This window comes from Lactuca serriola, chromosome 3 (assembly GCF_051521515.1).
Source record: "Lactuca serriola cultivar US96UC23 chromosome 3, Lser_US96UC23_V15, whole genome shotgun sequence".
Classification (NCBI taxonomy): domain Eukaryota; kingdom Viridiplantae; phylum Streptophyta; class Magnoliopsida; order Asterales; family Asteraceae; genus Lactuca; species Lactuca serriola.
Window position 1 is genome coordinate 66,622,202 of NC_136410.1, and position 72,089 is coordinate 66,694,290.

General features: G+C 37.4%; 1 protein-coding gene across 1 annotated transcript; it reads left to right on the plus strand.

The window, feature by feature from the left end:
• Nucleotides 1–21,063: 21,063 nt before the first annotated feature.
• On the plus strand, nt 21,064–23,792 carry LOC145092519 (formin-like protein 8). Its single transcript, XM_079030465.1, has 2 exons — nt 21,064–22,262; nt 22,358–23,792. The coding sequence occupies exons 1-2, from the start codon at nt 21,277–21,279 to the stop codon at nt 23,664–23,666; spliced, it is 2,295 nt and encodes a 764-aa protein (XP_078886591.1). The 5' UTR covers nt 21,064–21,276; the 3' UTR covers nt 23,667–23,792.
• Nucleotides 23,793–72,089: the final 48,297 nt, after the last annotated feature.

Sequence of the window (72,089 nt, forward strand, 5' to 3'; positions counted from 1 at the left end):
GCTAACCACGTCATGAATACAATTACATGCAACAAAACTTAAATAATCTTTTGACTCAAAGACCCAACCCTTCAACGGTTAGACTCGAATGAGAGATGTGGAAAAGGGACGAATCAATCATTCTAAAATTATTTAATCTTTGTAGCATGTAACTTAACATATTCATTTAATAGTTAACATACATCATTATGAGTCCTACAAAGTACAAAGCAAGCAACATTCGAGCAATGAAACTTACTGGCACTAAGACACCATAAAATCAAGCAGATCCTTACACGAAATTTCTGACCACTAGGCCCAAGCATCTAGGATACATATATATATATATATATATATATATATATATATATATATATATATATATATATATATATATATATATCATAACATCATTCTAAGTCATAAAGTTTCCACCTTTATGACTTTCCGTGGCTAGACAAGATCCAAAAGCTAAAACCCTAACTTAATAATCTACTAAGACATCACGACTCTTGCATGGAAGGGATATAAGGACCAAGATCACATTTTTATGGTTCTTAATAGCTCCATAATGGATAAAGTTTCCAGCTTTATCCATTAGGATGATCCAAACAACCAAGTTCTAGGATTTAAGTATCAAAGGGACCAAAAATGCATCTTTCTCAACTTAATCCATTAAGTCCAAGTCTCCAACCTTCAGATCTGAATCAATATGATGTTTAGATGGATAAAGTTTCCAACTTTATCCATAACAAGGTCACAAACTTTCAAGATCTAAACTTTATGCACTAAAATGACCAAAAGGTTCATAAAACCCAAAACTAGCTAGATCTAACAAATGTGTCATCAAGATTCAAGCTTTATACCTTCTGGAGTTGAGAAAATCAATGTAGGCTCTGGACCCACAACCTTGAGCTTCAACAATCACGCTTGAACTTCTTTTTCATTCAAAATGCACTTTAAACACATAGAAAGGCTCAAGATTTAATCTAGGAGGCTGGGGTTTCGAGCTAGAGGTTCAAGAGGGTGGAGGCTGATGTTAGGAAGGACCACATGGGTTTAGAGTCCTTAAATGTGGCTCAAACCCATGAAAATAGGGGTTTTGCAATACGGTGGTACACCCAGCGTACCTAAAGTTACGCCCAACGTAACAATCTAAAAACACGACATTCCTCAGCTTAGTACGCCCGTGTACCTAAAGTTACGCCCAACATAACAACCTAAAAACAATACATTCCTCAGCCTAGTACGCCTAGTGTACTACTAGTGTATGCCCAACGTAGTACCAGACTCTCCAACTTAACTTCAAACAGCTATAACTTCTTCGTTCTAACTCCGTTTTTGACAATCTTTATATCCATGGAAAGGTATCGACGAGCTTTACAATTATAGCTTAATACTTATGAATAAAAACATCTGAAAATAAAATCCTTAATTTATGTAAGAAGCCTGAAACATAACCCTTTCCCATTTTACCCATCAGCTTCCATCGAACAATCCAAGGTTTAAATCACTTATCCAACATCATACACCTCCAATAGAGTCTAAACTCCCTTTCATTGACATCCAAGGTCTCCATTAATCCATTAATTGCATACAATCCTGAAATGAGAACTTCTCGAAATAGGATGTTACATATAACTTCCTAAAAAATCTCAAAATTTAGCTTGTTACAGTGTGTCAAAGATAAACTAAGAAAAATTTCTCGAAAATTAAGATAATTCCGGTGGGTCAAATATGTAATTTGCTCTAACCTAATTATCTTAACCAAAAATGTAAATTGCTCTAAAGTAAAATAGTAATGAGCTTTTCATTTGATTACTGAATCTTCTATATTTATTATGATAAATTAAATATTCTCTTACATTTTCTTCCTACCTATCCTCATATTATATGGTAACAAATGGATTAAAATGTTGAGAAATTAAATATCCTCCTACCTCTTATTCCTATTTATATGATCATACTCATGTGAGATGATGACATGTGTCATATGTGGATAAGGTTAATAATATTTTAGTACATTTGTTATCATTTCAAATGGGTAGGAAAATATGTAGGAAGGAAAGTAGAATGGTATTTAATTTTTCTAAAATATTATTAATTTTATTAAATATGACACATATCAACATTTGTGGTTAGAAAGACGAATAAAAAGAAAATATAGGATGATATGTAATTTCTCATCTATTATTAGCCAAAAATAATGTTAGTAGCTAGCTCAAGGCGTCCTAATCTAAAACTAGGATCATCTTAAAAGAGATAAAAAGATAAGGTATTGTTTTTTTCCATGGTTTTCGCCGCAATATGCATGTTCTATTTAGATACGACGAGGGTAGAAAAGTAAAAAAAATCGAATAGTTTCACTATATATAGTAAAATCAACCCGATAATGAAAACCCCTTGTCATCTTCCTCATCTTCCTCGTCTCAGATCTTCGAGAGAGATTAGGTTATAGATTAATGGATGTTGATGACGTTAATCCATGGGAAAAAGTTATACCATTGAATAAAGTCGCCAGTTATTCAAGCTCCGGTAAATTTTCAAAGAATATCAGTAAAAAATTGGAGAAGACGAAGGTGGTTGCCGCCTCCGGCGCTAAGAAAATCAAAGCAGGTGCTTCCGCCGTTGTCAATTGGTTGAAGATCAAGTACCATGCCAACAAGCTATCCAAAAGAAATAAAACCAGTTTAATTGGAGGCTTGATTTTATATATTCTTAGTAAATAATATGTATATGATTTCTCCTTTATCCACGTTTTTTTTCTCAATTCGATGATCATCGAGGAAATAATACATGCGATATTAGTCATTAGATATGAAGGAATTTGAACAGTTTAATATAGATTCATTAGATGATTGTACTTGGGCTATGATGTCCTATAATTTTTTGTTTAGGTAATGGATCGTATACAGTCCACACTTTCTGATCCACATTTGGTTGATATCATTATGATTATGAGCCGTAGCTCCTTTGAGTTTTCATCTTATTATATTGAATCATCTATATGTTTTAGGGAAATGTCAGATGGATAGATGCAGTGATGTATTATATATATATCAGCCACTTAACTAAAACTTAATGACATAGAGGTCCCTTTGCTATTTTCAGTGGCAGACCTATGTAGGGCCTTTAGGGTCCCGGGCCACTGCTCAATTTCCGGCACGCAGTGTAAATTTTTTTTTTTTTTTTTTTTGGTTTTTTCTATTAAGTGCACCCGCTTGAAGTACGAGTGACTCCCCTACTAAAACAGTCTGCGTCCGCCACTAGCTATTTTGATGTAAGTTTACCGAACAACTCTAATTTAGTGGTGTTAAAGATTGATGTTGACCGGATACATCATACATGTTGAAAGATCTAGTACAAGTGTATAAAAGAATATTCATACCTTTTCTTATATTGATACTCTTATCACTTGACATCAACCAATATTATTTTTGTAAGTCCTTAAAAACTGTAAATATATTCGCACTCACTTGAAAATCATTGTCATGTGAAGTTGGATGACCATTCAAGACCTCCTTCACCACGCTTTTGTTATTTGCTTTGACATCATACACAACTCCTTATAAATATGATGGTACATAGTGATAATTATAATTAAATAAACAATAATACCAATCTCCTTCCAATAATTTTTAGTTATAAACTAGTAAGTTACTACCACCGCTTCACAAAGAGGAGAGAGACCGAACTTGTGATACTACAAAAGTGTATGGAGCAAACCTACAAATATACGAAAGTTTTGTGGCCAAAATGTGAAACTCATAGGTTTCGGGGAGAAACATGAAAATATAAGAAAGTATAGGTATCAAACATGTCAATATACGAATTTTTTATGGACAAAATGTGAAATCCAAAAAATCTATGGACCAAAACTACAAATATGGAAAATTGTTGTGGCCAAAACTTGAAACCCAAAAACTCTAAGGACCAAAACTATAAATATAAACACTATTGTTACCAAAGTTTAAAACCTACAAACTATACTATTTGATATATATATATATATATATATATATATATATATATATATATATATATATATATATATATATATATATATATAAAAGATCAAATGAGAACCAAAAAATATTAAAAACCCATAAGAACCATTTTTTTTTAGCGATATAGTTATTATTTCTCAAATACATATTTATAAATATTAAAAAGATCATTTTCATCGACTAATAGTTAAAAGAAGCAATGACATGATTGTAAATAACAACAATTCTTATCCTAGTTTCATAAACACTAATAATATCTTGAAAACCAGATCAAAAATGTAGATCTGATTCTTACAATTTTCAAAAACTCAATATCTCCCTTCCTTCTCTCCTATCCTCGGCATCCTACTGCAATTGTTGCCGTCGCGGATGTCCGCCTCATCACCGGGTCATCGGAATCTAAGTTGGCACCAATGTACCCATCCTGATATGTTAGTTTTACTCCGTATGCACCAAATTAACCACTAGCATCATCCTTCTGCATCTCGAGATATGTGGACTTATGTCGCTAATCGTCACCACCGGCGATGGGCACAAGACCACCGATGATATGCTAGGCTATATCACGAGCTCCTACGAGCGTTGCAGATAGATCTATAAGCGTCAGTGAGTGGTAAGGCCAGAATTCAGAGCTCCGGTGAGTGGCGATGCCAAATCTACGAGCTTCGGTGAGCGAAAACTCTACTACCTCTGGCGAGTGACGGTGATCCACTGCTATCGTCTCCTTTCAGACCTGCTTCGTCTCCGATTACATACAACTACCTTGTTTATCTCCGACCACCATTGGCGCCGCTCGCCGCCCACTGTTCGCCAGAGAAAAGCAACTTCATGTGCTTTAGGAGAAGGAGGCAATTCATTGTTGTTCACTGGTGCTGTTGTTAATAAGAAACCAAATCGACAACAATTTATATGTTAGAGAAATAGATACAGGTAATATTTCAGTGCTTTCTTTTAATTATCTGTAAGTGTTATCATTTATAGATACTAGCCATGTTATAGCTTGATACGTGTTTGCCTTTTGCTTTCTATTACTGCAATATAGTACAATATACAAATACTAGACCTAGTATAAATATAATATTAAAGCATTGTTAATCAATTAAATCACATAGGAATCTTACATTTTACTTACTTTTGTTTCTTATATGTTTAGTTATCATTCTTTTTTTTATGATTTGTTTTTTTCATTAAAAATTTAACTATTTTAAATCTTAAAAATTTTAAATTACTAACTAAACATGTATCATGTTGATTTTTCAAGAATATATCACTATACTATAGTATAAGTCACTTTATTCTAAAAGGTTTGCTTCGCCTTTAATCTACGTGATAAAAAAATAGTTTTATTTTGATCGATTTTTCCGTTAAGGTGTGAATTTCATGTTTAAAATTTTAATTTGTTGATTGCTTTTGTTAATCTTAGTTTTAACTGTTATTAAATTGTGAATCCAAGTTTGTTTTCTTATTTGTTATAATATTTACATAAATGTTAAGTTGTGAATCCATTGATATTAAGTTGTGAATCCATATTTTTTTCTTATTCGTTATAATATTTTCCTAAAAATGGTTTTCATAGCTTATGCTTTATGCTTTTATATATTATGATTTGAGTTTAGAATGTGTGTTAAGTTAATGTTTTTTCTCAAAAAAATTATTAATTTACGTTTTTTAAGTTGTGATTTTTATGTTTTAATGTTTCGGTTATTGTCTTAACGTGTGAATTTAGTGTATTAAGCTGTGATTTTTGTGTTTTAAATTATAAATTGATTGCATTAAACTGTAAATTTTATGTTTACTCTATAAATTGACTATATTGAGCTGTGAATTTCATGTATTAAACTGTAAATGTGTTAAGCTGTGAAGTTTGTGTATTACACTATGGGTTAACTGTATTAAAAATTTTAAGTTGATAATATAATTGTGAATTTATACTTTTTGTGTATTAAACTGTGATTTTATTGTATTAATCTGTGATTTTTGTATGTTTAAACTCAGTATGACCTACATTAAGTTGTACATTTTCTGTTTAAACTATGAATTAACTATAATAAGTTGTGAATTTTATGTACTAAATCGTGATTTTGTGTTTTAAATTGTGAATTGACTGTATTAAAATTTAAATTGAGGAATATTAACTTGTGATTTTTTTAAAAAAAATTGTTTGCTTCTAAAATATATTATGAAAGAAGCGCATTATATACCAATCTGATTTTATCTAATTTTGAATAAAGTATGTGAAATTTAAGTTGTGAATAGTGTGTAAAAGAACTTTGAAAGAAACACTAGCATCAATATTTGAAGGTATAAATGTAAGATTTAAGTTTTGAATATGGCTATGAATGTATAATTTTTGTGTATTAAACTGATAATATATTATATTAAACCGTGAATTCTGTGTACTAAACTGTGAATTTATTGTATTAAATTGTGAATTTTTTTAATGAATTTCATGTTAAAATATGAATGATTGATGTATGAATGTTTGTATTAATTTTCTTGTGAATATATTTATTTTTTGTGTTGTATAAATATCTAAAATGTATCAGTTTTTATAATTAGTTTGTATTGAACTTTGAATTAGTAAATTAATTGGTTTATTAAATTATAATTATAGTATTTAAACTATTAATCCATGATTTTATATGCAGATCTAATTTGGAAGGAATGTTATTTGCGTTGGTGGAACAAGTGCTAGGTGGTGGCATAGCTTAGGTTTCATTTTTTTGAATATGTTAATTGTATAATGAGTTGTATTATATTGTGAATTTTATGTTTTAAATTAAAAATGGACTGTATTAAATTGTATATTTTATATAATTTTTTGTTAAAATATGAATGAATGTAAATATTAAAGTATTTTATTAGTGAATTAATATGTTTATTAAACTGTGAAAATGGTATTTGAAACTGTGAATATGTCTTATAAACGATATATATATATATATATATATATATATATATATATATATATATATATAAAGAAATCTACAATTTAGAAGAGAGAAATTTTTTATATTTTTCTATTAAATTTTGTATATTTTGCTGCAAAAATAAAATAATAAATGTTAAAAAGTATTACCAAAGTAATGAGAGTTACAATGTTTGCTCTATTAAACTGTGAATTGTGAATACGACCTGAAATATGTCACTGAATTTGGTATTAGTCCGGTGGTGGTCTGCGGGCGGTCCAGGGGAAGCCCGATGGTGATTCAATGACAGTCCGACAACAAGTGACAACTAGTTGTAAACTAGAGTTCTTAATGACAACTACTATATTCTACTAATGTTTGATTTGTCCAAAATGTCTTTAATGCAAAAAATTTAAAAATGGTTCTTAGGATTCTTAATCTTGTTTGGTTCTTATTTGAACCACTCACTATATATATATATATATATATATATATATATATATATATATATATATATATATATATATACTTAGGTTCAAATGTTTTCACTATCTATTATGTGCATGTATGATTAATTCTGGACCAATCATTTTAGTTATTTGAAGAAAGTAACTAATGCATATTAAATGTTGAAGATGTAATTAATATCCATTATATCTTCAACATGTAATATGCATTAATTACTTTCTTAAAATAACTAAAATGATTGGTCCATAATCAATTATACATGCACACAATAAATAGTGAAAACAATATATATATATATATATATATATATCCTCTTTAATAAATGAAGGTTTTTTTTGCCACTTGTCACATTTCCATGCATTATGTCACATGTCATTTTGTCATAATTTTGAGATATTTATTTCCCACTTGTCAATTACTTCATTTATCATTATTGAATATATACCATTAATTTAGTTTCTATATATTAAACATACCAGAATAACTATATTAATTTTAAATTTTAAATTTCAAATTTCAAATTTCAGTTTCAATTTTAAATAAATTTACAATTGAAACCTCCGTATTTAAAATTTTGTTATAATTAACACATTTAATACACGGGTCTAACAACTAAACACATAATTTTAATTTAATTTTTTTATTTTTTTTAATTTATACTTATTTCAAATTTCAAATTCAAATAAAAATTATTGTTTAATCATTTGTATTTAACATTTTGTTTTAATCAACCCGTATATTATACGGGTATCACAACTAGTATATATATATAACACAAATTCCCATCAAAAGCAAATAAGATAATAGGTTGAGATATTATACATAGTTACGAACTGTGGCAAATCAAATGGTTGGGGCACAAAAAAATATCAAATAAACTTTTTTTTTTTTTTTTGAATCGAATCAAAACGGTTTTAAATGCTAGCAACAAAGTTACATTACAAAAAAGTTTTCAAATGAGAACACCATATTAAATAAACCATATAGGGACAAAACCTCGTAACTTATTCCTAATTTTTGTTTTTGGGAATTTATGGTCACTTCTTATTTCATCTTATTTGATTAACATTATAATTCAAGATTCTAGATCTTTCAAAAGAATCCGAAGAAAGATTATTCAATCACCTACATTATTAGGTGTTGTACAATTAGATGCAACTAAAAATATGAAAATTAAGTAAATTAAAAGTTCACTATGCTCCGAGTTTCCAACTATCAAATATACATTAAAAACCCCACAAATTCAAAATTGAAACTTATAATGTATAAGCTAAGTCAATAATGAACTATAACAACATATACGTAGGCTTATAATTTTAAAATGTAAGAATTAAAATTAGGTTACAAAATTACCTAAAAGAAAACAAAAGTTTAATGTGTTAGTCTCACAAGTTTAGAATTAAGGTTGGTTTGTGGCTACATTTCCTACCACGGTTTGCCACCTCATCTTTGGCAAACATCATGTCGGGTGTGTGGTTCCTCTCTCTCTCTCTCTCTCTCTCTCTCTCTCTCTCTCTCCTTTTTTGGATACACCACTCCTCGTATGTGGCAAATATGTTGTCAAAGTAATGTTGAAATAGAGAAAGATGAGGTGAAGAGTCTTTACCATGGCAGAACAAAGACATGACACCCTCCACTCTAGTGATGTTGGTAGTTGGTGGCTTGTTTATTAATGGACGATGACAAAAAAGAAACACTTCTTGGTTGTTGTGTGAGAGGAGAGAAGAGAATAAAGGGAAGAAGTTTTTCTTTTTTGTTTCTTTTCCAACATATCATATGGGTGTTGTTTGTTGCTAAAAAAAAGTTAGCCAAAAAAACATTGATTTGTGGACTCACCGAAACATTTAGCCCAATGTCCCTAAGACTTTTAGCCCAACAAAATAAACTTTTACTTAGTTGTTTGTTGGGGGCACCTTATGTTATATAAATAATTTATTCCAAAATTAGGCCTAGTCTTAAAAATAAAAAATAATAATAATAATAATAATAATAATAATAATAATAATAATAATAATAATAAAACATTGGGACACCTCCCCCTGTCACTTGCATCCACCCCTGGTTAAAACAATTTTTTTTTGTCTTATCAACATCCTAAAAAACACCTCGAAAATTAAACTAGTTCACGTATCAAAGATAACCTTAGTAAAATTCATGGAACAAAATATAATTTGCTCTGAACTAAAAAAGTAATGAGCTTTTTATTTGATTACCGAATCTTCTATATATTTATTATTAAGCCGAAAATAATGTTAGTAGCTCAAAGTGTCCTAATCTAAAACTAAGATATCTTAAAAAAGATAAAAAGATAAGGTATTGTTTTTGACTTTTTTTCCTTGGTTTTCGCCGCAAGATGCATATTCTATTTAGATCTAACGAGGGTAGAAAGGTAAAAAAGCAATGGAATAATTTTACTATATATACAGTAAAATCAACCCGATAATGAAAACCCCTTGTCATCTTCCTCATCTGAGATCTTCGAGAGAGATTACGTTACAGATCAACAAGAATGGATGCCACCGATGTTAATCCATGGGGCAAACAAGTTCAACCATCGAAGAAACTCGTCAGTTATACAAGTTCCGGTAAATTTTCAAAGAAGGTGAGTCAAAAATTCCATAAGACGAAGGTGGCTGCCGCCTCCGGCGCTAAGAAAATCAAAGCAGGTGCCTCCGCCGGTGTCAATTGGTTGAAGATCAAGTACCATGCCCACAAGCTATCGAAAAGAAATAAATCAGTTTGATCTAATGCTTGATTTTATATTATTTGTAGTAAATAATCCATATATGATTTCTCCTTGATCCACTTTATATTGTTTTTTTTTTCTCAATATGATCATCGAGGAATTAATACCTGCAATATTAGTCATTAGATATGAGGAATATGAACAATTTACTATAGATTAGGTGATGTAGTGTAATTGTTTTGTTAGGTAATGGATCGCATACGCATTTTATTGATATCATCATCGTTATGAACCCTAGCTTCCTTTGAGTATTCATCTTATATTGAGTCATCGAATCATCTGTATATTTTTAGGGCTTCGTTTCAGAATGTCATATGGTCATATGGATAGATGCATTTTGTGCAAGTTTCCCTAAACTACAGGGACCACTCGTGTTTATTTGGAGATTGATGTGGAACGAAAGTAATAACTAATAACACCTAAAGCAATCAAGTATTCATCAAAACTAGATTTTGACATTTTGTTTAACTTCTAAATAATCTCCAAGGCTTAAAACTGACAGCGAATTAATCAAATTAATTACCATGATTATAAAAATCTCTGATTTCACTTGATTAACCATCATTTTATTTTCTCTCAAAGGACTTTAATGTATATTGATGTTATGAATGTGTTTTGATGGATTTCGATCATGTTGTTTATGATAACAATACTACCATGTTATTTATTAATTTCGTGAAAGATTGGCTGTACGAAATTGGTAATGTAGATTAATAATTTTACAGAAAACTGAAACTATGGACCAATTTCAAGACACGGATCAAGCAATTTAAAATGGGGCCTTTAATGGTTCAATTGCAATTTTCAAATAGATCCGAATCAGCCCATATTAATGATTAATGTAATAGAGTATGGTGTTGATTGGGTATATTTTTTAGTTTTCGAGTAGTTTTTAGATCTGACTATTGGCGTTGATTGGGTATATTTTTTAGGTTTGTGGTAGTTTCAGTTTTTAAAAAATAAAATAAACTAATAACCAAACTGAATTGAAATTCAGATATACGGTTCGTGTATTTTGATTGATTACCCTAAAAACTTGTCGGGTTTTTGGGTCAAAGATAAATAGTGTTTCCAAAATATGTTCCTATATTATGTATTCGTTTTTCAAACTTTATACTTTTAAAAATAGAGGGTAAAAAATAGTTCAACTATAAAAAAAATGATTACTTGAGTCATTACAAAATAATTGTAATATATAAAGTGTTTTCAATTAATTGTCAATATAGAACTCTGCTTAAAATGGACCAAACTTTTTTAACAGTAACGGCCCATGTGGCTGTATTATCTTTTGTGGTGTACTGTGCATTGTTCATTTTTACCATAAAATTTGTACAAGTAAACTAATCGCAATTGAAAACACCAAACAAAGAATTATAAACCCCATGTGGCCGTATTCACTTCTCATCGAAATTCCATATTCCAGTAACCTAAACAAACAAGTCAAATTCAACCCAAACAATATAGTAAAACCCATTCCTAATATTCATTCTTCTTGCATCTTCGTATTGTCATTCTCATTTCTGTATCCAATTCGTTCTGATTAGACGTACTAATTTCTCACAATTCAGTATAAAAGATTCAAATAATATAAGCACTAAAAAGATAAAATATAACATGTTAAAATGTTAAAATAAATATCGATAAACAACCATCTTTATCAGTTTGTTATATTTTTTTTTTCTCAATGTTGTTCAAAATTGAGTTTGTCACTTGTATTACCCCAAAACTAATTTCTAATCTTTCAACAGTCTTAGGAGCCAAAGGACTCCTAAACGGATCCAAAACCCTCCTACTAATGCTAAAAACCGATTTTAAAGCCACCATTGAGAGGTTAATGGCGAACAAATATGTAGACATCAATGATAGACTCGTGAACCTATGACTATTCATTTTCCGACCATCTAAAATATTAAACATTGGCGAATTATGTTCAACATTTTCGTTCATATACTTTTCTAACCCACCAATTGATTCATTTATGTTTATTTTAATATTTCTCTTAGTTTAATTTTCAATGGGGGATTTGGCGTCGTATCATCCGGGTTTTGGTGTTTCCTTAAAATTAACGATGAAGTAGTAGACTACTTAGTCAAAATACTTATCAAACTTTACTTTGATAGTCATTGCAGTAGCACAAAGACTAGCTAGCATCACAAATAACATCATCCGAGAGCGTACAAATGGAATAAATATCTTGAATGCATGGTTTTTATGTCACATAAAATGTCTCCAAAAACCTTCAAAATAACATCGCAAAATCGTTTTTAAAAATGACATAAATACCAAACCTTTTGTTAATCGTTTGGATGAAGGTATCGACAAAACCTTCTTTTCATTATTGGTCCGAAAATCAAATTCCTTAAGTTCATATCTCTTAAAACGTTTTCTCAGCAACTTCAACAATCTTCAACATACGGTACATAGAGTTCCATCCCGTTGGGACATCTCTAATCAAGTGTTTTGTTGTATCGTGATTAACACACTTATCAAATATGGTAAAATTTTCAATTCTAAAGCGTAATTGTCTAATCCTCTTAACCACCCATTGAACCATCTCAACCGCTAGGGCTGTAAAAGGAACCAAACGTTTGACAAACCTTTCACTATCTATTCGACATAAAGTTCATTTCATTTAGTTAATAAACAAATGAACATGAACAAGATTTTTTGTTTTTTTTTTTGTTAAACAGACAAAAATAAACATTGATAACGTTCGTTTATCTTTGTTCATAAAATTCGTTTATGTTTGTTTGTTTGCATATTTTTTATATTTGTTTGACTTGATAACTGTTAGTCTATATATTAACATATGTGTATAATATTTATAGATAGCCCTTTTATATGTATTGCTTAGTCGGCCCATGTTCTGTACTTAGCCCAATACTATTGTACATGTGTATAATATATACACTAACAATAACGTTTCTTTAGTTTCGTGATGATGTTTAAGATATCATGAAATGACTTCTTATTTATTATTCTTTTAATTGTTAATACGATAGTGGTGTGGTGTTGATAAACGGTCTAGCAATAGACGATGAATTTGTATGAAGTAATTAAAAGTGGACGTTCTCCAAAGTTAAAAATTTGAGTAAAATTACACGAATAGTTCCTATGGTTTGTGATAATCTACGCGTTTGATTCCTAACTTATTTTTTTAACTTGAAAAGCCCTTTTGTTTGTTTTTGTTACGCGCTTAGTCCCTACTGTTTGTTTTGTTACGCGATTGGTCCCTATCTTACCTAAAATACTACTCCCTCCGTCCCAATATTATTGTCCACAGACAAAAAACACACATATTAAGAAAATCATTAATTACCATTAACTTTATTTAATAAAATGACAGTTTTGTCCTTACTTTGCATTTAATGTTCCATTAAATGCTTAGTTGGTTAAGTAATAATGAGAGGGTATTTTGGTAAAAATGTTATTTATTTTTAAAAGTTGACTATTATTGTGGGACAAACCAAAAAGGAAATATGAACTATAATTTTGGGACGGATGGAGTATTATTTAAATAGGAAAAAATGGTGTGATATGTAAAGTAAGGTAAGGGGGTTGGGGTTGGGGTTGGGGTGTGTTTATTTAAATATTTTAAAAAATCAATGGCAAAATAGTTTTTTTAGGTAAGACAGAGACCAAACGTGTAACAAAAATAAACAGTATGAACCTTCCGAGCTAAAAAAATAAGTTATGGACCAAACGCACAAATTATTCTATAGATCATTCGTTTAATTTACTCTAAAAATTTATTATATTATTACAATAAAGCTAAGGTATGAAACTTTTTATGATTGCCATTTTTAAGATTGACTGTGAATATATATTTGGATGAAAATTTATTTTAAATTTTGTATATTTTAAATTATAGGATTTACATATAATTATTTTATTTATATATTCTTACTTTTAAATCATTTGTGTTCTTCTATTTATGTTTTTTTTTATGTTTCATCTCAATGAACAGATACAAACAAATATGAACAATGTATTTTTAAACAGATAAACAAAAATATAAAAATGTGTTTGTTTATGTGTTTGTGTTCCATTGTTAGTTCGGTTGAATTTAAACAAACAAACATTAGCAAGCCTTGTGTGTGTTGGTTTGGTTTGTTTATAGCCTAATCAACCACCCTATCAACTTTATTAATATCGTCATACACCACTAAGTTTAAAATGTAGGCAAAGCATCGAATGTGTGTATATTAATATTTACGAGACATTTGTTGGAATTTTGAAAGTCTTTTTAAGAACTCAATTTCCACATCATTAGCACTTGTGCTGTAAACGAAAATTATGAAAACATTTTCTATTCCCCAGTTATTAAACATTTATCAACCATTATTTTTGAGATTTAGTTCAAAAATAGTTTCATAAACTTGAAAAATATGGCAACGGAAGACTATAATTTTTGAAATAACATAAACATTTTATACCCACCAAAGATCTTCTTGCAAGTTATAGAAAGATTAAAACACCAACCAAAGAAGACGTGAAGAAATAACAACCTTTGTAATTCTTTGGGTCCTCTTGGGAGGCTTAGAAGTTGATGAAGAATGTGGAACCTTTGAGACACCAACAATGACTCAACTTGATGTAGGTGCTAGTCCAAAACTCTTAAACCCTTAAGATTTAAGTTCATAACCAATATGAACTAAAAGAGGGCTTGAAGATGCAAGTGTTCTTCAAGTTTTGTAACCAAAACTAGAGAGAAATGGAGAGGGAAGAGAGGATTCAGATTTTGCATCAAGGAATGAATGAGCAAATAATCCAAGTGCAAGCTCTTTTATTTATATGCATAAAGTGAAGTTATTAACCATTAGTCCTTAGCACTTTAAGCAAACTTGTCCCCATTGTCATAAACATGTCTTACATGCCTTTAAAGCATGATTAGGCAAGTCATACACTTCTTCTTTTTATGCATATCTAGAAAATTGCATAAAGAAGAAGAAAGAAAGTCAAACGTTTATAAACTCTTTTATAAAATATAAACACTATCTTTTAGGAAAAAGACAAAAAGAATCAACTAGTCCAAAAGTTTGTACATGACTTATAAATCATAACATATGATATATATTAAGTTACTTGCTAATGGAATTTATTATTTCCATGAAATAAATAATTTCCAATTTAATTATATGAGTTTTATTGAATATTTATTAAAATCAATTTCTAATAAATAACCAATTGTACTTGTTAGTGTGGCCCATTAGTATCATATGTTATTTAGTAATATCACTTTAATATGACTCTTGAGCATACTAGACATTTCAATTATTTTAATATCAACTGCACAATGACTCTCTTGAGGAAAAAAAATCAACACTTTTTTTCTTCAATTTCCATTCGTTATCTTAAGTGGGTAGCGAGACACATATAACTTGATAGACATTACCTTTTTTTTCATAAAATCCTACTAATGTTTTTTTTTCATAAAATCTATTTTTTTTCTACAAACAATTGATAGACATTAATTGTGTTTGTACTTTTGCATACAATTTTAAATGAGATGGTTAAGAAACACTCTAGTTATATCTAAAAGCACCTACCTTCTACAAAACTAAATAAAAATCCATCAATTGCTAACATGTGGGCTAGAACCTTGCAATTCTCTTTTCGATCAAATTTCCAAGATATTAATTTGTTTTCATCACCATATTGAAAAGCTCATTTTGTTTGATTTCTTGGAACATTGATCAAAAAGATAATAGGAAAGCACATGTTAATAACTGACGAACTTCAACTTAGTTTTAAGAAGGTGTGACCTTTAGGAATTACAATAGTGTTTATCAACCAATGTTTAAAAGTACATATAGAAGTACAAGCACAACATATGTCTTGTAACGCCCGTGTTTCTTGGCTAGACATTAATGATGATGTAATAGTCTAGGTTTAACCTTTGAAACTCATTTTGAAATAATAAAAATGTATTATTTGAGTATTATGTGTTTTATGCTTAATTGTGTGACTTAAATGAATTAAGGATAAAAATATGAGTGTTAAAATAAAATATTAGATAAGCCCAATATCTATGAAGGAAGTTCTAGTGGTCGTGACATGGATTCCGGATATTTAAAGAATGTCGGAATCCGAGTTATAACGAAGAAGTTATGACCCGTCGAAGTTTCGCAACAGAACCGGTACGATACTGTGTGACGTAAATAGTGAATTTACGATAGAGCGATTTTTAGCCTTAACGATCTAAACGAAAGTCAAAGAATACGTTAAACCGAGAGCATCCATGAAAAGAACGTCTAAATTTGACTTCATATGAGGAAGTTATGATTTTTCGAAATTTCGACTTAGTAGTATGTATCCTAAAGTTCGAATATGAGATCGAGTGATTTCTAGCCGAGACAATCTAAATAAGAATCGAAGATCTCATTAATAGTAGTGCAACGGTAAAAAGACAGACGAAAACGGACGTCGAATAAATAAGTTATGCTTTTATAACGGACTTTTCCTGTCCCGGCCTACTAAAAATGTAACTTTAAAAATAAATTCAAAATTAGCCAACGGAGTCTAAACGAAAGTTGTAGAACATAGTCTCACCTACGCGTGGATATAAAGAACGTCAAAACCGGAGCTCGTATGCAAAAGATATGAAATTTTGAAGTTTTTAAATAAAAATAAATAAAAACTCGAAGCTTATCTGAAGGGAATGCCTCGCGTTCGTTTTGCTCGGCCTTGGATGAGCCACGTCGTTGCTGAAACAAGCTGGCATCAGACAGAGAACCTCGCCCCCACTCCTACGCGCTGCGTCCGAAGGAACTCCCAGCGTTCCGGAACGCGCTGCGTCCCTCGCAGGAACGCCCTGTGTACCGAAGGCCAGGCTCCTCCTATAAATAGAAAGCGAGACCATCCGGATTTGGTTGCTAATTTTCCATCCTTCACCCCTTAAACTTTCTTCTACTTTGCAAGAAATATCCCCGAAGTCCCAGTATCATCCTGACACCCGAAACAAGTCCCAAAGCCCCGAAGATTCCGAGAAAAAGAGTTTTCGAGCCGAAACTCTGCCCGCTTGAAGCCCGGTTTTTGAGAGAACATCCCGGTTTCATCGAAGAATATTATTTTAAGAGCCGTAGTGTTGTCCGAGCATCGTCTTATCATGTGAGTGTATATTCATCTTCTTCTAACACATAGATACAAAGTATTCTCTATAAAATATGTGTTATGTGTTTATATATTATTTGTTTATTTGAGATAAGTGTTGAATGAATGTTTTATACAGGTTTTAAGTTGTATATGTATTTTTATCTACAATTATGTTGGGTGAAACATGGGTAGATAGTGGATGTGTGATTAAATAAAATGATGAGAGACCTCGATGTTGTTGATTCAGTCATCTAGCGGAGTTTAGATGACGACCACAGAATCTTCTAGACAGTCCGGTGGAACGTTGGCAGACTCACCACCTGTAGGTGTTATTGAACTTGAGTGTTCAATTGTTGTACTCCATCCCCCACATGGTTGCCTTATTTGACATAAATTGCTGGGAAACCCCCAACGCAGTGTTGTCGCCCCGATGAAAATCCTTAGGTTAGGTCCCTTGTGATAGTTGTTTTAAGGACGTAAATTGAGGATAACGGGAATGAGTAATTGTGTTATTGTTGGTTGATGAAATTAATATAATTATTTATTGTGGGTTGAAAATTTTATATAATCACCAGGCTCCCAAGCCTGACCCACTCAGTTTTATTTGTATTACAGGTAGTGGCACAAGAGCATAAGTTTGATGACTTATCAAGATATTTTGGATTATAGATCAGTAGTTGTAAATAACTGTTGTAAGGTCTATTTTGTACTAGTTTATGCTTTTGGTCTGTATCGAAACATGACATCCCGAGATTTTGTTATATAATGAAAATACATTTCTTTAAGAAATGCTTTGATAAATTTTTATCATATTTTGTTTTGGAAATAAATTCTGCAACTCTTTTAATCAAAGGATTACTCTGAATTATTTTAAAAGCATAAATTAAATCGGTCTTTTCTGGCCGTGAAATTGGGGATGTCACATGTCTACTAATTGTTTGTAGAAGGAAAATAAAAACTTAGAGATTTTATTAAAAAACATTCATAAGATTTGTTTAACCACTTATACTTAGACTTCTACTCAACAATTAAGTTATATGTGTCTTACCATCCAATGATACCGAATGAAAATTGAAAAAATAAGTGTTGAATTTTTGTCCTCGTAAGAGTTATCGTGGGGTTGATATTAAAACAATGTTTGAGAAATGTTTATTAGAGTCGGAGATAGAAATTGTTTTCATAATTTCTGTTGAGAACACAAGTGCTAATAATTTGGCAATTGAGTTCTTAAAAACAAGCTTCAAAATTCCAATAAGAACCATGTAAATTGTAAATAGATGCATATTCGATGCGTTGCCCACATTTGAAACTTAGTGGTGTAAGATGGTATTAAAAAAGTTGAGAAGACAGTTGATATTGTTCAATGGGCATGTAAGTGGTATAAACAATCACCTTCTATAATTGATAAATTTACCAAGTTTGCTAAGCTTGTTAATTTTGTACAACAAAACATTTGATTAAAGATGTTTCAACAAGATAGAACTCTACTTACTGTATGTTAGAATTTTCCTAAGCTTATGAAAAAACTTTTGAAAGATACGATCTTTAGGAATTTGATTTATAGACCGACAATGAAAAGATGGGTTTGTCGATACCTTCACCATGCAATTCACAAATGGTTAGGGATTTATCTCATTTTTTAAAAATCATTTTGTGATGTTATTTTGACACTTTATGTGACATCAAAAATGTGCATTTAAGATATTTATACCATCTTTATGCTCTTGGATGATGTTATTTTCGATGCTAGTCTTCATGATATTGCAATGTCAATGAAAGTAAAGTTTGATAAGTAGTTTGGCGACATAGAAAAAATTGATATGTTGTTCTACTTATCTTTGATACTTGACTCGAGGAACAAAGTAAAGCAGTTGACTATATTCCTCGAGGGCTATTATGGAGAAAAAGGGGTGGAGTCGAAAAAAGAAATGTATTACAAATTTTGTATATAATGATTATATCAAAATTCATTCTTCAAGTTCTACTTCTAGTACAAGTGAGTCTACTACTTCATCTTTGATTTTAGGGAAACGCTAAAGCACGATGTTACGACACCATAACCCTCATTGAGATATAAACTAATAGAAAAGATGAAAAGTAGGGTGAGCAAGACTAACGAAATTCCAGACTGAACAGTACCAATACTTTTTATGTTAGTATGGTATGATACTAACTCGGTACTCTAAAGTCATGAAATTCGGGATTCGATACCATTTGCATCGATTTTAAACAAGATTGGGGTAAAATACACAAATTCATAATGGTAGTTGTTTATAGATAACTACTTTAGTGTTTTTACATGTTATATTTTATATTTTTAATATTTATATTATTTGACTTTTCTATATAGAAGTTTGATAGGTCTAATTAGAGCTTGGATTTGGTACAAAAATGGATAAGTTTTTGAAACTTAGGTTGATTATGGATTAACATATATAGACATGAGGAAAATAACTTACATTAACCTCCATTCCCATAACAACTAGTAATATTCACTGAGTAGGTTGCTCTTTTTCATGAAAAGAATCGATATAATAATCAATTCACAACAAAAAAAAAATGAAAAATAATAAATGAAAAGCGAGTTAACGATATTCAGGATTCTTTTTAGACAATATGGAGTTTACTACTCAAGGCCCTTAAAGAGGAAAAACGTTATCGACATGAATATCAAAAAGCTCAAATGACATAACTTTAGGTTTACTTCTTTATTGACTTTCATTGTGACATTTTTTCTTCTCCTCTTTAAAAAAGAAAACTCCACTCAGTGGTTGCATGATGTTGATACAAGTCTCATGTTCACAATCGTTGGTCATAAAAAACCTTGAATATAATTCGAGAACATATTGACTTTCATTGATTGTTATCCAAACAAATATTTACATGTAAAGCAATCTAAAACTTAAATAAGCTAAAATAGAGGTCCAAATTTCAATCAGAAGGTCCCACACAACTCGTAAGTGTACTAGGGTGATGGAGTCAAGGACTTTGTGTAGTTGGTCAATTTGGGTCATCAAATGTATTTTAGGTGAACCACTTCGTTCGTAGTGTGATTTCTTCACAACCCCTTTATCTAATACAATCAACCCAACCCATTTTCCAAGTACAAATCTACCTTTTAGTGCCCTATCATTATGTAAAAATTCTAAAAAAATTCAAAACTTCATTATTTGAATAAAATAAGACGTATATGTCATAATACGAATCCTAAAACAATTTATGGATGACTGCTAAACAAATTACGTCTAGATAGTGTCCATATAGCTCATGACGTTATTTTTATATTTAGTACGTAATATAAAATCAAGTAGCAAATTGAGGAAAGATGGAGAAAACAAAAAATATATATAAAAGATTAAAGTTGATTTTATTTATTATGAGATGAGGTACATCTAATTTTTGACTATTTCTTCTACCTTCTGACTTTTTAAACAATTTTCCAGAGAGAATCCGAGAGGGACAATTTTTACATTGTTTATTATTGCCAACAATGTTAATAGATTAGATTATGCCTAATTGGTAGTTTTGTAGTTATACCAATTCAAACCTAGACCCATAGATAACTAAGCAACATTCCCTCAAAATTACGAAAATGCCCTTTTCAACTATTTACTTTTCACTTTCACAATTCAAACAAGAGAAATATTGCTACCAACTCAAGAAAAGTTCACAATAAACAAGGGTATTTTAGCCATTTCCATGAAAAAAGTAATAGGTTAATTGGGCAAAACCACCAATTCAATTCGACTGATTTCCATACCAACACTCAACCCCATGAGATAAGTAGTTGAAAAGGATACTTTCAGTCATTTAGCAGTTGGAAATGTAAGGGTATTTCAGTCATTTTGACAAAAATGCCCGGGAAGAAGCTAGCCAACCATTTTAAGCATATACACATTGAAAACAAATGGAAATTGCACAACTGCTTTCTTTGAAAGTGTCAGCAAATAAACCAAACAGGCAAAACACCAAATCCAAAATGCTCTAATCCAAAACAAAAACAGTAATCAAGAATCCTCCAATCTTCTTCTTCATCTTCTTCCTCCTAAAACCTCCTTCTTTCTGCATTTCAATGGCAGCAAAAATCCGATTCCTGCCATTGTTATCTTTTTTCTTCTTAATTTCATCTTCTTTCATACCCCAATCATATTCCCAGCATACTCCTCAAAACATTCAGGTGTTTTACCCTTTCCCTCTTCCTCCTCCATCTCCACCTCCACCGCCTCTTCCTCTTCCACCACCGGAAACTTCACCTACAGATACTCCTCCTACCACCACCAACCCCACCCCAACCCCCACCACCCCGCCATCAAAATCAACCAGCAAAACCGTTGCTACCGCAGTTGCAGCGACTGCAGCAAGTACTCTTGTTTTATCAGCTTTGTTATTCTTACTACTGGTGAAATATAAACGCTACCGGAAAGATAAAGATAAAGAAAAAGAAAACGAAATTCCAGGTGGCAATGATAACAGCAACCCCCAGAATCCGGTTGTTTCATTGATGAATCATTTCACGAGACTTGAAGGGGTTAAAGGTGTGATTGTTGATGAAGAAGGATTAGATGTGCTTTATTGGAAGAATCTAGAAGATGCTGAACCTAAAAGAACAATCTTCAAGAAAGAACTTCCAAGAATCAACGAGAAAGAAGAGGAAAAGAAAATGATGACAGTTGACCATAGCAGAAGAAAGTCAAACATTCAAATTCATGAAATTCCGTTACTTAGAGGAAAATCTTCAGCTTCTCATGTTTGGCCACAAGAAGATGAAATTCAAATTAAGAATTCTCTTCCACCAGCAAATCAACAAATCATGAAAACTCAACTGTCATCACGCTCCCCACCACCAACGCCGCCTACACCTCCACCGCCGCCGCCACTAGTGCTGCCACCACCACGACCACCACCTAAGCCTAAAACTGGTGGTTTGTCTTTGACTTCTTCATCAACACCACCACCACCACCACCACAGGTCAAACTTAAGCCATTGCATTGGGACAAAGTCAACACAAACGTAGAACACCCCACCGCGTGGGACAAATTGGGAAATGGTTCTTTCAGGTAAATTTTCAATCTTTTTGCTAGACTTGTACCTTATGCACATACACTTGTACACAAGCATTTACAAAACAATACAATATAACAATACAATTCAGGTTTAATGGTGATCTAATGGAAGCCCTATTCGGAACCGTAGCAGTCAACAAAAAATCACCACGTGGCGACACCACCAATTCCCCGACCCCAAAATCCGAAAAAAAATCCGGGCCACCCTCGCAAGTTTTCCTACTGGACACCCGAAAATCACAAAACATCGCGATAATTCTCCGATCGTTAACCGTGTCCCGAAAAGAAATCATCGATTGTCTCCTCGAAGGGAAAGGAATCGACATAAATACCCTCGAAAAGCTCACTCGAATTACCCCCACAAAAGAAGAAGAACAACTGATTCTTAACTATGATCATGACATCACAAGGCTAGCAGATGCTGAATCTTTTCTTTACCATATCTTAAGAGCTGTTCCTTCTGCTTTTACTCGATTTAATGCGATGTTTTTCAAGTTAAATTATGATTCGGAAGTGTCACACATCAAGAACACGTTACAGACACTTGAAAAAGCGTGTAACGAGCTTAGAAATCGCGGGCTTTTTGTGAAGTTATTGGAGGCGATTTTGAAAGCGGGAAATCGAATGAATGCGGGGACATCAAGAGGAAATGCTCAAGCTTTCAATTTGAATTCTTTATTGAAATTATCTGATGTTAAAAGCAGTGATGGAAAGACAAGTTTGCTTCATTTTGTTGTTGAAGAAGTTGTGAGATTGGAAGGGAAACGGTGTATGATTAATCGAAATCATAGCTTAAGAAATAGTACTGTAAGTTTAAACTGTGATACATCGAGAGGAAAAGATTATATAATGCTTGGATTGCCGATTGTGGGAGGGGTAAGTTCGGAATTTTGTAATGTGAAGAAAGCTGCGGGAATTGACTACGATGCCCTTTCGAAATCGTGTTCCGGGTTGAACGATCGTTTGACTGAAATCATGAAAGCGGTGGAGGAATGTGGTGGTGGTGGTGATGGTGGGCGGGGTTTTGTGAGGGAGATGGAGAAGTTTGTTGAAAGGGCAGAACGGGAAATTCACGAGTTGGGTGAAGAAGAGGAGAGGGTTATTAGGGTTGTGAAGAAGACGAATGAGTATTATCAAGTTGGGGCTTCCAAAGATAAAGGAAGGAAGCAGTTTCAGTTATTTGGGATTGTGAAAGCTTTTCTTGAAATGGTGGATAAGGCTTGTGTTGATATTGCTGTAAAGTTGCAGAAGAGAAGAAGTGGTGGGGGAGAGGCGGCGGCGACGGTGGTGGTGCCGCCAATGCCGACATCTCCTAACCGGCCGTCAGTGAAGTTTCCGGTTTTGCCGGTGAATTTCATTAGTAGCAGCAGTTCGAGTGATTCAGATGAAGATTTGTAAGTAATGAAAGGGTACATAAAGAAATGATTGTTGTTTGGATTTTGGATTTGAAATGAGGAAACAAGTGTATCCATATCGAGTTTATTCTTTTCAAAATTCTATGCATTTTAGTTTTCACTGTACAAATAGTAATTATCGAGTTCAAACACAATTAAGTTTGAACCCTTTATGATCCACTTCCCAATTTGGTTCATAAAATTTTCAAACTCTAATTGCAAAAGCTAAAACTTTGAACTATATGCAATCCAATCAGACCCACAAAAAAGCCTTATGTGTAAAAGTTAACAAACGAACTAACGAGTCAAACCACATGGATGAATCATTCCATATAATGAAGAAGATCATGAAGGCACGAACCCTAGATGAACGGACAAAAGTCTGAACCAATTGACCGATTTAAACTGCAGGAAATCAAGCCCAATTAAGAACGTTGATAGATTCAACTAATGATATCATGCATACCATATGAAATCATCGCATGCAATCAACAAACCATCGAACCCTAATTGCAAAAACTTTAGTCGTATCCATTCTTCAATCATTTGATACACCCTTTATGAAGGTGAAAAAGAGAGATTTTTTTTTGTTAATTCATAAAACAAATAAAAAAGATGTAATCATTAGGAAATCTTTTGAAATTTAATAGAAGTTTTTTTTTATGTTCTAAGTTTGTTGTAATCCTTTTGTAATTTTATTTGTTCAGCTCTAGTGGAGATGAGTTGAACGTTTCATCGCATCTAGGATACCACACCGTGGATGCGGTGATGGTGAAAGCTCTCTCTCTCTCTCCCACACCGTGGATGCGGTGATGATGATTGTGAAAGCTCTCTCTCTCTCTCTCTCACACACACACACACACCTTGGATGCGGTGATGGTGATTGTGAAAGAGTTCTCTCTCTCTCTCTCTTGTGAATTTAACCCAACAAAGATGTACAACATGTCTAATGCTTTTAGTATAAATCCACATTGCACATGAAGTGTATAAAAGATGAGGGGAGTGTGAATTTTGATCAATTCTTGGGTTTTGAAAAGTGACGGGAAAATGAGGTTGAGCTGGTGGGACAAAGAGACAATGAAAGCTCCACACCCTCGGGCCTTATTCTTATACGGTTCAAATTGTATTTTTCTGTCTATAAACCAAATAACAAAAAAATTCTTGATGATAATAATATATGAATTTTGATTTGCATAATCTAAGATTGTGTTTGTCAAGGGAGAATTTCATGTATACCCTTATTAAACATCAAAATATCATATTTGCACAACTTAATTTCTAAACATCATATTTACCCTTCATAAAATTTTATAGTACCGTATATGCCCTTCTTAAACATCAAAATATCATATATATATATGTCCTTAAATATCAAAATATCATATATATTTCATTCTTAAACATCAAAATATCAATGATAATGTAACATCCATAAAATTCATGAAAAATTTAAAATTTTAAAAACATCCATAAATCATCATTGTTTACAAATAGTTTCCAAAACAGGTTCAATATTAAAGTATTTCCGAAATCATAAAAACAAAGCTTGAGGAGGTGCACGATCACGCATTCGCTTTCTCGTGACCCTCTAAGGTACCTGAAACATAATTCAAAACTATAAGCCCAAAGCTTAGTGAATTCCCCCAAAATACCATTATATAAGTAACTAGCACATATATAATAACAACATGCAATGTGTCCACAGCTTAACAACCTGAATTACCCCTAAGCCCACAACATAATTATGGTTTGCCCCATGGGCCCACAACTTATGTCTGGCTTGCTCACTGGCCTGATCAGTCCTCAGACTGAATACCACTAAGCCCTCAGTATTCGTTTAGCATGTCCTTCTCGGCGCTCAGCTCGTATCTGGAATGCTCATAAGCTCTCAGTATGAGTCTGGCATGCCCTCTTCGGCCCTCATCTAATATCTGGTTTGCTCCAGGGTTGTTGGCTACAGCACGGAGCAGTACAACCTCAACCCAACCCACATAATATGTCGACATATAACAGATAACATCGTAAACAGATAAACAGACAATATCACAGGTAGTCCTATAGATCTACCAAACTAGCATATGAAGACTAGCATACATACATATATATATACATATATATATATATATATATATATATATATATATATATATATATATATATTCCATACTCAACATATCTATAATATCAGATTATCCACCAATGGGTCGACCTTGGTGCCTTCAACCCGAAAGTATAGTGAGGAAAACTTACATCACAGCTGAATTGTAACACCCAAAGTTTTGAAGACCAAGAAAGGGAAGAAAACCCTAAGTTTAGGGGTCGACTCGGCGAGTCGAAGCGGGATCCGGGTTGAGGAGTTAATGACCAACTCGGTGAGTCGGCCAAGTGGACTCGGCGAGTTTGGTCTGTGCGAGGAAAACCCTAAATTCGGGACTTGGAGCCTATATAAACGTCTTAATCTTCTTCCTAGGGTTCCTTACTGCCTCTTAAGCCCTAGATATCAAACCCTAGCCGCCATATCCTCTATTGGATCCATTTATTGCCTTCAAGAGTGCATTAAGCTTGGAGAAAGAAGAAGAATCTTGAGAGTGCAAAAAGGGGGCTGTAGATCCGGGATTGGGAAGACATTTCTGAGCTTTTGGAGGTATAAACTAGTTCCTGGACCCTTTTTGCATCTAGATTTATGTGTGGTTGTTGGGGCTCTTTAGCCATAATGATATTATCTTGAGTTAGGAGCCGGATCTGGAGTTGCTACTTCAGATCCAAGTGTGTTATGGATTGGAGAAGCATAAAGTATCAGCCCTTGAGTCGATTTTGAAGCCCCTTGGCCTTAAACCCTAGTTTATGGTGCTTTTGCTTAGATCTCCCTCTCTACACGTAAAGTTTGCAACTTTACGTGGGGGATAGGCTTGGGAAGGGTAGATCTACAGTTTGGAGTCCATGCATGACTCGAAAGTCCTCTGCATGTATGTAGATCTGAATGGACCCGGCGAGTCCTTCGAGTGGACTCGGCGAGTAGCTTGAAGATGAGGAGGAACTCGACGAGTGGGATGAACAACTCGTCGAGTCGGATGAAGTTGGGCAGGAACTCGGCGAGTTGGAAGAACAACTCGGCTTGTTGGATGAAGATTGCCTTGTACTCGGCGAGTCTGTTCTTGGACTCGGCGAGTCAGGTCGTGAAACCCCAAACCCTTCGAGTTGAAACTCGAATCAGTGAGTCGAATAGAGACTCCGTGAGTTGGTCAGGTCAGGACTCGGTAATCGGTAGACTCAGCGAGTCATGGACTGACTCGGCGAGTCGAGTCGCGTATAGAAGGACTTTGAACATATGAACTCGGCGAGTCAATAGGGTGACTCGGCGAGTAGGGTTGACCTGGGAGGTTGACTTTGACCAGGACTTTGACTTTGGCAAGAGTTGACTTAGTTGACCTTTGAAGGTCAGTTACTCTAAGTGTTATGTTGATATTGGTAGCTCGGGGAGCTAGTGGAGCAGCAGTTCGGAGTTAGTGGTCAGATAACGGTCAAAGGGATTAGCAGCAGCAGTTCAGCAGTATCAGGTGAGTTTCCCTTTGTATGAATGGGTCTACGGCCACAATGCCGGCCCATGTAGTTATGAGTAGAAGACCCGGGGGTTAGCCCTAGGCACAGTATGCTAGTATGATATTCGGACGAGGTCCAATGATAGAGGGCGGGTGCCTACGGAGTGGTTTATGTGATAGTTTATACTTGTTGTCTGTGTGATACTTGTATGTGCCTGGTAGAGAGGTGGGTGTGGGCGAGGTCCCGTATCTCACCAATAGCAGAGTGTGGATGGTGTTCCACATCTCAGTAGCAGCAGAGCAGGGGCGAGGCCCAAGTTAGGGAAGGAGTGAGGGTGGACTGGGCCCGTACCTCATTATCAGCAGGAGTATGGACGGGGTTCCATGACTCATCAGTAGCAGGACAAGGGCGGGGCCCAGAGATAGGCGAGGCCTTAAGACAAGATCCGTTAGTATGTGTTTAGATTATGTGATGTGATGTGATAGGCTTACGTGCTATTATATGTTAGTGGGCGAGGCCCTATGACAGGCGAGGCCTATGTGTAACAGATTTGTGTCCGAGCGGGGCTCGAAACCAGGTGGGGCCTGGAGCGGCGGGGCCGTTGTAGCGGGCGAGGCCCAGGATAGCGGGCGTGGCCCAGTATGTGCAGTATGTGGTTATGCATGGTATGTGGTAGGGTGGGGAACTCACTAAGCTTCGTGCTTACGGTTTTCATTTTTGGTTTCAGGTACTTCCGGTAGCGGAGGGAAGAGCTCGGGGTGATCGCATGGCACACACCATGGTTTAGACAGCCTGGGAATGTTTACTCTGATAACGAATATGTATTTTGGAAACTAATACTTTGTTTATGTTTTGAAATGATGAATTTGCTTAACGTAATGTTTTATTAAAAGAAATTTTTAGTCTTGAATTTTGGGACGTTACAAGTTGGTATCAGAGCCTTGGTTTGAGGGATTCGGGCATGCTCTCGGGTGTACCTGAACTCAAACTGAGGGGTCGGATGAAAAGTTTTCAAAAATAAAAAGACAGTTTCGCAAAAAGATTTTTGAGAACTAAAACAGTTTTAGAAAAACAAAAGAATTCAGAAAGAAAAAGAACTTTGAAAAGAGAAAAGAGGTGTGGTGCATGCAATCAGCCGAGCTCAAGTAAGTACCCCAAAATACCCATACCAGTTTATGTTATGATTATCAGTTGGTAGGACAGCATGCTAGAATAGGACTAAGGATCTAGGGATGATGCCTTATGTGCCTGTTATTTGTGCTTTTGAGCTGCATGAGATAGTGCTGGAAGCAGTAGTAGTGGATAAGGGACCTGGTGGAGTCAAAGCAATTCCTGAGGAAAGTACGGATAGATGTGGAAGGTAGTATGGGCCCGTACTACAGAAAGCAGAGGATCCGTACTTGATTCGGGAAGGGCCAAGACAAGACCGGGAACCTAGTAGGGGGCGTGTTTGGTCTCGCAGCAGTGATGAGTTTTCTGATTGTGGTTGTGTTATATGTTTCAGTATGGTGACATTGCGAGAGAGACCAGCGGGCTGATCAGGCGCCAGAGAGGGATCAGGCTCGGGTTCAGGGGCCGAGCAGCTCGAGGAGCGGATGAGAGAGTTGATATCAGCTAAGGTTACGCGCAATATTCTAGCTCAGACTCCTGTGATCTTTGGCACGGTCAAGGAGGGTATACTGGAGATCTTGGATGAGAGGCTGGGAGCCTTCCGTACCGAGATGATGGCGTTGTTGGGAGCGCGTACCTTGACATTTCGAGAGTTCAGGGCTTGCGGGGCACCAGATTATCATGGGGCTAGGGACCCCATTGCTAGCAGCAGATGGTTGGCTGATGTTGCCAACGCTTTTCGTACGAGCAAGTGTCCCGAGGGGGACAAGGTTAGACTCGCCTCCTGTCTTCTGAAGGACAGAGCGAGGGATTGGTGGGAGGAGATTGGTCATGCTTTGGGGGATGATGCCGCGTTGGACACGATGACTTGGAGCGATTTCTCGGCCAGGTTCAGGGTGGAGTTTTCGTCGATTATTGAGGTGCAGTAGCTGGCACGAGAGTTTCAGGATTTGACGCAGACTACTGAGACTGTGGCGGAGATCACCGCCAAGTTCAGGGAGAGGGCTCTTCTTGTACCGCAGTATGTCGCGGATGAGGAGATGAAGAAGGCTCGGTACCATGAGATGTTGTGGGATGACATCAGGGAGTTCGTGAGCAGATCCAGCTGTAAGACGCTGGAAGATATGATTTCTCGGGCTAGAGAAAGGGAAATTGATTTGGAGCAAATCCGGAAGAGGAAGCCGGATGAGGTTCAGGTAGCTGCGGGTTCGGGCAAAAGGCCCAGGGGATCGGATTCGAGATCGAGGGATCATTAGGACCGCAGTCGGTGCGGAAAGTGTGGCAGGGCGCACGGGGGCGCGTGCAGGAGTGGTAGCGGTGGTGAGTCTGGCTGTTTCAAGTGCGGTCGGACTGGTCATTTCAGCAGGGATTGTACTGTTACCGCCGCGCAGGGATCAGACTTGATATGTTTTCACTGCAACCAGCGGGGCCACAAGAAGGCCCAGTGTCCCTGTTTGTTTTCAGCAGGACGGGTGATGGCACCCGCCCCTGCAACTTTGAGGATCACGGATGGCCGTCAGGGCCGGGCAGAGGCACCTGCGGCAGGGAGCAGGGCTTTTCAGATGACGACCTTGGAGACGCGAGCAACGCCGGACGTTGCAGGTATGCAATTTCCCATTTTCAGTTCTTTTATTTGTGCATGATTTTATTGTTATGGTTCTGCATCATTATCGGTAAAAGTATTTTATTTTGAATGGTTGATTGTGATCGAGTTATATGCCATCCGCATACCTTGGATATTTGTATGGTAGTTAGGGGATGTGCTCTATTGAAGAAGGTTTCGAAGGATGCAGTAACTGTAGCATGCTTGGGAGAGATTTGGTACGTCTCGTTAAGTTCGGAGTGGTACAACGATTGTGATGGATTGGCTAAATCCCTAGCTATGGCGGGCTTGGGTTCCTCAGTAAATGGGTTATGGGATGGTAGCGAAGATCGGGATCTCTTTTGAGTATTGAGTAGCAAGGGGTAAGCAGGATCGAAGTGGGGGAGAATCCTCCGGGTGTGCCCAGAGAGGAGCACGCAGACCCAGAATGAGTACGTGACCTCCGAGAAGGAAAAGAGGTAGTTCAGCGTTTGATGGTTTGAGGATTCAGGGTTGGGAGTTTGAGAAACTCCCCATCAGTTAGTGCGTGTGTTGGTAAGGGTTAATGCGTGATTTGGAATTCAGGTTATGGATCGCCCGAAGAACTCGAGGGAGTCGGAGTGAGGATTTCGAGAGCTGATGGCACATGGGTGCCTTTGTATTAGCAGTCAGTGATAGGAAGTGTTGTAAGACTACGGGGCAGCCGTAGCAATCACGAGCAGTCGGCAATGGATGGTGATGTAAGACTATGGGTAAGCCGTAGCATTCCTTAGTAGTTTCGTTAGCGGAGTTGGGGCGAGGCCCTTATCTCCTAGTGATCAGGTAGGGATCAGGAACGGGTAGTGGATGAGAATGATAGGGAGTTGCCTGTATAGCCCTAGAAAGGTGAGACCTTGGGAGAGGCCGCTCCAGGATGAAGTTGGGTGAGACCCGTGGGCGGGGCCCGTATGAGATTAGCAGTGTATATGAGACTTGGGAGCAGGGTTGCCCAGTGGTATGGTTGGGTGAGACCCGTGGGCGAGGCCCGTGAGTTTTAGCGACACAGGTGGGACCTGGTAGGGACCTTAGTGTCAAGCTAGGGGATTGGGGATCCCAGGTTAGTAGTGCCTAAATGGCAGAATAGATTGAGCAGTTATAGGTGGTCGAAGTTTCTTCGGAAGCCGCTGGGAGCGACTAGTGGTGGTGTTGGGACTAGCTACCGGTGGGAGCCGGTAATCCAGACATTGATAGGTTGGTAGGGACCAGGGTGGTCTCAGTTCATCCGGAAGGCAGACAATGAATAGCAGAATTTTTTTTTCAGTCAGCAATACTGCGGGTAAGCAATGTATGGTGGAATTCAGTTAGTTGAGTCGAGGAGTGCTCGACACCAAGTTTTGGCAGAAAGGAGTGTCAGTGATTAATGACGGTGATGACCCGTTCTGGGAATAGCGGGGGTGATGGATTTGGTGAAGGGTAGGACCTTCACAGTGTCAGAGGAAATAGTTGGTTATGAGGCTTTGCCTTGGGAAGGCAAGGAAATTGCGCAAGGAAAGAAGTGGAGAACCCTACGGGTTCAGTGCAGTACTCGGTGAGTACAAGAAGGAATGTCGGTTGAGTAATTCGTGTTTCCAGAATGTTCAGGGTCAGGGTTGACCCGAGATGATTATCCGCAAGGTGTGATGCTAGTCAGAATGATCGGGCGGTAGGCCAGCAAAGGAAGGCAGTTAGTGTTGGGATAATTGGTTGGGTATTGCAGGTAGATCAGGCGGTGGGCCTTAGCAAACTTTGAGGACGAAGTTTTGTTTAAGTGGGGGAGAGTTGTAACACCCAAAGTTTTGAAGACCAAGAAAGGGAAGAAAACCCTAAGTTTAGGGGTCGACTCGGCGAGTCCAAGGAGGGACTCGGCGAGTCGAAGCGGGATCCGGGTTGAGGAGTTAATGACCAACTCGGCGAGTCGGCCAAGTGGACTCGGCGAGTCTGGTCTGTGCGAGGAAAACCCTAAATTCGGGACTTGGAGCCTATATAAATGTCTTAATCTTCTTCCTAGGGTTCCTTACTTCCTCTTAAGCCCTAGATATCAAACCCTAGCCGCCATATCCTCTATTGGAGCCATTTATTGCCTTCAAGAGTGCATTAAGCTTGGAGAAAGAAGAAGAATCTTGAGAGTGAAAGAAGGGGGCTGTAGATCCGGGGTTGGGAAGACATTTCTGAGCTTTTGGAGGTATAAACTAGTTCCTGGACCCTTTTGGCATCTAGATTTATGTGTGGTTGTTGGGGCTCTTTAGCCATAATGATATTGTATTGAGTTAGGAGCCGGATCTAGAGTTGCTACTTCAGATCCAAGTGTGTTATGGACTGGAGAAGCATAAAGTATCAGCCCTTGAGTCGATTTTGAAGCCCCTTGGCCTTAAACCCTAGTTTATGGTGTTTTTGCTTAGATCTCCCTCTCTACACGTAAAGTTTGCAACTTTACGTGGGGGATAGGCTTGGGAAGGGTAGATCTACAGTTTGGAGTCCATGCATGACTCGAAAGTCCTCTACATGTATGTAGATCTAAATGGACCCGGCGAGTCCTTCGAGTGGACTCGGCGAGTAGCTTGAAGATGAGGAGGAACTCGACGAGTGGGATGAACAGATCGTCGAGTCGGATGAAGTTGGGCAGGAACTCGGCGAGTTGGAAGAACCACTCGGCTTGTTGGATGAAGATTGCCTTGTACTCGGCGAGTCTGTTCTTGGACTCGGCGAGTCAGGTCGCGAAACCCCAAACCCTTCGAGTTGAAACTCGAATCAGTGAGTCGAATAGAGACTCCGTGAATTGGTCAGGTCAGGACTCGGTAATCGGTAGACTCGGCGAGTCGAGTCGCGTATAGAAGGACTCTGAACATATGAACTCGGCGAGTCAATAGGGTGACTCGGCGAGTAGGGTTGACCTGGGAGGTTGACTTTGACCAGGACTTTGACTTTGGCAAGAGTTGACTTAGTTGACCTTTGAAGGTCAGTTACTCTAAGTGTTATGTTGATATTGGTAGCTCGGGGAGCTAGTGGAGCAGCAGTTCGGAGTTAGTGGTCAGATAACGGTCAAAGGGATTAGCAGCAGCAGTTCAGCAGTATCAGGTGAGTTTCCCTTTGTATGAATGGGTCTACGGCCACAATGCTGGCCCATGTAGTTATGAGTAGAAGACCCGGGGGTTAGCCCTAGGCACAGTATGCTAGTATGATATTCGGACGAGGTCCAATGATAGAGGGCGGGTGCCTAACGAGTGGTTTATGTGATAGTTTATACCTGTTGTCTGTGTGATACTTGTATGTGCCTGGTAGGGAGGTGAGTGTGGGCGAGGTCCCGTATCTCACCAATAGCAGAGTGTGGACGGTGTTCCACATCTCAGTAGCAGCAGAGCAGGGGCGAGGCCCAAGTTAGGGAAGGAGTGAGGGTGGACTGGGCCCGTACCTCATTATCAGCAGGAGTATGGACGGGGTTCCATGACTCATCAGTAGCAGGACAAGGGCGAGGCCCAGAGATAGGTGAGGCCTTAAGACAAGATCCGTTAGTATGTGTTTAGATTATGTGATGTGATGTGACTAAAATACCCTTAAAAGTCAAACTTGGTCAAACTCAAGTCAAATGGTCAATGTGACATCCCCAAAATCACGGCCAGAAAAGACCGATTTAATTTATGCTTTTAAAATAATTTTCAGAGTAATCCTTTGATTTAAAATATCAATGATAATGTAACATCCATAAAATTCATGAAAAATTTAAAGATTTTAAAACATCCATAAATCATCATTGTTTACAAATAGTTTCCAAAACAGGTTCAATATTAGAGTATTTCCGAAATCATGAAAACAAAGCTTGAGGAGGTGCACGATCATGCCTTCGCTTTCTCGTGACCTTCTGAGGTACCTGAAATATAATTCAAAACTATAAGCCCAAAGCTTAGTGAGTTCCTCCAAAATACCATTACACAAGTAAATAACACATATATAATTGCAGCATGCAGTGGGTCCACAACTTAACAACCTGAATTACCCCTAAGCCCACAACATAATTCTGGTTTGCCCCTGGGCCCACAACTTATGTCTGGCTTGCTCACTGGCCTAATCAGTCCTTAGACTGAATACCACTAAGCCCTTAGTATGCGTTTAGCATGTCCTTCTCGGCGCTCAGCTCGTATTTGGAATGCTCATGAGCTCTCAGTATGAGTTTGGCATGCCCTCTTCGGCCCTCAGCTAATATTTGGTTTGCTCCAAGGTTGTTGGCTACAGCACGGAGCAGTACAACCTTAACCCAACCCACATAATATGTCGACATATAATAGATAACATCATAAACAGATAAACAGACAGTATCACAGGTAATCCTATAAATCTACCAAACTAGCATATGAAGACTAGCATACATACATACATATATATATATATATATATATATATATATATATATATATATATATATATTCCATACTCAACATATCTATAATATCATATTATCAACCAATGGGTCGACCTTGGTGCCTTCAACCCGAAAGTATAGTAAGGAAAACTCACATCACAGCTGAATAGAACTGATAAGGCCCGACTCCGAATCTCAGCTCTCAACTCGAATGCCTACAACCACCAAGTGACTAATTCCATCAAAATCCCAACAATACCTAAAATACCCTTAAAAGTCAAACTTGGTTAAACTCAAGTCAAATGGTCAATGTGACATCCCCAAAATCACGGCCAGAAAAGACCGATTTAATTTATGCTTTTAAAATAATTTTCAGAATAATCCTTTGATTTAAAAAGTTGCCAAATTTGTTCCTAAAACAAAATATAATAAATAAAATTTATCAAAGCATTCCTTAAAAGAAATGTATCTTCATTATATATCAAAACTCGGGATGTCATGTTCCGATACAGACACAAAAGCATAAACGGCATATTATAAGCATTACAACAGTTATACACAACTATTGGCCTATAAACAAAATATCTTCACAAGTTCTCCAACTTATGCTCTCGTGCCACTAACTGTAATACAAATAAAACTAAGTGGGTCACGCTTAGGAGCCTGGTGAGCATATAAGGTTTTCAACCCACAATAAATAATTATATTTAATTTAACCAACCAACAATAACCTGATTACCCATTCCCGTTATCTTCAGTTTACGTCCCTATGACAACAATTATTACAAGGGACCTAATCTAGGATTTTCATCGGAATGGACACTACTACAGAGGGGTTTCCACAGCAATGAATGTCCTAAGACAACCATGAGGGGTATAGAGTACACCGGTGAACACATCGTTCACAACACCTACAGGTTATGAACCTGTCAGCGTTCCATAGGACTATCTAGAAAGAGTCTCTGGTCATCATCCAGACTCCGCTAGATGACTAGATCAACAACAACAACAACATCGAGGCCTCTCATCATTTTATTTCATCACACATCCACTATTTACCCATGTTCTACCCAACATCTTTGTAGATAAATATATATATATATATATATATATATATATATACAACATAAAACATGTATAAAACATTCAATCAATACCTATATCAAATAACACATAACATATAAACACATAGCACGTATTTTATGGAGAATACTTCGTATTTATGTGTTAGAAGAAAGTAACTACACACTCACTTGATAAGAAGATGATCGGACAACACTACAGCTCTAAATGTAGTATTTCTTCGGTGAAACCGGGAGATCTCCATAAAAACTGGGCTTCTCGTGGGCAGAGTTTCGGCTCGGAAACTCTTTTTCTCGGGATCTTCGGGGCTTCGGGACTTGCTTCGTGTCTCGGGATGATATCGGGGCTTCGGGGGTATTTCTTGCACATAAAACGAGGAAATATGGGAGAGAGAGAAGAATTTTGAGCAAAAAGATCGGCAGCCTCGGTCTTCTATTTATAGCAGTGAGACCTCGGACTACGTTGGGCGCACCGAGGCCCTACGCTGGGCGTACTTTGGATAAGGGTGCCAGGTGGCGAAGTCTCGGTGGTGGAACGTGGCTCTTCTTCAGACCATAGGAGGTAGCAGTACGTTGCGCGTAACTTCCTCGTACGTAGGGCGTACTTCAGTGTCGATATGTACGCTGGGCGTACCCTTCGGATCAGATCAGGATGTGTTGGATTCGGATATTATCTGAATAAATAATAAAATTAATATTATTTAAAAACTTCTTAAATTCATATCTTCCTCATACGAGCTCCGTTTTCAACGTTCTTTATATCCACGCGTAGGTGAGACTAAGATCTACAACTTTTATTTAGACTCCATCTGTTAATTTTGACTTTATTTTTATTATATTATGTTTAGTAGGCCGGGACAAGAAAACTCCATTATAAAATCATAACTTCTTCATCCGACGTCCGTTTTCGTCTGTCTTTTTACCGTTGGACTACTAACAACGAGATCTTCAATTGTCGTTTAGATTGTTTCGGCCAAATATCACTCGATCTCAATTTCGAGATTTGAGCTATATACCGCTAAGTCGAAACTTAGAAAAATCATAACTTCCTCATACGAAGTCAGATTTGGACGTTCTTTTTATGCACGCTCTCGGTTTAACGTATTCTAAGACTTTCGTTAAGATCACTAAGGCTAGATATCGCTCTATCTTAAATTCATATTTTACGTCATACAGTGTCATGCCAGTTCTGTCGGTGAACTTCGACATATCATAACTTCTTCGTTATAGCTCGGATTTCGGCATTCTTTATATATTTGGAAACCTCGTCATAACCACTACCACATCCTTCATAGATATCGGGTTTATCTAATATTTTATTATCACGCTTATTTTTATTCTTAATTCATTTAAGCCACACAATTAAGCACAAAACACATAATACTCAAATACTACATCTTTATTATTTCAAGACGGTTTATAAAGGTTAACCTAGACTATTACATCGATATTAATGACTAGACTAGAAACACAGGTGTTACAGTCAGAGTCCATAAACCCATTGAGTCAACCCAACCAAGTTAACTCGAAAATGGCTTATCCGTACGAGTATGCATGGTGTACTTCGGAGGTACGCGCAACGTACACAAGGCTTCGTAGAAACCACCATCGGGGTGGCTGACCGAGTATGCGGGGCGTAGACCAATCTACATGGGGCGTACCCTTGCAGATCCAATTCCTTCATTAAGTGCTTAATGGCTTTAGCACGTGAGCTCATACTTTAGATCCAAGCTCCAAAGGCATACTAGGGTCATAAAGTTCCCAACTTTATGACTTTCCACGTCCAAAAATTCCTTAATGCAAGGTTTTTATCAATTAAGATCTTCTGCAAGAAGCATGGAGCCAAACTAGCAAAATGGACCTCATTTTTATGGCTTAAAACCCTTCCTAGGGTCTGAAAGGACAACCCAAAACGTCCAAAACCAAATGTGCATAGAAATGGGACTTTTGAGACAAGAAGAACCTCATAAAGCTACCAAAATGATATCTAAGCAAACAAAGCATCAAGGTGGGAAGTTTTTACCTTCTAGAGCTTCCCAAGAAGGTGATGATCCAAGATCCACAAGCTTGCTTCAGCTTCTAAGCTCATTGATGCAACTCCTTCTTCCTTAAGCACACAAAGAACACACTTTTAGCTCAAAAACAGTCTCTTATTGGGACGTTCTATTTATGCACGCTCTCGGTTTAACGTATTCTACAACTTTCGTTAGGATCACTAAGGCTAGATATCGCTCTATCTTAAATTCATATTTTACGTTATACAATGTTGTGCCGATTCTATCGCGAAACTTCGATAGGTCATAACTTCTTCGTTATAACTCAGATTTTGGTATTCTTCATATATTCGGAAACCTCGTCACGACCACTACCACGTCCTTCATAGATATCAGGTTTATATAATATTTTATTATTACACTTATTTTTATTCTTAATTCATTTAAGCTAAACAATTAAGCACAAAACACATAATATTCAAATAATGCATCTTTATTATTTCAAGACGGGTTACAAAGGTTAATCTAGACTATTACATCGACATTAATGACTAGCCTAGAAACACAGGCGTTAGAATTCTCTCCCCCTTAGGATGATTCCGTCCCCAGAATCACACATCAACAAACAAATGCGGATGGCGACCCATCATGTCACTCTCCGTCTCCCAGGTGAGATTTGGCGCATTCGTATGTTTCCATCAGACAAGCACTAATTCGACCATCTTGCGTCGCAACTTCTTAGTCTTTCGGTCAACGATTGCGTCTGGTTCTTCAATCAACCTCTTGTTCTCATCAATTCTCAATTCCGAAAGTGGAATCATGTCGGGAACTTCTCCCGTGAACTTCCTCAAATAACACACATGAAAAGTGTTATGAATTCCATTTAGTTATTTGGGTAATTCCAGCTTGTAAGCTTGGTTCCCAATCCTATGAAGAACTTTAAACGGTCCAATAAACCTTGGACTTAACTTTCCCCTTTTACCAAATCTTATTAGTCCCTTCCACGGTGAGACTTTAAGGAGAACCGAATCCCCAACTTCAAAAGTCATCAGTCTTCGCTTGTTGTCATCATAGCTCTTTTGACGATCCTGAGCTGCTAACATTCTCTCCCTAATTATTTTCAACTTTTCAGCAGTTTGATGGACTATCTCGGGTCCCATAACTGCTTTTCCCCAGCCTTAAGCCGACAAGACGGCGTACGACATTTTTGTCCGTACATAGCTTGATAAGGTGCCATCTTTATGCTCGAGTGGAAACTCTTATTGTAGGAAAATTTTAACAAAGGTAAATGTTCATCCCAGTTACCTTGAAATTCCAGGGTACATGCTCTCAGAATATCTTCAAGTGTTTGTATCGTTCGTTCGCTCTGACCATCAGTCTGTGGATGGTAAGCCGTACTCAAACACAACTTCGTACCCAATTCTTCTTGTAGACTTCTCCAAAATCGCGAGGTGAAACGCCTGTCACGATCTGACACAATCGTTAACGGAACACCGTGAAGCCTCACAATTTCCTTCACGTAAGAATTCGCAAGCTTATTGTAAGGTCAAACCTTGAAATATGATTATGTTTAAAACAGACTCAGCGTCAGCACATGTCTTAGCATCAGCATCAACGTCTCAGCGGATCAGTTTGTAATAGTTTAGTCAGTGCATTGTTACAGATCTTGTATTTATCTTGTTTCCATAGTTAGCCTAATTAGTTAGTTGGCATATCCCTGAATTGTAGGGATTGTCTAGAATAACAGTATATATTATGTTGTACAGGTTTGTGAATGGAGACGTTTTTCACAAACCCTAATCGTCGCTTTGTGCACACGATTATCTTTCTTAGTGAAAGTTTTTCTTCGTGAATTTCTCTTGTTCTTATTTATTGTCTTTGTTTGATATATCGATTGATCTAAAGGCCTCTTCATTTGGTATCAGAGCAGGTTTCTTTTATCAAACAAATGGCTTCATCTTCTTCTTCATCAAACTCATCAAATCATCCTTCTGCTAAAATCCCTCCTTTCGATGAAACGAACTTTGCTATGTGGAAAATAAAGGCTCTATATGCCTTAGAGTCTGTTGATGAAGACATGCTGGACATCATTGAAAAAGGTCCTTATGTTCCGATGTATCAGCCTCTTAAAAATAATGTTCCTGATGGTACTATGAAGAAAACTCCCAAAGAAAACTGGACGGCAGATGACAAGAGAAAACATGGTCTAGATGTTCGTGCTCGTGCCGCAATCAGCTACTCTCTGCCATACAACATCTTTGGGCTGGTTCAAAATTGCATCTCAGCAAAAGAGATGACGGATACTCTGACTGTATCTTTTGAAGGAATTGAAGAAGTCAAGGCTACTCAAATAAATGATCTTAACCGAAGTTATGAACATTTTTTTGCTAAGAAAGGTGAAACCTTGACTCAAACTTTTAACAGATTCAATACTCTTGTTAATGATCTTCGGAGACTAGATCAGTTGAAGCATAGAACTGTTCTAGTGCAAAAGTTTTTGGATTCTCTAGGTGCAGGTTGGGAGAATCATGTTGATGTGCTGAAAAACAGTGAGAAGATCAACTCTATGGACTTACAAAGTCTATATGGAAATCTTCGATACTATGAAGAATCCAAGCTTCAAAGAAAGGAACTGATGAAAGATTCTCAGCGTGAATCTTCTGTAGCCTTGTTCTCCAACAAAAAGCTGGTGTCAGATTCAGACACTGAAAGTGATTCAGACACTGATTCATCTAAAACTGACACTGATGATCTTGAAAAGATTGTGGCAAGTGCAACTTTGATTGTGAAGACCTTTGAGAAATCAGGTCGAAACTTCTCAAAGTTTCAAAAGAAGATGGGCGGAAAGTTCTCAAAAGGGTCAGGAGCTGATAAAAGGCATGGTGCTGATAAGAAAGAGAAGGCTCAGTGCTTTAACTGTGGGAGAACTGATCATTTTGCAAAGGATTGTAAACAAAAGAAACAAGGCTCAGATGAATACTGGAAGCAGAAGTACAACAAGCTGATTGAGAAGCTGAAAGCTGAAAACTTGGAACATAAAGTGCTTGTAGCTGAAGAGGAAAAATGGAAAACTGATGAAGAGTTATCAGATGATGAAGTCAAGTGTTTAATGGTCAAAATAGAGGACCCGGCTATTTCTGATAAAGACAAAAGTACTTTTGACAATGATATGTCTGATGCTGAAAATTCCAGGAAGCACAACATTGACTCTTCTTCAATGTACCAGGTTAAAAACTTTGTTTCCTATTCAATGAATGAAAAAATCAAAATGATTGACTATTTGGGTGTCATTAATTCTAAGAAGAATCAAACCATTAGAAATTTGCAAAATCAAATTGATCTTCTTGAAACTGATATATCCATGAAAAATAGTATTATTGAGTCCACTCAGGAAAATCTTAGAATTACTAGTTTGTCAAATTCATCTTTGTGTGCTGAAATTGATGATGTTAAAAATCTTTTGATCAAAGAACAAACTGTGCTTCACACTTGGGCAAAATCTCATAAGAATGCTAATTATATTATTTCAGCTCAAATTCCACATTCTTGTGAAAAAATTCTTGGGGGTAATTTTGCAGAAGCTGAAAAGGTTTTTAAATCACAAGAAAAGGAATCTGAGGTCTATTCCATGAATGAGATGAAAAACAATTTCAAAAATAAGTTTGTCAGCAACTCTTTTATTAATCAAAGTTTAATTGATGAATATTGCATTACTAATTCTGATGGTATCACTGAGTGTAATGTTGAGATTACCGGAATTGATCCTACCTCTTATCCTGCACATCTTGTTAGACCAATCCCTCTAACTGAGAATATTATTGCTTTTCCTATCTCAAATGGAGTTTTTCATGCTGTTCATGAACAACTCAAGCACTTCCCTGATTGCAATCCATCTGTGAATGAGTCAAAATCAGATACTGATAGTTTATCACCTAACACTGATCAAACTCCTCCTGATACTGAATTCAGTCGTGACTCAATGATAATCAAAAGGACTCAAAGCTCTCTTGGTGAATCTTACATGTCAAAATGTGTTAAATCAAAAAATTTGCTCACCAAGAAGAACTTTGGTACTAGAGTTTGTTACAGATGTGGTGATTCCTCTCACAAGATCAGTGAATGTTCTTTTGATAAATCATCCTCAAGAGCTGAAAATATTAAAGTTAGAAATGAAAAATGGACTCTTAAGTCAAACTTTTTAAACTGTCTTCCTAAGGAGTGTTATAATCTATTATCAAATAACTTTGTGAATGACCCATCTTTGAATGGGTCAGTGTGTTCTAACTAGTTTCTCAGTACTGCAGGGTCAGGAGCATCTTTGGTATTTAGATAGTGGTTGCTCAAGGCATATGACAGGATCAAAGTCTCTCCTGGAAGATTATGTTAAGAAAACTGGTCCTGCAGTTACTTATGGAGACAATGGAAAGGGATTCACTAAGGGATATGGAAACATCAAATGCAATAACGTGGTTTTTCAAAATGTTTCATATGTAAAGGGTCTCAAACACAACCTCATTTCTATCAGTCAGTTGTGTGATGCTGACTATGAAGTTCACTTTACAAAGAAGGAAGGAAGAGTTGTAAACACTGACAAGAACATCGTTCTCTCAGCAAGTAGAAAAGATGATATATATGTTCTTGACATGTTCTCAAGTGACAAGGCACTGATGCAATGTTTCTTTACAAAGTCTCAGACGAATCTTAGCTGGATTTGGCACAAAAGGTTTTCTCATCTGAACTTCAAGAATCTATCCAAGATATCCAATCAAGACCTAGTTAGAGGGCTCCCAAAATTCAGCGTTGTGAAAGACAAGATGTGCTCAGCTTGTGAACAAGGAAAACAAACCAAGTCCTCTTTCAAACCCAAGTCATGCTCCAGTATATCAGTCCCTCTTCATCTACTCCACATGGACCTGTTTGGTCCTATTCCTGTTCGTTCACTAGGTGGAAATAAGTATTCTCTAGTGGTCGTTAATGAGTTCACTCGATTTACTTGGGTAGTTTTCTTGAAGAAGAAAAGTCATGTTGCACAGGAAATTATCTCACTGATTCGTAAAAATGAGACACTGACAGGTCTTAAAGTTAAGCAACTAAGAAGTGATCATGGTACTGAGTTCCGAAACTCAACTCTTGAAGAATTTTGTGATAATAAAGGAATTGGACAAAACTTCTCAGTTCCTCGTACTCCTCAGCAAAATGGTGTTGCTGAACGAAGAAATAGAACACTGATTGAGGCAGGAAGGACCTTGATGATCCATGCTGGTCTTCCTATGTCGTTTTGGGCTGAAGCTGTCAATACAACGTGTTTTACTCAGAATCGATCTCTAATTCACAGGATTCATAAGAAGACTCCATATGAAATGCTGAAAGATCGAAAACCAGATGTATCCTTTTTTCATGTGTTCGGATGCATTTGTTATATTCTAAATCAGCGTGACCCAAGATCCAAGTTTGAACCTAAGGCTGATAAAGGTATTTTTGTTGGGTACTCATCTATTTCAAAGGCTTTTCGTGTTTTTCATGTGAACAGGCAATGTGTTGAAGAATCCATTCATGTGAAGTTTGATGAGGAATCATACACTGATGAAAAAGTACTCATTCTCCTTCTATCTTTCAAGAGCTTCTCTCTTGTCCATTCGATGAAGCACCTTATGCTGAAGATAAGACTGATTCCTCTGATCCTATCATTCCAGTTCCATGTTCCTTGAATCAAGATACTGCAGCCACATCAGCAAATAATTCATTAAGTGCTGATGAAACCCTTGAAGCTGAAGATTCTCCTGAAACTGATAATGTGTCAGTGTCTATCTCTCCGGAATCAGCATCAGTCATTGAACATCGAGATCATCCTGTTGATCGAATTATAGGGAATATTCATGATGGTGTCCGAACCAGATCTAGTGTACTTAATAACTTTTGCATGTATGTTAACTTTGTTTCAATGATCTTACCTGATAAAGTACACACAGCTCTTCAAGATGCTGATTGGATCAAAGCCATGCAAGAAGAACTGAATGAGTTTGAAAGGCACAAAGTTTGGACTCTTTTCCCAAGACCATCCGGGAAGACTATCACTGGAACTCGTTGGGTCTATCGTAACAAGGTTGATAAAGATGGAATCATCACTCGCAACAAGGCAAGGCTTGTAGCTCAAGGGTTTACTCAGATTGAATCTATCGACTACGGGGAAACTTTTGCCCCAGTTGCTCGCATTGAAGCTATCAGACTGTTTCTCGCATACGCATCCTACATGAACTTCATTGTCTATCAGATGGATGTGAAAACAACATTCCTTCATGGTGTGTTAGAAGAAGAAGTGTTCCTAAATCAGCCCCTAGGCTTTGTGGACAAAGATCATCCTAATTACGTGTACCGGTTAGACAAAGCTGTTTATGGACTGAAGCAAGCTCCCAGGGCTTGGTATGAGACGTTGACATCTTATCTGCTTAAAAATGGATACAGACGAGGAGCAATCGACAATACTCTCTTCATCAAAAACAAAGGCTCAGACATGGTTCTTGTTCAAATTTATGTCGATGACATCATTTTTGGCTCTCCAAATGAGACATTGAGCAAGGAATTTGCAGAGATCATGTCTCAAAGGTTCGAAATGAGCATGATGGGGAAGATGACCTTTTTCTTAGGTCTTGAAGTTCAGCAAAAAAAGACAGGTATTTCTATTTGGCAAAGTAAATATATTTCTGACTTGCTTGTTAAGTATTCTCTCAGTGACTGCAAACCAGCCTCTACCCCAGTGTCTAAGACTGATAAGATACACGCTGATCCAACTGGAACTGATGTCAATTACTCTCTGTATCGAGGAATGATTGGATCCCTCTTATATCTCACAACAAGTCGTCCTGATATCATGTTTGGAACCATTCTCTGTGCTCGATTCCAAGCTAATCCAAAAGAATCTCACCTCATGGCTGTCAAACGTATCTTTCGATACTTGAAGGGAACTCAAAACCTTGCTCTATGGTATCCTCGCGACTCAGCATTTGAACTTTATGGATACACTGACTCAGATTATGCTGGATGCAATTTAGACAAAAAGAGTACATCTGGTGGATGTCACTTCCTTGGAAATCGTCTCATCAGCTGGTCTAGCAAGAAACAAACATCAGTAGCCATCTCAACTGCTGAAGCTGAGTATGTTGCCGCTGGGAGATGTTGTGCTCAGCTCCTATGGATTCAAAATCAGCTTCTTGACTATGGATTCAAGTTTTCAAAGACTCCCATCTATTGTGACAACACCAGTGCCATTCAGATCACACAAAATCCTGTTCAGCACTCAAAGACAAAGCATATTGAAATCAGACATCACTTCATCAGAGATAATGTTGAAAAAGGAAAAGTTGTTCTTGAACATGTCAAGACTACGGAGCAACTTGCTGATATCTTCACAAAGGCATTGGATTCTCAATCAACTGCTTACATTATCGGAGAACTGGGAATGATTTCCTTGTAATTAATTTTGACGTTTAATTGTGCTAATGTTTGATATTGTCTTATAAGCTGATGTACATTGTGTTGATGATGACATACTGATGATATTTGCTTCTGAGCACTTTGGTTTGATTTCTTATCTTTATCTCTTCTTCAAGTCTTCTAAATAAAAGTTGAATGATTCACTGTATTAAACCATACACTGATAACGACTTGAAACTCTTTGCCGATGGTTAGATCAAAACACCAAGATCTATCACACGCAACTACCCCTTGTCACCAATCTTAGACTGATTTTGTGATTCAGTGTGCCAAAACACACACTGATGAGAATCTAAAATCTTTGCCGATGGTTAGACCAAAACACCAAGATTTATCACACGCAACAATCCATTCTTTACCCTCCTCTTATTCAGTGTCTAATGATTCAGTAAGATAAACCACTCACTGATGAAGTCACAACACTCTGTGCCGATGGTTAGATAATGTAACTAGTATTTATCACACGCACCAATCTCCTTGCTAGCCCCGATTAAGCAAGTTGTACCTTGAATTGACGGAGAAATATTTTCAGCATGTAACTTTTGTGACACTGAGCTCAGCGCTTCCGCAAACACTGATTGACGTTTCACCTTCAGTCAACGGCTCTTTTATCCAACGGCTATTTTCTACTCTGACAGACTGTTACGATGCGCCGTTATTCTTAATGAAGATAATCATCACCTTTTTAATGAAGATAATCATTACCTTTTTAAAAAACCCCCTTTCATTCCATATTTAAACCTCTTTCTCCCTTCATTTAATTTTTCCTTCCAAAACCTTGAACTTTTCTCAAAAACCCTAGAATCCTCAAATACTCTCAAATGGCGGCATCTCTGTTCACATACTCCTCAACCTCTCGAAGAGTCGTTCCTGCCCCAAACTCTCCTCCACTTCCAATTCACATCAAGGCAACCAATGTCGTCTTCAACCCTGACATTCCAGAGGTTCATCGAGGTCTTGGACTCGATGATTTCGTCAATTTCTTGGCTTCTTGCCGCCTTCGATATGCAATCAGTGATGTACCGTCCGAGTTCTTCCCTGAACAAGTATGTGAGTTTTACTATACCGCAACAGTTAATGAAGAAAACAATGCCATCACCGGAACCATTGGCCATGGCAGACACTCTGTCTTCATCACCGCAGAATTACTCAGTGCTGCTCTAAGGTTACCAATTTTCGAACCCTTTTCTGAACCTCCAACTATTGAAAGATGTAAATGCATGTTTGATCAACTGGGCTATGATCATTCAAAGGCTGGTACTCGATCAGCTCTTATTTTGCATCAGTGCATGACCCCAGGCTGGAAGTTTTTCACTGGTGCTTTATGCAAGTGTGTGGGTCACAAGTCTCGCAGTGGTGATCAATTGAGCAATTATGAGCAACAAGTCGTCTGCTCCCTTCTTCTCAACAAAAGATTAGATTATGGGGCACTATTCTTTGATCAGCTTGTTCAGCTTCTACGTGCAAATGTGCGTGCTGATCATGTTCCCTTTCCACGCTGGATTGCCCTGGTGTTCGACAAATTCTTCGCTGTTGATTACTTTTCTCACTCTGGGAATCCAATCCAATGCCCTCGAATGTCAGTTCGTATGTATCAGGATGATCCTTTAGATACTGACATTGGAATCTCTGATAGGATGAGAGAATGGATTGCGAATCCATACACTGTGCCTTCTCTCACCGCTGACACTGATGAAGGAGGTGCTGATGGTAATCATATGGATCATGCTGATCAAGAGGTGGAACATCTTGATGGCGGTCATTTCTCCCCTCAACTGTCTCATCACATCATCTCGGACTCTGGCAAAGCCTCCTCAGCACCACAGGATTCCATGCCTCTGGGGGAGCAACCATCTCAGGGGGAGCATCCCTCACAGGGGGAGCATCAGTCTCAGGGGGAGCATCCGTCACCAGCTGCTCACCACTTCTCTCCAAGGATGCCTCCTAGCTCTCCAGTTGACCCAGGTACCTCAATGGTTCAAATTCCCACTTCAGCATTTTCTGAGTTGATGTCACTGACTCGAGACATGAGTCAGCGTCTGCTTCGAATTGAGGCTGATGTTCAACAAATCAAGGAAGTTCTCTTACTTACTCCTCCCGCTAGTCCCAAATCTGATGATGCTCAAAAAGGGGGAGATACTGATGATGATGCTGATGTTGATGATCATGCTGGTGGCGAACCAAATGCACATGCTGATGGTGAACCAAATGAGAAAGAAACAGAACCTGCTGACAACACTTTCATTCAGCATGAATCTCCCAACCCTGTTCGTGAATCTGATTCTGCGGGGCATAATAGTCCAGCAGCTACTGAAAAATTGTTTGAAGACAGTGAGCATGATGAACTTGATGACGAATGTCAAATTCTTGACATGAACTTCATTGATCCTCTCATTCCAGTTTAGCAAGAAAGCTCAGATGACCTTGAAGAATCTCATCCGATACTAGCCAATCCTATTGCTGATCCCATTATTCCGGTCCAAGGAGAGGATTCGGACGTTGCCAGTGAAGAATCTCATCCGTTGTCTCGAAAGCGGAAGGTAGCAGATACTGACTTGGATTATTCTCAAACTGATACTTCTTCAACTGTGAAGAAACCCAAGTCCATTGTCAATATTTCAAACCTTGCCACTGAATGGAACATGTCCCCTGATCAAGTCAAGCAAATTCTTGATGAAGCCAATCGAGCTCAGCTTTTAAAGAACATTGCTCAAGCTGATGAATCTCTTATTCAGCACAAACTTCAGGCCAAGGGATCTTTTGAAGCTCAGATGCAGAAGTTCCTGGAATTTCAGTACAAGGCTTAGTCTTCTCAACCTCCTCCTAGCTCTAGCAAGCCTAAGATTGACAACGTTCTTGACCGGATTGATCGAAAGAGATTTGAAGATGTTTTTAATCGGCGAATGTGTGGAGACAAGATCATCAAAGTCAAAGCTTCTAAACCTCGAAACGAGAAAATCCTTACGTTGCTGATCACTCGTCAAGGTCCTCAGCACTCATATACTGAAGTTGTCAAGAGGGATGAGCTGATTAGATATGGGTATTCGGAATGGATGGAACTGCTCGATCTTGCATCCAAGCAAACCTCAGCTCACTCTTCAGAACTGACTTGTGCTCTTCATTTGCTGATCAAGAAAGTTCAGCGTTTGGATCTTGTTCCTAAAGAACGACCTCAGCATCAAGGCCAAAGGTCGTCAGTTCCTAGATCTCGAAGAACCAAGTTTCATGTTGATCGTGAAGATGTATTGGTTCTAGAATTTGGTGCTGGTGTAATTAACAATTCACTTCCTCTAGGTGTTGATCCGGTTCAGCATCAATTCATCTTAGCTCCTGAACACGGGATGTTCTATCTCGACAAAAATAGGAGGATGTGCTTTCAACGAACTACTGAGATCCCAAAGGCTCCAACCACTCACCTTGTTGGCTTAAGGCAAATGTGCATGAGTCATCAAGATCTATCCGGAGAATTTCACATTCTTATTGCCATGGAGCTGCTGAACAGAAGACAGGAATTGCTAGACAGTCCTTACTGGCCAGTTAAAATTGAAGCTGAAGCTGAGTATGAAGAATTTCTTTCCAGAGGTGTCTTTATTTAGTTTGTTTTGAACATCATCATATTGGGGGAGCTTGTAAGGTCGAACCTTGAAATATGATTATGTTTAAAACAGACTCAGCGTAAGCACATGTCTCAGCATCAGCATCAACGTCTCAGCGGATCGGTTTGTAATAGTTTAGTCAGTGCATTGTTACAGATCTTGTATTTATCTTGTTTCCATAGTTAGCCTAATTAGTTAGCTGGCATATCCCTGAATTGTAGGGATTGTCTAGAATAACAGTATATATTATCTTGTACAGGTTTGTGAATGGAGACGCTTTTCACAAACCCTAATCGTCGCTTTATGCACACGATTATCTTTCTTAGTGAAAGTTTTTCTTCGTGAATTTCTCTTGTTCTTATTTATTGTCTTTGTTTGATATATCGATTGATCTAAAGGCCTCTTCACTTATCCACAAACCATTTCCCATTGGCTGCTATGGAATGCACACTCTTAGTGAAGCGATCAACGACCACCCAAATCATGTTGTGACCGTTCTTTGTTCTAGGCAGTTTACTGACGAAATCCATTGCAACGTCTTCCCATTTACCCGTAGGCACAGGTAAAGGTTCTAAACTCCCGTATGGTTTCTGATGTTGTGCCTTGACCCTTGCAAATGTCACACACTCGACCACATATTTTGCAATATCAAGCTTCATCGTCGGCCACCAGTAGTAAGGTTTTAGGTCCCTATACATTTTAGTGCTACTGGGATGAATCGAGTACATGGTTTTGTGAGCTTCTTCCATCAGAAGATCTTTTATTCCTCCTGACTTAGGCACCCAAATTCGATCTTGGAATACCTTCAGTCCGTGACTGTTTATACCGAACACTACGTTTTGCCCAAACGTTCTCCCTTTCGGTCATTCTTCTCAAAAGCTTCTTCTTGAGCTTTCTTTATACTCTCCACAATTGTCAAGACAACTTCTATTCTCAACGCTCTTGGCCTTTTTCTTTCAAGATTGACTTTCTGACTGAGAGCATCAGTGACAACATTTGCTTTATCGGGGTGGTAAAGTATCTCACATTCGTAGTCTTTAAGTAACTCTAGCCAGCATCGTTGCCTCATATTCAATTCTTTTTTATTAAAGAGATATTGGAGACTCTTATGATCAGTGAAAAGTTTGCACTTCGAGCCATAGAGGTAATGCCTCCATATCTTTAGAGCAAATACTACCATTGCCAGCTCCAAATCATGAGTGGGGTAGTTCTTTTCATGCTCTTTCAGCTATCGAGACGCATATGCTATCACCTTTTCTCTTTGGGTCAAAACACAACCCAACCCAACACCAGACGCATCGCTATAGATAGCGAAGTCTTCAACTCCATCAGGTAGAGAAAGAATCGGTGCCTCACATAGCTTCTTCTTTAGCAACTCGAATGCTTCTTTATGTTTATCACTCCAAGCAATAGTAGCTCCTTTGTGAGTCAAAGCTGTTAAAGGAGTAGCGATCAAAGAAAAGCCTTGGATAAACCTTCGGTAATATCCGGCTAATCCTAAAAAGCTTCGGATCTCCGTGGTACTTTTCGGTTGCTCCCACTTCATCACAGCTTCAATCTTTGTTGGATCAACCATTATCCCTTCTTGGTTGACCACGTGACCCAAGAATTGGACTTCTCAAATCCAAAAATCACATTTGGAGAACTTTGCATACAGCTTCTCCTTCTTCAAGATTTCCAACACTTCTCGCAAGTGTATGTTATGCTCCTCTTGGCTTTTCGAGTAAATCAGAATGTCATCTATGAACACTATCACAGATTTATCAAGGAACGGATTACAAAATCTGTTCATTAAATCCATGAATGCTGATGGAGCATTGGTTAGTCCAAACGACATAACCAAAAACTCATAGTCTCCATATCGTGTTCTGAATGTAGTCTTCTTGATATCCTTCTCTCTTACTTTCAGCTGATGATATCCTGACCTTAGGTCGATCTTTGAAAAATTACATGAACCTTGTAGTTGATCGAACAGGTCATCAATCCTCGGCAACGAATATCTATTCTTTATTGTTGTCTTGTTCAGCTCTCTATAATCGATGCATATTCTCATACTTCCATCTTTCTTCTTCACGAATAGAGTAAATTACACGAATGGTCCCTATGGTTTAGTGTAATTTGTGCATTTGGTCCCTAACTTCTTTTTTTATCTCGGAAAGTCCCTATTGTTTGTTTTGGTTACGCGCTTGGTCCCTATTTTACCTAAAAAGACTATTTTGGCCTTGATTTTATAATTTATATTAAATAAACACACCCACAAACTCACCCCTCACCTTACCTTACCTACCTCACCATTTTTTCCGATTTAAATAATAGTCTTTTTAGGTAAGACAGGGACCAAGCGTGTAACAAAAACAAACAGTAGGGACCAAGCGCGTAACAAAAACAAACAGTATGGACCTTTCGAGTTAAAAAAAATAAGTTAGGGACCAAGCGCGCAAATTACCTCAAACCATAAGGACTATTCGTGTAATTTACTCTCACGAATAACACCGGAGCTCCCCAGGGTGATGAACTAGGTCTTATGAAACCTTTATCCAATAACTCTTGAAGTTGCATCACCAGCTCCTTCATCTCCGTCGGTGCTAATCGGTATGGTGCTTTTGTTATTGACATCGTCCCTGGTAACAAGTCTATTCTGAACTCCACTTGTCTATCTGGCAGTAATCCGGGAAGATCTTCAGGAAATACTTCCGGATAATCACACACGACAGGAATGCTCTGCATCTCCTTTTTCTCCATCTTAGCATCGATCACGAATGCCAAATATGATGTACATCCTTTGGCCAAACACTTTCTGGCTTTCATTAGCGAAATGATTCCAGAATTTACTCTGTGTTTGTCCCCATACACCATAAATGACTCTTTCCCTGGCGGGTTTACTTTTACTATTTTCTTTCTGCACAATATTTCGGCATCATTGGCGTTGAGCCAATCCATCCCCAACACGATGTCAAAACCGTTTAGTTCGATAGGCAATAATTCCTCATGGAACTTATTCCCATTCAAGTCAATTAAGATGTTTTTCATACGATTGCCAATAGGTATAAACTTGCCACTAGAAACTTCGACTAATAAAGCATTATCTAGTCTACTGACAGGAAAAACTAGTTTTCTACCAAATTCATGCGAAATAAAGGAGTAGTTGGCCCCAAAATCAAATAAAATTTGGACAGACAATCTGTTTAAGAGAAAGGTACCTGAAGCGACATCAGCTTCATCTTTTGCCGCTTCCAGTGTCATCTGGAAGTCTCTCGTCTTCGGCTTTGGTGGAATATTGGACTTTGCTACCTCCTTCTTTTTCGGACAATCCCTCGAGATGTCCCCCTCCTCACCACACCCATAGCAGACTTTCTTGGTAAGGGTGAATTCGTTGGCATAGTGCCCTGGCTTTCCACATTTGAAGCATGTGGTTTCCTCGCCACATTTCCCAAGATGTTTCTTCTTGCATTTGTCGCAACATTTCGCTTCGTCTTCTCCACCTCCTCTCGAACTAGACTTCAGGAATTTAACCTTTTCGTTGGACCCCGAGGTTCCGTCGAACTTCCTCTTCTCACCAACCTCTGACCTCTCCAGACCTTTTTCCCTGATCTGAGTCTCAACATTTCTAGCAGCCCAGATGGCGGCTTTCAATGTGGTTGCTTGCTTAACCATTAGACCATAGTCCGCTGGTAGTCTGAGGGAAAACTTGTTGACCTTGGAGAGTTCAATTGGAACTAAATATGGGATAAGCTTCATCTTTTCTGTGAAACTAATAGCGGATTCAGTAACGCTCATTTTTCCCTTATTTAAATTCTGAAACTCATTATTGATTTCCAGAAGGTCCTGCTCAGAGCAGTATTGCAATTTGAGTTACACCACAAAGTCTTCCCAAGACATCTTACTCGCCTCCCCCTTGGGCATCGAGTCAAGTAATAGCTTCCACCAACTCAACACGCCAGATTTTAACAGAGGGATCGCAAGAGCGGTCTTTTATCTGTTGCTGCATTCGCAACTCTCGAACATTGTCTTTATTTCGGAGATCCAGTTTATAACTTCCACCGGCGTCGGGCTTCCGGATAGACATGGTGGCTTGGATGCCATGAAATCCTTGTACTTGCACCCACGGCCATCATTTCTTCCATCCTGGTTGACTTGCCTAACAATCGGTGGGTTGGCTTGACCAACTGTCCCACTGAAGTTTCCTCCTTCCGAATGCCCTTCATTCAATTTGGGCTGTTCAATTGGCATTAAAGGTTCTTCGCGATTCTGCTGGAGCAGAAGCCTAGTTTCTTCCATTTGACGATCCAACATCATTTGGATCATCGCTTATACCCCAACCATTGTCATTAGCTCAGTTGTTGCTGCTACAAAAGGTATTCTCTCAATCATAGGTGGTTGTTTCCTGTTTTCATCTGCGTTTCCAACGCCACTTCTGGTTCTTACCATTTTGATCTATACAACGAATAAGGTGAAATTAGATCCTCATCCATGATAGATAATTAAATCATCCTTATCACTCCGAAACGTTTACATTCTAGTTCTAATACCATAGTCGTACGTTTAGAATCCTAAACACATAAGGTTTCCAGATCCTGTCGGCAACAGACCATAGATCCGAACAAATAATATCATATATGGCAAACATATAACATTTAGCACATAAAAGCATTTTAGGCAACTTTCCTAAAATAACTAGTGCTCGTGTCTAAAATATCACTCACACTCATCTCATAATCTGCACTTCGCATTCTAAGTTTAAGTCTAGAAACCCTACAAATTCATAGTCTACTTAAACTAATGCTCTGATACCAACTGTGACATCCCCAAAATCACAACCAGAAAAGACCGATTCAATTTATACTTTTAAAATAATTTTCAGAGTAATCCTTTCATTTAAAAAATTGTTGAATTTGTTCCCAAAACAAAATATGATAAGTAAAATTTATCAAAGCATTCCTTAAAGAAATGTATTTTCATTATATATCAAAACTCGGGATGTCATGTTCCGATACAGACACAAAGGCATAAATGGCATATCATAAGCCTTACAACAGTTATACACAACTACTGGCCTATAAACAAAATATCTTCTCAAGTTCTCCAACTTATGCTCTCGTGCCACTACCTGTAATACAAATAAAACTAAGTGGGTCACACTTGGGAGCCTGGTGAGCATATAGGGTTTTCAACCCACAATAAATAATTATATTTAATTAAACCAACCAACAATAACCTGATTACCCATTCCCGTTATCGTCACTTTACGTCCCTATGACAACAACTATTACAAGGGACCTAATCTAGGATTTTCATCGGAACGGACACTACTACAGAGGGGTTTCCACAGCAATGAATGTCCTAAGACAACCATGAGGAGTATAGAGTACACCGGTGAACACATCGTTCACAACACCTACAGGTTATGAACCTGTCAGCGTTCCATAGGACTATCTAGAAAGAGTCTCTAGTCGTCATCCAGACTCCGCTAGATGACTAGATCAACAACAACAACAACATCGAGGCCTCTCATCATTTTATTTCATCACACATCCACTATTTACCCATGTTCTACCTAACATCTTTGTAGATAAAAATATATATATATACAACATAAAACATGTATAAAACATTCAATCAATACCCATATCAAATAACACATAACATATAAACACATAGCACGTATTTTATAGAGAATACTTCGTATTTATGTGTTAGAAGAAAGTAACTACACACTCACTTGATAAGAAGATGATCGGACAACACTACGGCTCTAAATGTAGTATTTCTTCGGTGAAACCGGGAGATCTCCATAAAAACTGGGCTTCTCGTGGGCAGAGTTTCGGCTCGGGAACTCTTTTTCTCGGGATCTTCGGGGCTTCGGGACTTGCTTCGTGTCTCGGGATGATATCGGGGCTTCGGGGGTATTTCTTGCACATAAAACGAGGAAATATGGGAGAGAGAGAAGAATTTTGAGCAAAAAGATTGGCAGCCTCGGTCTTCTATTTATAGCAGTGAGACCTCGGACTACGTTGGGCGCACCGAGGCCCTACGCTGGGCGTACTTTGGATAAGGGTGCCAGGTGGCGAAGTCTCGGTGGTGGAACGTGGCTCTTCTTCAGACCATAGGAGGTAGCAGTACGTTGCACGTAACTTCCTCGTACGTAGGGCGTACTTCAGTGTCGATATGTACGCGGGGCGTACACCTAGTACGCTGGGCGTACCCTTCGGATCAGATCAGGATGTGTTGGATTCGGATATTATCTGAATAAATAATAAAATTTATATTATTTAAAAACTTCTGAAATTCATATCATCCTCATACGAGCTCCGTTTTCAACGTTCTTTATATCCACGTGTAGGTGAGACTAAGATCTACAACTTTTATTTAGACTCCATATGTTAATTTTGACTTTATTTTTATTATATTATGTTTAGTAGGTCGGGACAGGAAAACTCCATTATAAAATCATAACTTCTTTATCCGACGTCCGTTTTCGTCTGTCTTTTTACCGTTGGACTACTAACAAAGAGATCTTTAATTGTCGTTTAGATTGTTTCGGCCAAATATCACTCGATCTCAATTTCGAGATTTGGGCTGTATACCGCTAAGTCGAAACTTAGAAAAATCATAACTTCCTCATACGAAGTCAGATTTGGACGTTCTTTTTATGCACACTCTCGGTTTAACGTATTCTACGACTTTCGTTAAGATCACTAAGGCTAGATATCGCTCTATCTTAAATTCATATTTTACGTCATACAGTGTCATGCCAGTTCTGTCGCGAAACTTCGACAGGTCATAAATTCTTCGTTATAACTCGGATTTCGGCATTCTTTATATATTTGGAAACCTCGTCATGACCACTACCACATCCTTCATAGATATCGGGTTTGTCTAATATTTTATTATTACTCTTATTTTTATTCTTAATTCATTTAATCCACACAATTAAGCACAAAACACATAATACTCAAATACTACATCTTTATTATTTCAAGACGGTTTATAAAGGTTAACCTAGACTATTACATCGATATTAATGACTAGACTAGAAACATAGGTGTTACAGTCAGAGTCCATAAACCCACTGAGTCAACCCAAACAAGTTAACTCGAAAATGGCTTATCCGTACGAGTATGCATGGTGTACTTCGGAGGTACGCGCAACGTACACAAGGCTTTATAGAAACCACCATCGGGGTGGCTGGCCGAGTATGCGGGGCGTAGACCAATCTACATGGGGCGTACCCTTGCAGATCCAATTCCTTCATTAAGTGCTTAATGGCTTTAGCACTTGAGCTCATACTTTAGATCCAAGCTCCAAAGGCATACTAGGGTCATAAAGTTCCCAACTTTATGACTTTCCACGTCCAAAAAGTCCTTAATGCAAGGTTTTAATCAATTAAGATCTTCTGCAAGAAGCATGGAGCCAAACTAGCAAAATGGACCTCATTTTTATGGCTTAAAACCCTTCCTAGGGTCTGAAAGGACAACCCAAAACGTCCAAAACCAAATGTGCATAGAAATGGGACTTTTGAGACAAGAAGAACCTCATAAAGCTACCAAAATGATATCTAAGAAAACAAAGCATCAAGGTGGGAAGTTTTTACCTTCTGGAGCTTCCCAAGAAGGTGATGATCCAAGATCCACAAGCTTGCTTCAGCTTCTAAGCTCCTTGATGCAACTCCTTCTTCCTTAAGCACACAAAGAACACACTTTTAGCTCAAAAACAGTCTCTTATTGGGTTAGGGTTTGCCAAAAATGACTCAAGGGCTTGAAGGTTGAAAAGATGAGGGTGAATGGTCCATAAGGGTGCTTAAATACCCCACAAACCCAAAAAAAATTAATGTTTCACTTGGACATAAGTATGCCCATCATACATCTGTGTACGCCCAACGTACTCACATTGTAACACCCATAAAATCAAGCCAATTTTAAACATTTTCAACCATTCAAAACCATTAAGTTATTACAAGGTGTTTTCAAAATAGTTTAAACATCAGGGTATCCCAGAAATCCAGATCATAAAAACATGAGGAGGTGTACGATCAAGCCTTCGCCTTCCCGCAATCATTTGAAATACCCAGTTTTGTAAAAATCCCGACTAGGTCCCGATTAATCTTCGATTAATCCTTAGGAGCTACTCGACTGATTAGAGGGCGCCTAGCGATTAATCCTTACATACATCATGAGTGAAACATTATAAAACAATGAAATTTTATCATTTTGAAGAAGTTTTATTTCAATTGACACTATTTGAGGCATGATTAGTGCTGTATTAATCATATTAACCTATTTTGTTATCATATTTGTGGTATTTACAAGCTTTGATATAATATTAGTCATATTTAATTTTTTAAAATTCAACAAATTAGCAATTAATGGTCCCTGATTAATCCCCCGACAAATCTCCGCCTAGCCGATTAATCCCTTGACTCCAGTCCACCGACTAGCTAACGTCGAGCGTTTTTTACAACTTTACCTGTAACAAAATCCAAAACTGTAAGCCCGAAGCTTAGTGAGTTCCCCCAAAATACCCATACACACAACAATATACATATAATCACAAACAACATACTATGGGTCCAACCAACCATCGGATTGGAATACCCCAGGCCCTCAACCATCGGGTTGGAATGCCAACATACTATGGGTCTAGTCATCCTCGGGATGGAATACCCTTGACCCATAACCATCAGGTTGGAATGCCCACATACTACGAGTCCAGTCATCCTCGGGATGGAATACTCACGGCCCACAACCATCGGGTTGGAATGCCATGTCTGTTGGCTCTCCCACAAAGCAGATAAGCCTCAGCCACTAGTCAAACATGTGCACGTATATCAGATAATCACATAACAGTCTATAGACAGACAAACTAATCTAATAGATCATAATAGCAAGATAAGATCCTATCTACCACGATACCAATCTAACATATCATAATAGCATAATAACATCCTATCTACCAGGATACCGATCTAACAATCGTAATAGCATAATGACATCCTATCTACCAGGATACCGATCTAACAGATCATAATAGCATAATAACATACTATCAACCAAGATACCGATCTAACATATCATATGATACTCGAGCATATAACATATCAGGATAACAATCTAAAAAGGGCCGACCTTGGTGCCTTAGACCCTTGAGTATAGTGAGGAAAACTCACCTCACAACTGTCGAACTGTAGTGATAGGATCAAACTCTCGAATCACAGCCACGAACTCCCCACCTATATTTACCATAGAACCACTTCTATAAATTTCCAATTTACTAAAATACCCCCAGAAGTCAAACTGGTCAACCCTTGGTCAAGTCAAAGTCAACGGTCAAGGTCAACAGTCCAGGTTGACCCAACTCGTCGAGTGCAACTCACTGACTCATCGATTCCTTCCAGAACTCGAGAAATCGTGAAAACCCTAGTTGACTCGCTGAGTTTCCAGACAACTAGTCGAGTCCATGCAGTGTCTAAATGTCTGGAAAACCCTAACTGACTCGTCGAGTCTATGCAGAAACCATCAACAACCAATCTTCATCGGACTCGTCTAGCTGACCATGCAACTCGTCGAGTCCTTTAAGTCCATTTCTCATTTAGACGTTTTTAAGCTACCCCAAAGCTCCAACTTGTAGATCTAGCTTCCTAAGGCACAGATTCCACGTAAAGTTGCAAACTTTACGTGCATGTAAGGTCTTAAAGGCTTAGAACACCAAAACCAAGTATAGAATGAGGTTTAGGGCATGGTGAGAGGTCAATACAAGATAAAGTTGACAACTTTACGAATTTGGGACCCAGAGGAGTCCAGATCTGAGACCATGTCCTTGTGACAAGCTCAAACCCAAGGGTGGCTCCATTAAACCCCAAAAATGACCACAAATGACCATATAAGAAGATCTAAGTATGAAAGGGTCAAGGTATTAGCTTTTTACCTCAGGTTAGTTGCCAAAACGAAGTATATGACAGATCCACTTCATCCTTTTCGATCCAAGCTCCTCACTCTTCAAGTTTCCCTTCCAATATCAACAAATAACATATTTCAAGCTCTCAACACACACAATGGGGGTTTAGGGGCTCAAACCCTACAATTTAGGGTTTCCATGCACAGCTTCTACTCGTCGAGTCGGGGTCCTCCGACTCATCGAGTAGAAGTCATAAAATCACGCGGGCCTGACTAGGTTCAACACAACGAGTTGGGGCCTCCAACTCGTCTAATATCTTTAATAATATGATTAAAAAGATTTTAAAATATACTTGGGAGTCGGGGTGTTACAATTCTCCCCCACTTGAACTAGACTTCGTCCTCGGAGTCTACTGCTGTAAATAACTCGGGGTAATGCTCCCGCATCTCTGCCTCCGGCTCCCAAGTCCACTCGGATCCCCTCCGGTGCTGCCACTGTACCTTTACCAAATGTACTTCCTTGTTCCTTAGAACCTTCACCTTCCTCTATAGAACGTCCACTGACCTCTCCACGTAATTCAGGCGCTCTTCGACCTGTATATTGTCTAATGATACTACTGCCACCTCATCTGATATGCACTTTCGTAACTGTGACACATGAAAAGTGTTGTGGGCCTGACTAAGCTCCTCCGGGAGATCCAGTCTATATGCCACCTTACAAACCCTGACAATGATCCTGAATGGCCCAATGTATCGAGGACCCAATTTTCCCCTCTTCCTGAAGCGAATCACACCCTTCCAGGTGAGACCTTCAATAATACCTTGTCTCCCACCTGGAACTCCAGCTCGGATCGGCGCCTATCAACGTAACTCTTCTGCCGACTCTGAGCGGTCTGAAGCCATTGTCTGATCTGTTGAATCCTCTAAGTAGTCTGCAGGACTACCTATGTGAAGGGTTTTGAGCATTCTAACACTCCTAAGGTGTACATGCAACCTTAGAAACCTTGGATCTATGTTTTACTAAGATACATGCAAAATTGTTTTTCCAAGGTTCTTAACCTATCTAGCATAGCATGGGGAACTTTTAAACATAAATGCTAGAAGAAGAACATACCTTTTTTGTTTTTTGGATTCGTTGAGAACCTTGTGAGCCTAGCACCTCAATTGTGATGCCTCAAATGTCTCACACAACACCACAACACTTGGAATGACCTTGAGAGAAGTTCACTAAACCTCAAAATCGGCTAGCCCTCTTTTATTGCTTGTAATAGTGCCTATTTTGCTAGAAAAATAGTGGAGTTGTGACACAAGTAGGGTTACACCATGTAAACCCTAATTTTCATGGCTTTCCATATTCCATGATCCATGGGTTTGTAACCTCCATGGATTATCCATGGAGCACCTTATGGGTTTTAACCCAATCCATACAAACCATGGATCATTAGCTCACTATACAAGAATAGATGATTTACACAATCAACCCCATATATTTAATTAGTCTCTTTTTGATGACTTAATTAATTCCAAATTAATTCTTTGATCAATACTAATTAAATAATATTATTAATATATTAGAACTTATAATATATTAGTAATCCTTAAGTGTCCTTTATCTCATTTTAGTCTATCCAAATGTTGCAATGCCATGCAACCCAAATGAACCATGCTAATCGGATCAAGTACATTCTATAAATAGTTATGAACTTAGACACCTAATCCAACAGTCTCCCACTTTGATATATCTAATAATTATAACTGCAAGAATGACTTCAGGAACCGATTGACAATCGTAGCTCTTTCAAGGTCTCGCAGAATTGAGATGATGATGATACATCATTTAAGATAAGTGATCATATAACCATCTGTTCTAGATATCAACCGGACAAATTCATGGAACAATGTCTTACTTATTGTCCAACAGTTTGTTTCTCGATTCCGATTTGTTTGACATAGAACTTAATTGAGCACATCAACTTAGTTCTGACCGGGCTCGGTACGTGGGTCAACACAAAATCATCGAGGGGCCCAAATATCGCTTCTAATCCAAGAAGGAACAGATAAACTTTGACTCATATGCTTGTTCTACTACTTGTTGAATCATACACAAAGGCACGTTTTATAACATCGAGTTACCAATGCGTTTTTGTACAATCCATTTATAACCAACTCATAGGCAACAAGTCATATCTCTAGGTTTGAAGACTTATATGATATTACCGTCTCACAATCACTCGAGATAAATTCTATGAAGTGATACCAGTGAGCGTGGGTTGAATCCAATACTCAGAACTTATGAGCACTCATGAGTGTTGTAGCAACACTTTGCAATGTCCAACATCTTATACATCTACAACCAACTACATGATAGTTTTGATTCATATCTACTTGCAACATATTGTTGGATTAGTGTCTAAATCCATAACTAATTTGGTATGTACTTGACCCGATGGTGCATGGTCCTTTTGGGTTGCCTTCACCAAAGCAACTTGATAGGATGAATTATGGAGAGAAAGGATTAATTATGATTTATTAATATATTATGAGAATAATATATTAAATGAGAAATCATATTGTTTAATTAATATTAGTCAAGAATTAATTGATAATTAATTTTGTGGCTAAAAGAGATTAATTAAACTTAAGGGACTGGAACTGTAATTATAAGATAATTGCATTTGGGCTGGATGAATTCTATGGGGAAACCCATTAGAAATCGTCCAAGGGATATACCAAAGGAATCCGTGGGCTGCATAGGGCTTAAGCAATCAGATTAGGGCTTCCTAGTTGAAAACCCTAATAGCCTACATGTATATATAGCACCCATAAGCCCCAAAAACGTGGCTAAGAGTTCCTCTAGGGTTTCTGGACGTTTTGGGCAGCCTCCACTCTCTTTATTCTTCATCCTCTTGCTCTTGGTGTTTGTGAGCCATTAGAGGAGTGACAATTGTGACTCTAAGCTTTCTAAAGTCATTACAAGGTGGATTTGAGATTGTTATTGCTATATAACAATCAAAGGTAATTCTCTAAACCCTAACTTCAGTTTATAATATGTTAGATCTAAGATTGTAAGTCTTGGATACATTGCATGTACAATAGAGAAACCTAGATCCAAGCATTAGGGTTTGCATGAGCACATAGGATGTTCTTATGGCTAAAACCCATCAGTGGTATCAGATACTTGATTGGTTTCTGTTGTATGTGATGCTATGTTGAATTATTAACTGAAAATCGAATTCATGCCTTCTGTTCGAACTGACTCGGCAAGTCACTACATGGACTCGGCGAGTCAGCCCTACTCGGCGAGTTCCAATGTGTGACTCGGCGAGTCGGAGCATTAGACAGAGGGAATTTTGGATTTTGTTGTTGTTTTGCTTAAGGATAATTACGATATTCATTTTAAACTTATAAAATACGATTTTTAATGTTTCTGAAAGATTATCCTTGCCAAAACACAAGATAATTACCAATTGATTAGATAATAACTTCCTTATATGATTAAAGATTGATTATTTGTATTAATTGGGTAACTTATCTTGCAAGAAATTGAAATTAGGTCAAATATAGATAATGACAAAATTAATTGTTTAATTTCTATTATTTGTTATTTGATCCTTGTGTTGTGAAAAAGTTTCATTTGTGCCCATGTAAGTTTTATGGTTTAAATTTGAACTTAAAGGTTTTGTTTTGAAATTTAAATAGTTGAAACCCTAATATTTTGAAATGTTTCAAAACTTGCCCTCAAGTTTTTGAATTTAAAAGTTGATTAAAAGTTAATTTAGAAATGTTAAATTCTAAAACCCTAGTATTGTTTTGAAAAGTTCAAATCACACCCTTATGGTTTTATTAATTAATTAAAGTGTGTAATTAAAAGAGGTTTAATAAATCCATAAAGTTTTGGTTCACAATTTAATTGAATTAAAAGTATAATTATTAAATTTGACCACCTACTATTTTAAAAGTGTAAAATACACCCTATACTATATATAACATCAAAAGTCTAAACATTATATATATATATATATATATATATATATATATATATGTATGTATGTATGAGTAAAAGTTAGTCTTACCGTTAGTAGGCCTCATTCACGAAGCAGGTCTATAAAGGGGTGTTTCAGGAAATTGCCTATAAAATGGCGATTGAATGGGTATCCACTCTTACCCACCGCACTCTTGACTAGTGGAGGGTCGTTAGCCGAATGGGTAGGATAGGACAGAAACCTTCCATTATAAGTATGATGAAGTACAAAAGTAACTAAATGCTTTTATAAATTCCCAACCTTAGTTACTTTAGGCAAAAGTGAATTGATGCAATTCCATGAAATTACACTTTGTGCCCTTGCGAAGACGTTAGTGGAGCGTGTGTGGTTAACTGGCACACTAAATGGTTCTAAGCAAAGGTAGCAAGGGTGACTCAATGTTTGTCATAGTTCGGTGGAGCGTGTGTGGTTAACCGGCACATTGAATAGGTGATTGTAACATGTGGGGGCACCATGTAAGTTTGCATGGTTATTCACACCCTGTTTTGTGATCCTCGGCATCCCAGTCACAAATCGAGGGGCATATCAAGATTTAAACATGCCATTGAAATGTTCAATGAATCTCAAAAGATCTAGGAATTTTCAATAGATTTAAAACTTAATCTGTTTTTCGTTTTTCATGGTGGAAAATTAGTGAATCGTCATTCACTTACCTTCAAATGTTCTACAATTTGGGTTATGGCATCCCTCTCCCAAGTTGTGGAATATTGTGTTGGGTCCTAGCCTTAGTATCTCATTTGGGTGATTTATTAAGGACTCAATCAATCAACTAACTTGAATTTATTTTTCTCCCGTTTTGTAGATGTCAAAGTACGACAACTATAGTCTTCCCAAATCCCGTGGAACAAGCTTTTCACATGAAGATGATATTCCACGATTCGATCGAGGAACAAGAGATCATGCCTCACTACCTCCACCTCCTCCAATTATTCTCCCTAACCCACTAGTTCGAAGGCTTGAAAAGTTCAAGCTCACTCAAGCCCTTTTGGAAAGTAAACATGAAGAAGGAAAGTCGGTGTGTGCACACGTCCTAGAGATGAAGTCACACATTGACAGGTTAAGAATGTTGGGATGCGTTGCCTGTGAGGAGCTGGCTGTTGATTGGTTTCTTCAGTCACTTCCTAACTCATATAGTGAGTTTGTAAGAGAGTACTGTATGATGAACCACGACGTGACCCTTATAGATCTCACCTACATGCTTATCGCTGTTGAATCAACAATGGTTTGGCGCACTGGAAAAGAAAAGTTGATTGGTGAATCTGCCTTCCAAACCTCTATGGATATAGGCAATGGAAACGAAAGGCATGCCGTGATCGAAAAGTTTGATCATAAGAGAAAGGCAAAGTCTGAAGTAGTTCCATGTGATGTTCCAAAAGAGTCAATTTGCTTTTATTGCCAAGAGAAGGGGCATTGGAGACGAAGCTGCCTTATTTACCTGAGAGATCTAAGAGATGGGAGAGTCAAAACGTATGACTCTGCTTTAGGTAAAATCCATTAACTAGCTCTTTTAAGTTCCTATTCTAGATTCTTAATACATGATGTAATAAGATTACATTTCGATGTTTAGTAGGATCAAAGAAAAGAGAGGAAGCTTAAGGGAAGAAGTGAGCGGAATCTAATCGTGAAGAAATGGATTACGATCGCATTACTTGAAGATTAGAATCTTAAGCTACTACTTGGAGTTAGAATAGATTGCTTAGGAATATGAAACAACATAGCTTTTCAGTTAAATTGCATTGTAAGGACAAATTTTTCCGCAATAAAATAAATTTTGATTTTTATATTATTTATTTATCCTTACAATGGCGTGTATGAAAAATTGATGTTTGAAAGTTTATATTATTAGCAATAATGGATTTGATTCTTAATTATGTTATTTGTGGAAAGGTCAAGAATTTACCAAATAGGGAAAGTCTCTCATCGCCCAAGTTTCAATTGTATAGAAACTTGTAATCATACAACAAGTATTGCATGATGAATGAGAAGTTTCATATTTGGAAATTAGACTAATTCATTGACAAAGTGTCAAGTGAAGGACTAGGAGACCAAATACACAAAGTTGTGTGTTGATCAAGTCCACCACAAGAGTAACAAATATATTCATCATGATTTACTAAAGGTTTAGTGAATATGGTTATACTTATAAGATTGAGTATAATTCTGAATTGATTGAAAGAGTTTCAAGAACTAGCAGAACGAACAAGAAGAATCAAGTAGGCAGAAAGATATAAGGTTCTATATTGTAAGAAGAAGGGAGAATACCTTTTATTATGTTTTATGATAAGTCTTAATGATTAAGAACCATATCTTAATTGATCCTCTAAGTGAGTCTTAGTGCAATTGTATGTCTGAGAAGAGGAATCAAGAATTGAAGAAATTGTTAAATCAAGAAGTCAATCATACTTCGTTCCAATAAACAAGTCTTAGATTTAAGATTGTGACAATGAGTGACAAGTCTTAAGAAGGTTTATAACATTCATCAAATGTGGAATTTGAAAAAGGTTTTCTTATTATTGCACATTTGAAATTGGAAAGTTGTGATGTCTTGGGTAAGACAAAGACCAACTAGGACCAATTTTGTGAAATGTTTTGTCTTGATAAAAGCTACACTAACTCTTGAATATTTTTTTGTCAAGAAATGTTTATTGACAAGAGAATCTTATATGTCAAGGAGTCAGTGGGAGTCTTAATGTTATTGAAAAGTTTCAAGAACTAATCAAGAATAAACCTTATCGATCATCACTAGCACACGACGTGAGGTTTACAACCTATCGTGTTGACACTATCTTGTTTCTGTGCCATTCCAAATGAGTTAATTATGCATGTAAGTTCTATGAGTTCTCATTTGAACGCATAAAAGGCAAGCACCTTGATCGATGGAAAGTACATTGATAGGAAAGGGTGAGCTGCTTAACTACTTGGAAGACATGGTGGGCACTCGTGTTGCCACAAGGCAAGAAATCAAGAATGAGAAGGTTCAGTCCATATGAATTTGGATTTGTCGCAACTTTGGTTTTGACGAATTCGCATGGATAGGAACACATACACCATTAAAATCTAAGTGTCATAAGATTCCCTCCTTCATGAAGATGAATGTGAGGAAATTCTTTCACTAAGAGAGATTTTAAGAATATAGTGATTGTGAGATTGTATTCTCGAATTCGATTATGGTTACGGTATCCCTTTCCATGATTCGAATTGTGAGATTTGGCAATTAGTCTGAATTGTTTAGACACACATATGAGCTATCTAAGGCAAAGGTGTATAAAGGATTATCAAAACATTAGGTATTAGAAATATGAACTTAAGAAATTCAATAGGAATTGTTTTCTGGAAGTTAAGTTGTTTCTAAATACATGTCAAAGCTAGTTGGAGCATAAGAGTTATGCTTATGTGATAATAAATATCATAATGGGAGCATCAATGTTGTGCTTGTATGATTATTATGGCAAGTATTGCAAGTTAGCAATATTAATTATAGAACACAAGAGTTACACTTTGCAAAATTGTAATGGTTGAATAGTTGTTTTGCTATAATTAAGGGAGAGAATATTATGCTTCATTTCAAATCTAAAGGCTTAGGTTGTGGAATGTTAATAAATTTAGTCAAGGATACATAGTGCATTCTCAAAATTTCGATTATGATTGTGGCATCCCTCTTCATAATTCGAATTGTGAGAATGTGACACATAAAATATTATGGCAAAAGATTGATAAAGTATCGTATCTTTATGTAAGACATTATGCATCGTATCCCATACGCTTCGGCTAAAGGATCGATTGCAGATGCTATAATATTTGACCATTCTAAAATTTTCCAAATGTCTAGCGCATTAAGAGGGAAAAGGACAAGAATCGGTTTTGGCTAGGATAATTAAACAACTATCAAAGGATGATCCAAAGCTTGCTGAGGATTGATATTCTTATACTTATGATAAGGATTGGGAGTTGTGAAATGAGTATGATTGGAAATGTGTTCGTTTGACCTATTTCACAAAGTAAGGACCATAGGTAAACATTGTGTGCAGACTAAAAGCATGGGACACGTATAGTTATAATTCAAGTAAGAAGTTGATTACCCGAAACAACAAATAATGAGTAATCGATATGGTGATAAATAAAAGGTGTTTTATTTATACTCAAAGGTTTGAGGCCATATGGGATTAGTATTATTCTTGTGTTTCACTTTGCATGTTTTGACTTCCTGAATGATTTAATTGGTTCAGAACAATCAAATTATTCGAACGGGCCACATTCGTTCGTATGTTGGAAGTAGGTACGAATGAAGCCTGTCGTGAATTGGTGTGTGGATTGTCTAAAGTGTATTAGACATAAGCAAATGTTTGTTGTAACGTTCATGAGTGCTTATGAATATGATTTGAGCATTGGATTAAACCCACGCTCACTTGGATCACTTCATGGATTTTATCACGAGTGATTGGTGAGACGATAACATCTTATATTCTTGAAACCGAGATGTGTAAGTTGTATCTTGCGAGTTGGTTGCACATTGATAATATGTAAACGCACCAGTAACTTTGTGTTATAAAACATATTGTTGTGTGTGATTCGGTAAGTGAGTGCAAGCGAGCATTGAGTCAAAGTTTATCCGTTCCTTTTATCCAAAGTAGGATAAAAGCAATATCTTTGGGCCCCTAGATGATTTAGTGATGACACCTAAGCGCTTGGCCAAGCCGGGACTAAATTGATGGTTCAATTGTAGTCTGTTGTCAGTCGTCATAAATCGGAAGTCGGGAAATAGTATAGAGAGAATGATTAAGTTCATGTCTCATATCAATACGATATCTAGAATGGAGGAATATATGATCCCTTATCTAAAGGACGCGTATCTGATAAGATCATAGTTGACAGCGACTTTTGAAAGCTACGATTGCAGATCAGGATCTGAAGTCATACGCATAATAGTTATTAGACTTATCCAAGTGGGAGACTGTTGGATTAGTGTCTAAGTCCATAACTAATTTGGTATGTACTTGACCCGATGGTGCATGGTCATTTTGGGTTGCCTTCACCAAAGCAACTTGATAGGATGAATTATGGAGAGAAAGGATTAATTATGATTTATTAATATATTATGAGAATAATATATTAAAGGAGAAATCATATTGTTTAATTAATATTAGTCAAGAATTAATTGATAATTAATTTTGTGGCTAAAAGAGATTAATTAAACTTAAGGGACTGGAACTATAATTATAAGATAATTGCATTTGGGCTGGACGAATTCTATGGGGAAACCCATTAGAAATCGTCCAAGGGATATACTAAAGGAATCCATGGGCTGCTTAGGGCTTAAGCAGTCAGATTAGGGCTTCCTAGTTGAAAACCCTAATAGCTTACATGTATATATAGCACCCTTAAGCCCCAAAAACGTGGCTAAGAGTTCCTCTAGGGTTTCTGGACGTTTTGGGCAGCCTCCACTCTCTTTATTCTTCATCCTCTTGCTCTTGGTGTTTGTGAGCCATTAGAGGAGTGACAATTGTGACTCTAAGCTTTCTAAAGTCATTACAAGGTGGATTTAAGATTGTTATTGCTATATAACAATCAAAGATAATTCTCTAAACCCTAATTTCAGTTTATAATATGTTAGATCTAAGATTGTAAGTCTTGGATACATTGCATGTACAATAAAGAAACCTAGATCCAAGCATTAGGGTTTGCATGAGCACATAGGATGTTCTTATGGATAAAACCCATCACATATGACCGACTGTGGAGAATTTGAATAATATAAATAACATAACATAGTTATTTTGGAAGTCAAAACATGCAAATTGAAATGATAGTAAACGATTGACAAGAGATAGCAACACTTTACTCATAAATAAACACAACTTTTATTCATCATCAAATGTCAATTACACTTTACACATTTCAAAGCCATCTAACTACTAAAACTAATATCATCCTTCAGCCCTATGCGCCTTACATGCTGGAGATGCTTAACCCTGCCCAGTCCCTTCGTGAGGGGATTTTCCGGGTTCTCATCCGATGATACCCTATTTGCCACGAGGAGTCCTTCTTGTATTCGATGTCTGATGAAATGGTATTTTCTGTCGATGTGTCTGGATCTCCCATGATCCCTTGGTTCCTTTGCTAAGGCAACTACGCTTTCACTATCACAGAAAATCTCTATAGGCTCCTTTATAGCTGGTACAACTCCAAGGTCTCCAATGAAGTTCTTTAGCCATATAGCCTCCTTTGCTGCCTTGCTTTCCGCTATATACTCTGATTCGCAAGTTGAATCTGCCACTGTCTCCTGTTTGGAACTTTTCCAAGAAATAGCTCCTCTGTTTTAGGTAAAGACCCAACCTGACTGAGAGCGGAAATTATCCATATCAGTCTGAAAGCTAGCATCACTATACCCTAATACTCTCAAGTCATCACTCCCACCGAGGGTAACGACCCAATCCTTAGTCCTCCGCAAGTACTTGAGAATGTTCTTTAACGCAGTCCAGTGAGCCTTGCCAAGGTTCCCATGATATCTGTTGACCATGCTCAACTCAAAGGCCACATCAGGACGAGTACAAGTCATAGCATACATGATCGAGCCTACAGTGGAAGCATACGGTACTTGACTCATCTCTGCTATCTCATCCTCTGTACTCGGGCTCTAAGTCATACTCAGTCCGACGTTACTCTGGATCGATAACTCTCCTTTCTTGGAATTTTGCATGCTGAACCTATTCAGCACCTTCTCCAAGTAGGTACTCTGACTAAGTTCAATTAGTCTTTTACTCATGTCTCTCAAAATCCTTATCCCTAGGATATAGACAGCTTCTCCAAGGTCCTTCATAGTGAAACACTTCCCAAGCCAGGACTTCACTTCCTGCAGAGTTGGGATGTCATTTCCTATGAGTAGTATGTCATCCACATACAATACCAAAAAGCTGACTATACTCCCACTATCCTTGACATATACACAATATTCATCTTCACTCCTCGAAAAGCCAAACTCTTTGACTATCTCATCGAAAGAAAGATTCCATCTGTGAGGTTCTTGCTTTAATCTATAGATGGATTTCTCAAGCTTACACACTCTATTAGGGTACTCTGTACTGACAAAACCCTCTGGATGACTCATGTAAACACCCTCAACCAACTTTCCATTAAGGAAAGCGGTTTTGATATCCATTTGCCATATTTCATAATCATGAAATGCAGCAATGGCTAACATAACCCTAGTAGACTTAATCTTCGCTACTGGTGAAAAGGTCTAATCATAATCAACTCCCGAAGTTTGAGAAAAGCCCTTTGCAACCAGTCGCGCCTTATATGTGTGTACATTACCATCTATGTCGGTCTTCTTCTTGAAGATCCATTTGCACCCAACTGTCTTACGACCTGGTACATTGTCAACCAAGTTCCAAACTTGATTGTCATACATGGACTGTATCTCGCTGTCCATTGCCTTTTTCCATTTGGCAGACTCGGGGCCTACCATGGCTTCCGCGTAACTGTTAGGTTCATCTAGACTTACCAATGTCTCATCACTGATAAGTGTATCACCTTCCGTAGTAATATGGAAACCATAGTAATGCTCAGGTGCATTCCTAACTCTCGTGGAAAGCCTCAGAGGTACAGATTCTTCTGTCGGATCAACAGGAATTTCCTCCTCAGGTTGATTGCTAGGGTTTGAGGTTCCTTCACCACTTGACTCTTTAATTTCTTCAAGGTTAATTTGCCTCCCACTGTTTCCTTGGCTCATGAACTCTCTCTCACGAAAGACTCCTCTCCTTGCTACAAAGACCACATTATCACTAGGTCTGTAGAAGAGGTAATCAAAGGATCTCTATGGGTAGCCGATGAAAATACACTTCTCACTTCGAGGTTTGAGCTTATCGTGAGACTCGCGCCTCAAGAAAGCCTCGCAACCCCAAATCTTGATGTGGTCCAGATTGGGAACTTTTTCGGTCCACATCTCATGAGATGTTTTGGCAACCTTCTTTGTAGGTACTAGATTAAGGATATGGGCGGCAGTTTCCAAGGAATACCCCCAAAATGAGATTGGTAGCGAAGCTCGACTCATCATGGAACGAACCATATCCAACAAGGTTCGATTGCGCCTCTCAACAATACCATTAAGCTGTGGTGTCCTGGGAGGTGTCAATTGTGAGATAATCCCACATTCCTTAAGATAGTCAAAGAACTCTATACTAAGATACTTACCATTTCGATTGGATCGAAGCATCTTAATGTTCCTGCCCAACTGATTCTCCACTTCCTGTTTGAACTCTTTGAATCTTTCAAAGGTCTCTGACTTATGCTTGATTAAGGAGACATATCCATATCTACTAAAATCATCAGTAAAAGTCACATAGAAGCGGTTAGCATCTATTGTGGTGGTTCTAAAGGGTCCACACACATTAGAATGTACGAGGTCCAACAAACCCTCACCCCTAACACAAGTACCAGTGAAGGGTGACTTTGTCATTTTCCCAAGCAAACAAGATTCACAGCTATCATCTGACTTTCGGTCAAACGACTCCAAGATTCCATCCTTTTGGAGTTGTCCTATGCGTTTCTTGCTTACATGTCCAAGACGACAATGCCATAATGATGCTTTATCCAAACTAGTGGAAGAATCGATACACAATACATTATTTCATAGGTTATCAACAACCGACAGAGTTTCATATACACCATCACAAAGTAATGCTTTAAAACAAAAAACATTATTAAAGAAAGCATTAATACCACCACTATCATTATCAAATGAAAAGGTAAAACCTTGTGTGTACAAACCATGAAAGGAAATAACATTTTTCGCCATTTCAGATGAGTAACAACACGTATTCAAATCTAACACTAATCCACTACTTAGCAACAAAGAATAAACTCTAATCTTGGTGACAGGTGAAGCTTTCCTATTCCCCATGATCAAGTTTATCTTTCCATGCTCCACATTCTCACTGTTAGGGTACAAAGTTATTCATGATTGACTTTGTAATTGTTTGACTTTTTTAAAACCCACTTGCATGTGGTGTTTTAGCTTGATGACACATGAGAGATAGAGAGTCAGAGGGAGACATGTAAACACCTCTATATAAGGTGGGTTTGTCCACCTGTAGAGGTGTGCTTGAGGGATGTAAAAGTGAGTGTGTAAGTGTGTGTTATTTATGTAGTCTAGATCTAGATCCTTTTTGTAACACAATATAAAATCAATACATCTCTTGAACACCCAAATCACCATGTTCAGTTGTGCAAGCTTTAATTCTGCATGCCAAACCATGTTCTTTATTACAACAATTGGTATCAGAGCGAGTCTTCAAGATCAAGGTGATTTTTGAAGAACGATTCTCGGTTTGGCTAATTTTGTCACAATTTGAAGCAATTTTGGTGAGTCTCTCTCTATGATCTCTCTAAATTTCGTTGAATCGTGCGTTGTGTTTTTGAATTTTGATCGGTTTGGTTCGTTGGATCAAATCTGTTTCAAACCCCATTGATGATCCAACATAATTTTTTTTAATTGATCAAACCCAAAGCAAAATTTGAAATCAAGTGTTAGTTCATTTGGAATTCCCATGTTAATCCGATCAATACATTTAGCCCAAATACAAGCCCAAGATCTTGTGTCAGTTACTATTCATCAAAGCAAAATCAAAATCGGTTACTGTTCATGAAACATTTTTGTGAGCCCAAATGTTTGTTCAAATCAACTTGATATACACTGTACGCATCGTCTTTCTTATCAGTATAGAACATC

Coding starts and splice junctions, on each gene's coding strand:
- LOC145092519 (XM_079030465.1), top strand. CDS start 21,277: ATGGCAGCAAAAATCCGATTCCTGCCATTGTTATCTTTTTTCTTCTTA. Junction 22,263..22,357: donor TTGGGAAATGGTTCTTTCAG/GTAAATTTTCAA, acceptor AATACAATTCAG/GTTTAATGGTGATCTAATGG.